Here is a 72,089-nt window from a genome sequence, read left to right as displayed (position 1 = left end):
AGAATGCCTTGGAATAATTGTCCCTTTCATCCGTAACAGTTTTCCATCTTCATAACCTGTCATAACTATTTTCAAGTTCTATTTCACTGAATTAATCTTCACTAAACCATCTTCCATAATTACCTGATGTCCTGCTTGTCGAATCGTGACTAAAGAGAGCAAATTTTTCTTGAAACTCGGTACATACCATACATTGGAAATCAATTTTTCTCCAATGTCAGGGAGAAAAACTTTTACGACTCCTTTTCCATAAGGAGTATGTTTTGTATCATCAGCAAGAAAAATTGAATTAAGTTGGCATTCTTGAAAATTCCCGAAAAAATCACGTCAACATGTCATGTGCTGAGTTGCCCCGGAATCCAAGATCCAGGCATCTTCATAGTCACTTCTAAGATGAGATGAAATTTGTGATGTTGGTGAGGAAGTAAAAACATATTCTGAGCTATCTTCATCTTGATCATTTGCAAATTGTGCTGAATGTTGCTGAAACTTGGGAATTTTATTAAGTGAAGTTCGACAATCTTCAGCATAATGGCCAACTTTGTTACATCTTCGACATACAATTGGACTTAAGTCTCTTCCTCGTCTTGAAGATTGTCCTCTGCCTCTGCTTTGACCTCTATTTGGAGATTGTCCTCTACCTTGACTATTATATCCTTGTCCTTGAAAATTGCCTCTTCCTTGGTTGTTTCCTCTACCTTGAAAATTATTTCTTCCTCCTCTGTTAAAATTGTTGCCTCTACTTTGGCTTCGACCTCGATTATGTGTTGCTTGATTCTGATTCCATCGGCCTCTTCCTCGAGAACTATCTGCTGAAGACTTACTTGTGCTGGCTTCTATGAGAAAAACATCTTCACCAACTTTCTTCTTCTTCCCAAAAGTTTTATCATGCTGACTTAACATTTCACAAAGTTCATCAAACTTTAGTTTTTCTAATTTTCCAGTTACTTGTAAAGTTTCTAAAAAATGTGTATAGGAAGAAGGAAGCCCAAAAATTACAATTGTAACCATGAAGCTATCATCAATTGCGGGAAAACCAGCGTTAATAATTTCCTGCCTTATATTCTTAAGTCTAGAGAGATATTCAAGAATATCACCGTCTTCCGTTAATTTTTGTTGCAACAATTTTAGCTGTAGATCAACCTTCTTTGATTCTGGCTGAGTATCAAAGAGGTCTTTAAAAGTTTTCAAGGTAGTCCATGCATCTGTGGCATTCTCTATATGTACATACATTTCATCATTCACAGACGATTTAATAAGAGCTAAGGCTTTAGCATTCTTAATTTCCCATTTTGCCAGTGGATCTGCATCTGTGGGTTTATTCGGCTTAACATCTCCATCACATATTCCTTGCCATGATTCATTGTAAATGAGTGTGCTTTCAATAAGAAGATGCCACGTTTTATAAGATTTGGTGCCTTCAAGTTTGTCGGAATCAGAAAATAAGTTAATCAACTTAGACATTTTTAGCGATGAAGAGACGCACCAAGGAGCAGAACAGAAAGGACAAGATAGTCAACACAACACAACACGCAAAAAACATGATCTATCGGGGCTTGGCCTTGACCCTCGAATAGTCGTCAAAACAGGAGAATATTGACTGAGCTTTGCACTTGGCTCTAGTCAATTTCTCAAATTTTTACAAAACAACTTTCAAAATTTGACTTTTTACAATGGTGCTTTTGCACAATATGGTAAAAAAAAATTACCCCCCCTCAAAGTAAAATTACTTTGAGTTACAATGTGATGATACCAAAGAACTTCTGAAAAATAAATTGCCCAACACACCTTATCTCCCCAATTTACAAATTACAAATAAAACTCCTTATTACTCCAAAAAATTTCAAAACATCACCCTTATTACTCCATTACAAGGCCTTTTAAAAAAATACTTTAAAAAGCTCACTGATCACTCAGTTACAAAGCTCACCTTATTTCTCCCCAAAAAAAATTATTAATCACTAATTACTTCACACACAATAAATTAAAAAACACCATATCTCTCCAAAATACAAAAAAATTCCTTATCTATCTGCGTCTTCACTCTTCAATTTAACTCTCGTTTTAACGCCATACAAAATCAGCTACTTCCTCACATTGGAAGGCAAAAGCGAAGGTGCTGAAGCGAGCATTAGTGTGAGGCTTTCAAAATCACTCTCAACCTTTTTTTTTATCACTTCTTTGAATCCAACGAAATATAAACGTAGATAAATAGAGTTAAATATTCTTTTAATGGTACTTTTGAAAAGCCTATGTTGTAGATTGCTTCCTTATGTACGCTTTGCACAATGAGAATTTTTTTTAATGTCGATTCTCCAATACCCACCGAGTTAGGATGAACAAAAGATCACGTCACTTTTCCTTTGATCTCTCTAGCATCGAATCACCCGAAAGCAAAATCAAGGTATGTGCTCTTCAATAGCATCAAAAATTCTCCAAACTAGTCACTTTTCCACCAATCGAGACTGCACAAACAAGAGAGTTCAAAAACAAGAGCAAATCTTGGGAAACTTCAACGCCGACACCAAGTATTACAGCAACTTACAGCAAGAAGTATTACAGCAACTTAAAATCCAGAAAATTAAAAGGCTGCTTCAGCCAAACACTAGAGAGGAGACTCTACGTATAAGATTTTTCATTTCTGTTATATTCTTGATGCAGGTGGTTTTCAGATTTAAAAGTAAAGAAGACCAAGTATTACAGAAACTTACAGCAAGCAGCAACTTACAGCAAGAAGTATTACAACAACTTAAAATCCAGAAAATTAAAAGGCTGCTTCAGCCAAACACTAGAGAGGAGACTCTACGTATAAGATTTTTCATTTCTGTTATATTCTTGATGCAGGTCCACCGATAGTCCGCCGCTGACATGGTACAAGGCAGTGATTGATGTGCTTGAGGGCGATGAACCTCTTATCTCAGGCCTGAGCCAGTGAACTACGAAATACTTGACGGGAATACGCTACGATTTGGCAGATCTCAAACAGTTTGCAGCTCTCCATGCTGTCCCAATCAGTCAACAGAGCAACACGAGTTTGAAAGCCAGATTTTTGCTTCTTGTGCGCCCTGGTCAAAATCATTTAGCGTAAACAATAAACTGTGCATTTTTATATGGAGGAGGGGCACTGGTCAACAGAGAACATCGTTGGTCTTCAGCCAAAATACGTGTTGATGCAGCAGCGAAAATCTTCTCCGCCACCGCCACTAAGTCCACACAAATCACAAGTATTTGCGTGGCGGATTGTGTTCAAACATCAAACTTAAGAAACCAGTGAGAATAAATACTCGTGTAGCAGAAATTTTTACAATTGATTTTTAGATTTAAAAAAATCTAAAATCACAAAAATACTAGTTTTTTTTTTATTTGAACATATAACTGGACAAATTCATACCAATCATTTGCTGATCAATTCAAGGGAGTCTTCCACAAACTTGTAGAGCTGGAATCTCCTCTTCATATCCACTGCAGCATTACTGGAGCTTTGATACCACAATAATGGCAGAAGTGTCCTCGGACACATAATTTTATTAATCAGAAAAAATAATTACATAATTGATTTGCAAGAGCTTACACCCGAACAACCAAACACTCTTGCAATGAGCTATTTATAAGCTCCATGTCCTAACTACCTCTAATTATGGATCACTTATTAAATAACAAGTGTCCATTTACATTAAATGTTATTCAAACCAACTAGCTAACTAATCTCCTAAAATAGAGCCTAAGATACGACACATTTGGAGAGTCATATCTAGTTACAACAATATGCTAATTCTAAAAGTCTCCATTAAATAATTAAACATTCTAGAATAATAATTATTAATTTAATATCTTAAATTAATAATTATTTTATTCTAATTTTATAACCTATGATAAATTTGTATTTTTGGATCATCTAACAGATCCCATGATTCTTTCCAACCAAATTCGAATTTGGCCTTGGGGTGCCACATAAGGGTCTTCTATAAGCCTCCTTTCAACCTACACATGTCAACAATCTCAACCCATTCGTTAGGTATAAGAATATGCACATTATTTTCTAATGTTTAACCACAAATTCACTTAAAAGGCTTAGAAATAATAAAGATTGGAAAAACATAAAGGTGACCCAATGTTAATGAAAGTGGGATGAATGTGGTGACATAGTAGTGAAATGGAGGTGATATAATGGACATAATAGGGAAAGTGTAATGGAAATGAATGACATTTTCAAGACTCAACATACCCCCCAACTGAAGCTATTGCATGTCCTCATGCAATATATATTACATTAACTCTTTTGATCCTTGAGCTTTGGCTTAACTTTGCATGATATCATTTGATAACTTCATGTTTTTGTAAAGTGTTTCACTTGAATTGCAACATGGTTGGTTCTTGTGTTACAACCATTTTTTTTTTTTTGTTGCCTTCTATTTTGATCTTTGAACTTTGCATAATGATATTTTGATTATTGTTGCAAAGTATATCTTTATTGGATTGCATGATGGTTGGTTCTTGTGTGACAACCATGATTTTGTTTGTATCCAATTTATCCTTTAAGCACTTTTTCAAAAGCCATTGTATGCTCATAATAACAATGTAATAATTAATATATGTTGGAAGTATGTGAGCTCTTGAATATGATATGGACATGGCAAGATATGAATATGAATGTATTCCCCCCCCAACTGATGGTATTGGCAATTTTATGAAATGAGGAAGAGAAATGTTTTTCCAACAATTATCATTCTAGCTTTTTATGGAATTCTATGGTCAAAAGTTAGAAAATGTCGTACCTTCACTTACCCTTTGGAATGGATGAGTTGTATGTGTAGTGGCTGAAAATTTCTGATCATATTCTTCTTCAAGTGGCTGAACAAGAGGAGTCATGGATAGAGAGATAAGATTACTTTTTATTGCTTCTACTAAAACTTGCTGAATCTGCTCCAAAATGCTGAAAATAATAGTCTTCATGTCTTCAAAACTCATTGGCACAATTCCTACTATGTGAAAAGATGTTCTGATGTCGAACATAGTAGGAAATTGTTGGCTTAGTGGCCATTAATGGATTCTACTAGTCAACACGAGAACTCTCACCATTGATGACAATGAGAGTCAAGATGCCCAAACACATCTTGCTAGGTACGAATGAATTTGTTGAAGTCGAGTCACCTAGAAGATCTAACGAACAAGGGACATTAATGTATTCCCATTGTTTGTCAGCATGAGGACTTGCCATTAAGGCATGCAAGCCTCAAGGTGTTTTTACAAAGAAATTAGACTCAAAGGACTATGGACTCAATAATTTGCATTGAAGCAGGGCTTATTTGCAGAATGAAAATGACAAGGAATGGAAAATGGAAATGGAAAATGGCAATGGAGAGTAGAAATGGTAATGGGAAATAAGCATATGAATGAGCCTCTTGCTTTTATTTGTGGGTTATGATTGTACAAAAAGAGATGGAAAGTGTATGTGAATGAAAATGGAAAATATGGAGTGGAATGAGGTGAATGGTTTATTATGAAGTATGGATGTGATGGATGGATGTGATGGAGACAATAGTATCTGAAAGTTTTTCAAGTGTTTGGATCTGATTTTGCATCAGCATATTTCCTCTTTGTTATAGCTCCAAATCTCACTCTTATGGTTTGTGATGCTGCACTCATGGCCTAGGGCAACCCCTCCTTCCAGACCTGGTCCTAAAATTTAAAAAACAGTGTTTTATTCCCTATACACGACATTGCCCTGAGTTAAACGCGTGTACACGCGGGTTTGTGTATACCCAACCCGCGTGTATGTATTAAAACACTTAAGAAAATAAATAATTCCTCGTTTTCGGGCGGAGATCGCGGGTTTTACCTGTTGATCACCTGTTAGTGCCCGTGGCCCAACTGTTCCCAACCAACTCCTAACTAAAAAACTACTTTGGAGATGGTATAAAAAGACATCAAAGGGAAGGCCTAAGGGAGAGAGAAAAGAAGAGCAAGATTATTATGCTGAGATTTTCCCCATAGACCAGGTCTGAAGTCCTTGGTGCCTTATGCACTTCCCCCATTTTGCATAGGAAACCCTTGTTTCCATGTGTATTGGTGATCATTCATCCTTTATATCACCATTGAGTAAGACTTGGAAGGAGCTCTTGTTGGAGGCTTGAGGCTGGAACGAATCCGGGAGGAAGCTTTTCTTGGAGCCTGCTGAAGGTGTTTCAGGTGAAATCTTTCCGTTATATGTACTTTACTTGCCTTTATATAAAGAAACACGTCTTGGTTCCCGAAACAATCTTTCTTTATGCTTATGAGATTCTTGTCTTGAATTCTTATGCAAGTAGTTACTTAAAGATTTTTATAACTAACTTTATAGCATGAAGATGGTTTTCATATAAGTATTTGTCCATGTACTGTTGTGTTCTTTGATTTGCTTGTTTTACAGGTCAAAGAAGAAGAAGGGAACTCCAAGAAGGGTTTGGACCCTAAAGCCCTGTTATAGACATTTTTGTGCCTTACAGCATGAAGCATGAAATGTCAATAATCTAAGGGATCCAAAGTCCCTAAACATGTTGTTCCTACCCCTAGAGGAACAAGGTCAGCAAACCACAGCACTGAATATCAGTTCTCCACCTGAAAACACTCAAAAACAAGCTAATTCTGGATCATGTCAACTGCTCCATTGAGCATCTGCGCTGAATGTCAACTGCTCCACTGTGTACCTGCGCTGAATGTCAACTGCAAAGAAGGCTACCTGCGTTGGGCGAGTTTGGCCAAGTGGCACAGTCATTCCTCAATGTGTCAATGCCCAGGAAGCTTCCAAAATGACACTTGGATCAGAGAATTCGCCTTGTGATGAGTAAGAGGGTCTAGATCTCCAAGTGGAAGCAAGAACCTCCAAGTGGACTCAAGAACTGAAGAATAACTGAAGTGGGAGAGGACACTAGTCATCTCCATTCCAAGCTCAAGCTGACTCATCCTTTCTCCAAAAATCCTATATATAGATCTCTCTCATGAGGTCTAAGGGGGCTGGAATCTTGTGAATGTAAGGAAGTGTTGTTGGTTTGAGTATAGAACTATTGGGTGATTTGCTTGAAGGAGGTGAAGAGGAGATTTCTTTCTGCTAGAGGTGATGCTGGATTGGGCCTTTTATGGTTGTATCACTTCCTGAACTTTACTTCTTCCATTAATAAAGCATTTGAGGTTCTTCTATATGCATGTGTCTCAATGATGTGTTGTTATACTTTTGTATTTGATTTATTCTAATCCTTGAATCAATTATGAATGTATGCTTCTTGTAGTTCCCCTCTCTTGTTATTTTGCAGGATCTTGGTGTAGCTGGGCCAGTGAAAGAGCAAGGAGCTGGGAGCAAGCAGCAAAGAGAGAAGATTGGATCAATCATTAGCGGAAGACATCGGTTAGTGGATCTCTTCCTCCTCTCTCTTACATCTCATAAAGAAGTAATCTCAAATAGCTTTGCTTTGATTGTTGCTGAGGTACTATCACCCTTAGAGTGGGATAGGGTCATTCCGTATTGGATACTTTTCCCAAAAACAAATTGGCGACTCCACTGGGGATCGTATCTTGTTGGTTGTTTGTGTTTTTGCTATTCATTTCATAAACACAGGGAGTACCGAATCGAACTGCATTTGGAGCTTTCAAATGCAAAGTAGAGGGCAGCTACTCTAGCTCAGTTTCTGGGCATGTTTATGATTTGAAGAGCTGATCCACAAGGACTCTGAATAGCTCTTAGTGATAGCTTTTCATCCTCCTTTTCATCCCTTAGTGTGTACTTGATTGATAGCTTCTGATTTGGCCAAAAACTGTGAATTTTTTAGCAATCTGTGACCCGGAAACTGAGAAAAACAAAAGTTTATCTCTTCAGTGCAGGCACTGTGAAGGCAGTCTACATTTCAGCGCAGTTCCCAAAGGGGCTACCTGCGCTGAAGGTCAAACTGCCAGTGTACTACCTACGCTGAACCAGTTTTGCCTAGTGCTACTGGGGTTCCCTCCTGTTTGTTGCCCTGTTTTCACCCTTGTTTTTGCAGCCTGTTATCAGTCAGTGTACCTATCTGAAACCAACTTTCCTTGCCACTATTCCACCTCGTTTATATAAAGAAACTGTGTTTGTTCTTTGTGCATTTCTTGTATCATTTGCAGTTTCCCATAACGAAAGTGAACTAGTCTTGCTGTGGCCTCTTAGATCTAGACCTGTGATTAAGTGTCGTTTTGATCTTAAGAGTTAGTTTGTTTGCTGTTCATAGCTGATTGAGCTTTTGCTTTCGTCATATGGTTTGAATTTATGTATTTCTAGTGTCAAAAAAAGTAAATCTTAAGGTGTCTTTTGATTTTGGACAAGCTTGTTTGCTTTCACTTGAAATTGAATTCAAAATTATACACCAGCTTTCTTTTTGTATTACATCAACATTAAGAAAGAGAAAAGAAATACCTGCATTCTGCATTTTGCATTTGATAAGTTTGCATGTTGATTTAGGGAAAAGTGCATTAGTGTATGCTCTTTGATCTGTGTGAAAAGATGATGTCTTTCTTTTCCCTCAGTAGTTAAGATTTTCATAAGTCGAAAAGATTGAAAAAGCTTGCTTCTCATCTTAGACTGCATTTAGGAATTTGTATCAAACATCTCGTGGTGAACCTTGAAAGGAAAACTTTAAAAAGATCAACTTAAAATATATTGAATGAACCTAACAACGCTTTGAAACATAACGCAAACACATAGAGGTCTAAGCTAGAGACGTGTTCCGGCGTCGTTAAACGTAGTGACTGTCGATCTCGAAGAAGGTGGGTGATTCCTCCTGAGAGTCGGTAGCACTAATATAGACTTGTGCTCCCACGTACCGTCGCGTATATATTGGGAGACCCCTATAGGCATATATCTTTTATCCATAGGAAACCGTGTCGGCCGCCCTACTGATCGCAATGTAGTGAACACAGCATTCACGAAGATCGACCACCCGTACCGTAAAACGTATTCTGTGGTTTTGCGAAAGGTTTGGCACACCCTCTGCCTAGATCTCCACAACAGTTTATTTTGGCCTTTTTCAAACTCTATAACTGAAAAAGTCCATCCGAGCATTTGTCACTTCGGGCTCGTTAAAACATCGAAGGAGACTAGAGTCATCTTTAGCTTTTTCTCGACTCTTAAAAAGTGAAAAAGCAAGTTGTGTCTAAAAGCGTCTAATAAAATTCATTCAATTCGGAAACACAAATTTCCCCTTTTAATATTTTGGTTGATCGAGTAATCCGCAATCGTGGAAGAAATTCAATTGAAACCCCGTCATTCGCGGAGGATTACGAGTCAACCGTCTTTGTCTCCGGAATCGAAAACAGTACGGACAAAGCAAACTCGTTTAACCGGTTCAAAATCTCCTTTAAAAGTTAGAACAAGTGTTCCAACTGCATCTGAGGTTCCGGTTACTCCAAACATTTCTGGGAACCCTGCCTCTATAGAAGAAGTTCAACAACCACAGAAGGACAGTAATACTGATCCTAGTCTGGGGGCAAATACTTGTATAACTGAACCAGTTCCATTTGTAACCGGTCCAGAGAGTTTTGTTCCTCAAACAACTGTCGCTGTCGAAACAACCACTTCTTCGGCACCAGAAATATTTTACGGACCTGACGGTCTTCCTCTTCCACCGGGTTTGATTGCGATAGAGGAAATTGTAGAGGATCCGCAAGCAAGTACTCCAACTCATTTTGGAGTCGGGGTCACTCTATTTCCTTCATCAAAAGTTAATCCACCACAAGTGGAAGTTCCTGTAGAATCGCTAGGCAATCTATTGGATAGACTTAAAATGTCTGAACAATCGTCATCATCTAGGACTGTGTCAAATGACATAGCGACAGCAGAAGCCCCTGTCGTCACTCCAACAATGTTTGCCGGCATACCAGCTGTCCCAACTAGCTCACAACAGCTAGAAGGAGTCCACCAAGGGACCATTTCGACAGTATGGTCTGTTCCAGTTTGTTCATCCGGAGTAATACCTGGCAACTCTTACGTTGAGACTCGACAGATCGATCCTCATGGAGGACAGTTTGGGCCATCCAGTCCTCAAGGACTAACAATCCCTCTGAGTTTCGGATTGCTACCGTATGGGGGGCAGTATGCCCTTTCATTACCTCCTTCGGGAGGATATCCATATGGCAGTTCTCAACAGTATTCAGGTTATACTGGAATTGCATCAAGTAGTTGGGTACCTATGTTACCTCAACAACCAAGGGTTGTATATTCTATGCAACAGTGTGTACCTATGACGAACATCCCAACCACACCGGCCATTGTAACCGTGTCGCAAGTTCAAGCGATGCCTGTTGCATGTCAACCTCAGATGTCTCAGGTTGTAATGCAACAGCCCCTTGACCATGGGTCACAACCACAATCGCCAACTGGTGGGGCGACACAGGTCCAAACGGGTGCAATTACCCCACACCTCGGTCCAACGGTTAGCATAGCACAGCAGAACATGGTGTCACAACCATGGCTTGTGCAATACCAACAACCGCAATTCCAGCAAGTGTACCAAGGTTCCGAGCAGCAGATCTTTGCGAACAGTGGACAACCGTATATCCAAAACGGTCAAAACCAACCACTTTACAGTGGTCAAGTCCACCAACCGTATCAGTCATACCAACATCAATTACATTATGCTGGTATACAAAGGCCCACTGCTCAAGCGATTTCATCGTACCCTGGTTATGCTTCGCCTAACCTGAATCAGCAGTTGCCATTCATGGCGACTTTAGAGTTACCCGATTTACACCGGTTAACCAACGATCTGATTGCTTATGCCCCTTGGTGGCCAGCGATTCCTCATAAACTTCCATCTGACATTCCTAAATTCAATGGAAATCCAGGTGAAGACCCATCGAATCACGTGATGAATTTTCATCTGTGGTGTTCGTCGAACACCCTAAACGATGATTCGATAAGGCTTCGCCTTTTTCAGAGGACATTGACAGGTCCAGCGGCTAAATGGTATATTGAATTGCCAAGAGCCTCGTTCGACAATTTTAGTTCCCTAGCCACGACTTTCTTAACCCATTTTCAATTACCGATAAGGTATGAAACGGGAACAGAAATATTAACCAACTTCAAGCAGACAACTGCCACCCATATATCTGATCATATACATGAGTGGCGTCGTCGTCGTAGGATGGTGAAAACATACGTTCCCGATCAGCTATTAGCTGAATGGTTTATAAAGTCGTTACTTCCTGCTATAACGGAAGATGTGGCCAAGGGGGGAGTCGTAACAGAGGAGCAAGTTATTGCTCGTGCACAGTATTTGGACTTAGTTTATACTCAGTCCGGCACGCTCTATGACAAAATACCCGACGCCCCTAGACCAGAATTTTCAATTCCTCCTCCTCCTAAATCAAATAGTGACTCTCATGCCGGTGACGGTGTGATTGGCACGGCAAACGTGAAATCGACAAAGGCTTCGTCAAAGAAAGCCCGTAAGAATTCAGATCAAAATGCAAAAGAAGAGATTCTTGCTTCGGAAGTAAATGTCGTATCAGCAGATAAGGGCAAAGAAACCAATCAACCAGGAAGCAAGAAGAAGCAAAACAAAGGGAAGAAGAAGAAACAGGGTGAATCATCTCCTCGAAAAAATTCTTCAAACCCTCCTGGGCAAGGGAAACAAAATTATCCATGTCTAATATGTGATTATAAGGATCATTACACAAAGAATTACCCATTCAAAGATGAGTTAAAGAGGTTCTTTAAAAGTTCCCAAACCTCAGCTGTGTTAACTGATCCATTTCCCAACCCAGGTCAAAATCTGGTTGATAGTGGAAATGCTTCCCTGTCGCAAGTACTTATGTTGTCGGTTTCAAAACAGCAGAATGATGCTTTGATTTCGACAAGGAACAAAGATTATGGGAATCCTCAGCTGTCGAACGAAAAAGGTAAAGATCAACCGAGTAGTTCGACAACAACTTCGGCAGAAGTTGTACCACCCATCATCCCTGAATTAACAATAAAACCGCCAAAGGGTGTAGTACACAAGTCGACATTTAATCCTCGCGCCAGAGCGGCGCAGCATTATAACATAGTGGAAGATTTGGCACAATCGCCATCCGCTATGTCGACTCTTGAGGTATTACAAAATTGTCCAACCCAAAGGCAGGCGTTGTTATCAGCTATTGGTGGGGTTGACCCTAAGGATTCAAATCTTGTATCCTTTGATCACAAAGGATATGATCCTCAGTTACCAACTCAACTAGCTTTCCTTATTCAAGTGAAAGCCCTCAACAAAACTGTTCACAGAACAATTATTGATGAGGGAGCATCGACATGTATTATGTCGATGAGCTGCTGGAAAACTTTAGGATCACCAACCTTGTCTCGATCATCGACGACATTAAAAGCTTTCGACGGAAGGACTTATACCCCATATGGTATCCTTAATAACTTGAAGGTTGAACTGGGAGGAAAAACAGTAGAAATTGATGTTGAAGTCATTGATGGAAATCTTGACTATAACATCCTACTGGGTAGACCATGGATTTATGCCATGGCAGCTGTTGTGTCGACTTATTTTAGGAAGATCGCATTCCCGTTTGAAGGAGGGATTACGGTCATCGACCAACAGAACTTCCTCCCTAATGGTTCACAAGTTACAGGAAGCATTCCCATGATCCATGAGAGAAACCATTCGCTTCAAGATATCAGAGTAGGATTATTGAAAGACCCCACATTGATGGGGACTTTCGCGCTACCACCTCCTATTTATATAGGAAATGTACCGTTTGTAGCAACCTGCAACATGATATCTTCCACGAAGGTCAACATGGATCGTACAATGGTTTTGCCCCCAAGTCCTTTGGAAATATTGTAGCAATCAATGTTTCAAGCATGGGAGGCGAGCCCAAATCAACGCTCGTCAAGCGTTTGGGTAGATAGGTCTAGAGAATATGGTACCTCATTAGATCCTTGGTCGAAAGTACATGGGACTGACGAAGGAATCTTACAACCAATGTTGATTGAGGGGGCACCATGGAATGATCACCACCATCGTTCCCTTCTTCCGGAATTTGAAGAAGATACTCAAAGTGACCTTTATCACCCTTCAGTATTTGAATTCCTAACAAATACTGTAAATACGGTGGATTCCGAGCGAAACCTATCCAATATTGAAGAGACTATAGCCATAAATATCTCGACCAAAACAAATGTTGTAGAGAATATTTATGTCGGCAAAGGTTGTTCCCCTTCAGAACTGGAAATATATAACGCTCTTTTTTCGCGAATTTAGAGATGTCTTTGCTTGGTCATATGATGAAATGCCAGGCATTGACTCAAGTATCGTTGAACATGAAATTAAAATGTATCCTCATGTCAAACCAGTAAGACAACGGCTTCGACAGGTGCACCCCAAGAAAGTCGTTGCTATTAAGGCGGAAGTTGAAAAACTCCTCCATGCTGGATTCATCTACCCGGTTTCTCTAACCAATTGGGTATCGAATATTGTCCCTGTTATGAAGAAACAAGGGACGATTAGAGTGTGTGTCGATTATAGGGATGTAAACCAAGCTTGTCCGAAGGACAACTACCCTACACCCTTCATCGACCAGATAATCGATGAATGCGCCGGATGTGAAATCTTTTCATTTATGGATGGATTTTCCGGGTATAATCAAATAAATATCCGCCCACAGGACCAGTCAAAGACTGCATTTATTTGTCCGTGGGGCACATTCGCTTATCGAAAATTACCCTTTGGTTTAAAGAAAGCAGGGGCGACGTTTCAGAGGGCAATGAATTATGCCTTCCATGACATCAAGAACATTGTTCAACCTTATCTCGACGACCTCCTGGCTCATTCGCGAAAGCGGACTGATCACCCGCAGCATTTAAGAGCGATATTTCTACATTGCCGACACTACAAGATAAGGCTCAATCCGCACAAATGCGTGTTTTGCGTTGGTTCTGGTCGTTTACTTGGCTTTGTAGTCTCTAAGGATGGGATTCGTCTCGACCCCTGCAAGGTTCAAGCAATCATTAATTTGCCTCCACCTTCAAATTTGCTTCAGATTCAGAAACTCCAAGGGAAAGCGAACTTTCTGAGGAGGTTCATTCCAAATTACGCAGAACTTGCTAAGGGTTATACTCGTCTTTTAAAAAAGGATGTACCTTTTGTCTGGGACCAGGTGGCGCAAGCTTCCTTTGATGCTCTGAAAGATTGTCTAGTAAAAGCATCATTAATGTACGCCCCGGACTATCAAAGAGATTTTAACATGTATCTGGCTGCAGCGGATACGACCATTGCGATGGTTTTAGTTCAAGAAGTCGACGGAGTTGAACATCCTATCTATTATTTAAGTAAAAACTTAAATGATACAGAAAGTAAATATTCTTATGTTGAAAAACTAGCGCTTGCAGCTGTTCAAGTGATTCAAAGGTTTCGACATTATGTCCTCTTTCGGAAAACTACCATCTTGTCAGATTGCAACCCCATGACTTATATACTGTCGCGACAAGTTGCTGGGGGGCAAATATTCAAAATGGATAGCGATCCTTCAAGAGTTTGATCTGGAATTTGTAAAGTCCAAATCAAAGAAAGCTCTAGTTTTCGCAGAATTATTGTGCGATCTCCCATCGTCGTCCAACGATAAAACATCAGAAGAGTCAATCGTGGACGAAAGTTTGTTTCTGATATCTGCAAGCGATGAGTGGTATGGAGATATCATAGTTTATCTCCAAACCCAAAATTTCAGACCAAACACCTCTCACTCCGAACAAAAACATATACGATACCAAGCAAAAGACTACATGATCGTCGGTGATACACTTTACCGTTGTGGTATCGATACAGTTCTGAGGAGGTGCCTTACCCATGAGGAGGCCGAAAAAGCCCTGAATGAATGTCATTCAGGCGCGTGTGGGGGGCATCAATCTGGATTTGCAACAGCACAAAAAATCTTACGAGCAGGATACTACTGGCCAACCATGTTCAAAGATTGCATAATTGCAGTCAGAAGTTGCCATGCTTGTCAAATTTTTGATAGCAAAACCAGACGACCACCCGCACCTTTACAGCCGATAGTTGCTGTTGGGCCCTTCGCCAAGTGGGGCATCGATTTCATGCAATGTAACCCCACCTCGACCAGGGGGCATGGGTATATTATAGTCGCTGTTGACTATTTTACCAAATGGGCCGAGGCGATGCCTACATTGGATAACACTGGTGAAACAACTGCCCTTTTCTTTTTCAATCATGTGGTCGCCGGGTTCGGCGTACCACAGGCTATAGTTACAGATCATGGGTCGCATTTTCGCAATCACATGATGGTCGAGTTAGCTGCCAAGCTAGGGCTATCTCACGACAGCTCTACCCCATATTATCCGCAAGCTAACGGACAAGTTGAAGCAATCAACAAGGTCCTGAAGCGTATGTTGCAAAGGATGATCGGGGTTCATAAAAGAAGATGGCACCTAATCCTGTACTCAGCCTTGTGGGCTTACCGAACGTCGGTAAAGAACGCAACCGGGTTCACACCTTTTCAACTGGTGTATGGCCTGGAAGCAGTCTTGCCAATCCAGTGCAAAATTTCGTCTCTTAAACTCGCAATCGATCTCCTCCCCGGAACTTTAGAAGAGGAGGCTCGTTTCTTGGAATTAATCCAATTGGATGAAACCCGTCGTGATGCCGCTTTGGCTAACGAAGCTCATAAGAAACGAGTCAAGGCTTAGTTTGACAAAAGTGTCAAACCCCGTGTCTTCTCAGAAGGTGATTTGGTCTTGCTTTATGACCAAGAATCCGATAAATTGGGAGCAGGTAAATTCAAGTCCTTATGGATGGGTCCCTATATTGTTAAAAGGGTATTAGCAAAAGGAGCCTACGAGTTAATGGATTATGACGGAATTCCACTGGCGCAGCCCCGCAACGGGCTGTACCTCAAGCGTTACTATGCTTAAATAGTAACCTGCATGCTTTTGTTGTATTTTGTTTTCGCTAAAGTATTTGTTCTGGTCGAGTGATCCACCTTTTTCATTTGTTGCAGATGTCGAACCTTCTAGAGACATGTGTTGGATATGCCGACGGAGCGAGTCGCAGTTCGCAGAACCTATCTTCCGCAACCTGGGCCATTTTTTATCCAAGCGGCGAGTTAGTAAGTTTCAGAGGTGTGTGTATTGGGCAATCAACGAATAACATCGCTGAGTATAGCGCGTTGATAGAACTACTCTCTGATGCCATATCACATGGCATACGCCGACTAATTGTCAGGCTAGACTCACAGCTCGTAATACTACAACTCAATGGTATATATTCTGTTCGCAATCCAGCTATTTATCGCATGTTCCTAAGGGTTAAGATCTTGGAAAGACGATTTGATTCAATTCAATATCAACATATTTCCAGAAACCTAAACACATTAACTGACTCATTGGCAAACTATGTGTTAGATAGACATTTGCAACATTTATAAAAAGGACACATCATCAAAGATTGTACATATGGATCATATAACTCAAACAGAATAAAACTCGAAAATCAAAATATATATAAGTTGTTTATAGTTCATACATAATGTTCTGTAACCAAGACAAAATTGGTCATATGACCCAAAAACTCAAAAAGATGCTAGGGGGCACCCTAGCCTAGTGGTGCTCATGATAACACGTCATGGCCTGTGCAATCATGCGCAAGAGACGAGTCCATCGTCTGGGCACACCGGTAGTGTGTCGCTGCAGCTCTAAAGGTAACTCATCAATCCTCACATCAGGAATGCCAAGAGTAAGGCTCTCAACCTGCTCATGCACAACTATAAGGGTCTCAGTATCGTCAAGGTCGCGGAGGATAGCTCTCCTAGCAGGCTCCACTGCCGGGGCAGCAACTGGCGGTCTCGGAGGAACTGCTGGACGAACAGGACCAACATCTGCATGCACCCAAGAGTATGATTACAATTCTTGACAGAATAAAGCATAGCAAAATTATGAATGAAACAGTAAACAGTGATATGGTCAAAAGAGCTTACCAATAGCACCCCACTGTTCGCCATCCGGTAACACCAAATCCGGATCACCTCGGAAATCCATACCCACATATGGATACTCAGAGAAGACCATCTCCTGGTGCTCGAACCATCTGAAGAAGGCCTCAGTAAAAGTAATCTGAGGTTGACAAGCATGCCTAGACATGTGATCAACCCACCTCTGCATGCGTGGCTCGGTCGGAGAAGGAAAGTCGAGTATGATATACTGAGGCTACATCAGTGGGATTTTCTCCAGGGCAAAGGCAGTCAGAATAGAACCAAATCCAAAGTTCTTCAGCTTCCCGTCCTTTACCTTGGTCAATTGACTTTTCATCTGAACAAGTACTGCATCACACCAGTTGAATACTTTCGGTTGGAGACACTCCAAGGCGTGCTGCATATAAGATCTGTTGGCAACATGTAGAGCTGCACTACCGGCCATCCTACCAATGGTATACATAATGGACCTGAGAGACCTGTCAGTAATCTCACGGATAACAATTTTGCCGTCTCTGCTCGGCTGAGAACCTTCCCTGCAATACTGGCGGATATAATCTCTGGTGGAATCAGTCCCCCGGGCCGTACCTGACAAGGAAATGGGGGCACCTCGTCTTGACAGCCCAGTCAAGAAATACATGTCCTCTATGGTCAAGGGGATGGACTTTCCTCTAATCTGGAATACTTGGTTAACAGGATCCCAAGCATCAAGCATATACTGCAGCAAAGTAATCTGTGCCCTCATGCTAGAGATACGGAAAAACTTCAGCAGGCCACAGTTCCGCAGCGCGTTCACCGTGACAGGATCATGGAGGGCAATCATGTCCTCCTCTTCATGTTCTCATTCTCGCCATGTAAGGGACATTTTGTTCAGAGTTCCCTGCAAAGCAAACAAGAGAAGGAGTAAGTTCCTGATTTTGATGAAAAACTGGCGAAAATTCATCAAAAAATGACCTGGAAACTCAGTTTTCTGAGCCCAGCGCAGGCAGAGAGTGTCCCACCTGCGCTGAAGGTCAGGCTGCCTTAAGGTAGCTTGACATTCAACGCAGGTTTCGAATGGGGAACCTGCGTTGAAGCTAGGGCGCCCTGGCAAAACCCCTGGGGCTCAGAAAGACTGAAAAACAGGCATGAAACTGAAAAAGAAAACCATGAAAAGAAAGAGCTAGGGTTTAGCTCCTACTTGGTCCAGAAGGCGCCGAAAATTGTCCGCAGAATCTCCCGGAATCAGCTGATGAAAATCAAGGGGGAAGAGGCACCTCCAGAGCTCCAACAAACCAAATGCAAATGAAATGGTAAATGAGAGGTAAAAACACCTTTTAAATAGCTTTTTACGTAGTTCAAAGTAAAATATTAGGGTTATAATCTCATTTTCATGCAAATATTATTCATTTCTAACAAAGTTTGTTGCAGCAATTGAAAATGCAGTACTATCCTTGAAAAGAGAAAAGCTAGTAATGGTAAAAAATCAAAATTTGACCATGTTATCGAGCAGTTTTACCGCGGAATTTATGCTCGTTAAAAAATAGAAAAGCGAGATCCGAGCAGTTTTAGCACATAGTTCATGCTCGTTAAAAAATAAACATAAGATTGAGCAAGAGTTTCCTCCAGAGTTTAAGCTCATTAAAAAATGAACCTATTCCAGTAAATAACCATTGTGATCGTAAATTTATTAGCCATAAAAAGCCTTGGTCGTGTTTCACCTGCCACCTCCATTCCATTTGGCCGATCGTTCACCTCCATATGATTTTTTACCCATTTTGAGGAACAGCTGCGAAGAGTGATTTCACCTAGCCATCCTTGTGACACTGCCGTGATTGGAAAATTCCAACCTGTACTTGGAATCTGCTGCTATCCCTGTTTATCACTCGTTCCTCAAAAGACGAGTCTTCTTTGAGCTCTTTTCAACTGACTCGTAAAATATGAAAAGTTTGCCGAGTTTTGGCCTTCCAGCTCGTTAAAAGGACCGGAAGAGCTATCCCTCCTCTAGATTTTAATCTTTTTGGACCTGAGGGATTATTGCACAAAAAGGTCGAGCGCTTGTTTTATTCGGCTCGTTAAAATTATCGAAAACTCATCCCTTCTGTATTGTTTTATACTTTTTCGGACTTAAGGGATTAGATGACAAAAAAGGAATTTTGGAGTTAACTTTCTGTACCTTTTCAGACTCTCTAAAAATGAAAAGGACCGAGTTTTCCTTGTCGTTAGACTCGTTAAAATGATTAATAGCGACAAACTTGTCTTTAGACGAGAACGAGTTTCCCTATCGCTAGGCTCGTTAAAACATAGCGATGGGCTTGCCCAAAGGGCAGGTTATAGAACAAGCATATGTTATCCTCCTCAAGCTTGACAAAAATAAAGAGGTACTGGTCAGAAATGACTGGGGAAAAATTGGGAGAACCTCGAAGCTTCAATGGTAGCAAGTCGCTCTTGAACATGACACTTTTCCTCCGTATCACATCGGGTTGGGTTGTTTCATTCACCGGTCTCATCACCATGTTCTTCGCCAAACCATCCACATTTGGGGTAATGCTACCGATCCATCGCATCAGTGTCGTTATATGTTCAAGAGATGTTGTTCAGAAAGAGTCAACTGTGTCCCATCCACTGCCATACATTATCCTTCATCCACCCATGATCGCCACCCTGAATCATATGTCACAGATTGTTTTCACCTCCACTAAAATCATTAGCTCTGTTCCGTGTCACTGATGTGGGATTCATTAAGGCCCTCCTTTGACGGATCACTTCTTGTCGACTTCAGCTCATTATCCAAGAAGTTGATCTAGGAACAACCCCCTCAGTACTTTGAAGCTTGCATGCCTCAATGGCAAGTTTCTCACTTCCGGCGATAGGTATACATCAATGACCTTCGACCAGAAGATTTTGCGTGGTGTTCGACGCCAAGTCCTTTATTCACACCACGTGAATTGTACTGCAGTACCTTGAGGGTCATTATCATTATCGGTGATTCCTCTCGCGCTTGTTAACGGTTTACATCATTGACCGGTAATCAAGCGATGTCTTTCCATGTTCGACTTCAGCGCAATTCTCACATGGATCGACTTGTACCTAGAGTGAAGATCGAACGAGTTTGAAGACCCCGGATCTAGTTTCATCCATCCGGGCTGCGATATATATTCAGGAAACATAAAGAAATTTGACATGTACATCATTGCAGCAGATGATCATCCTACTCAAAGGATGATAATTTCAGCAGAGAATTATCAGTCTACCATCAGACGATCGTCTGTTCTATGTACCAAAATGAATTTATAAAGCTGAGCATGGGAATGCCCGCCTCAGCTAGATCATGAAAGCAAAATGAAAAATAATGTATTGTATTGTATTTTATTACAGGTCACCTCTCAGCGATTGAATGAACTTCGGATCCTCCTGATAAAGCATTTCACCCGATAAACGACCTCATACTTTAGGGGGCAACTGTTATAGACATTTTTGTGCCTTACAGCATGAAGCATGAAATGTCAATAATCTAAGGGATCCAAAGTCCCTAAACATGTTGTTCCTACCCCTAGAGGAACAAGGTCAGCAAACCACAGCACTGAATATCAGTTCTCCACCTGAAAACACTCAAAAACAAGCTAATTCTGGATCATGTCAACTGCTCCACTGAGCATCTGCGCTGAATGTCAACTGCTCCACTGTGTACCTGCACTGAATGTCAACTGCAAAGAAGGCTACCTGCGCTGGGCGAGTTTGGCCATGTGGCACAGTCATTCCTCAAGGTGTCAATGCCCAGGAAGCTTCCAAAATGACACTTGGATCAGAGAATTCGCCTTGTGATGAGTAAGAGGGTCTAGATCTCCAAGTGGAAGCAAGAACCTCCAAGTGGACTCAAGAACTGAAGAATAACTGAAGTGGGAGAGGACACTAGTCAGCTCCATGCCAAGCTCAAGCTGACTCATCCTTTCTCAAAAAATCCTATATATAGATCTCTCTCATGAGGTCTAAGGGGGCTGGAATCTTGTGAATGTAAGGAAGTGTTGTTGGTTTGAGTATAGAACTATTGGGTGATTTGCTTGAAGGAGGCGAAGAGGAGATTTCTTTCTGCTGGAGGTGATGCTGGATTGAGCCTTTTATGGTTGTATCACTTCTTGAACTTTACTTCTTCCATTAATAAAGCATTTGAGGTTCTTCTATATGCATGTGTCTCAATGATGTGTTGTTATACTTGTGTATTTGATTTATTCTAATCCTTGAATCAATTATGAATGTATGCTTCTTGTAGTTTCCCTCTCTTGTTATTTTGCAGGATCTTGGTGTAGCTGGGCCAGTGAAAGAGCAAGGAGCTGGGAGCAAGCAGCAAAGAGAGAAGATTGGATCAATCATTAGCGGAAGACATCGGTTAGTGGATCTCTTCCTCCTCTCTCTTACATCTCATAAAGAAGTAATCTCAAATAGCTTTGCTTTGATTGTTGCTGAGGTACTATCACTCTTAGAGTGGGATAGGGTCATTCCGTATTGGATACTTTTCCCAACAGCAAGCCCTTCTCGAACGTAGGACCTTAGGTACGTACCCTCAACATTAGAATTTGCTTATAGTAAAGATAATGGCTGTGTGTGTGTTTCTTTGAATAAGCAATTTTCAGTCTGGTAGAGTCTCAACCCAAAGGACCCTAGGGGTACTTTCCCCTCAACCAGAATTGGCGACTCCGCTGGGGAACAACACTCTTGTTGTTCCTAGTTTGGGTAGTCTTCAAGCCAATCAAGGCTTAGCCTCTCTGTTTGCTGGTTCTGACTGTCTGATCTGTTCTTGAACTCTAAGCTTTTCCAGTTTTTCAGTCTGTATTTTTTTTATTTTTCTTGAAAATCCCAGATACACTGTTTTTCTGGATTACAGAAGCGTATATACGCAAGTTGTACTAAGTGAACCCGCATATACGCAGGTTTCCTCAGTTACAGTCGCGTGTACACGCACTCTGCACATCCCTGCAGGCGCGTATATTATATAATTTTCAAGATTTATAAATTTTCTTTTTGCTGAATGTTTGTCTGGTAGTTTGGGTCAGTTTGAAGCAGTCATTTTCCAGTAATAGTCCTTTGTTTAACAGGGGGCATCTTGTTCTGAACTCTTTCTAGTTATAAGGAGTATCAGTCTTGTTTTCGTTAATTGCAAGCGTCATTGTTTCTTGACACACAAGATTTCTGATTAAGAATCTTGACTGCTCTGTTTTGGCAGAGTAGGAAGATTGGATTCAATCTTTGTGTTCATTTTGTTTCGGTGACCTTTTGTTTGCTTAACGAAACCATTTTTGTGACCATTTGCTCCTTCGTTTCGGGAAAGTTGTTTGTTACCATTTTCTTGAAACTTGTCTTTTGATCTTTTGGACTTTCATTGCTGCTTTTGATTGTCAAGAGCGATTTCAAACACATTTATTTTTGTTGGGTTTTCATCATTTGAAAGGTGTCAATTCGCAAAAGTGTTTGGTTGCCTATTCTTCAATCATTAGTGTCAGTATTTTTGAGAGAATTCTTTGAAAAAGACTTCTTTGCTTGTTGTTTGAAAGAAAATCTTTTGAAAGTTTTAAGTTTCGCTTTCTTAAACTTGCTTTTCATTTGATTTCCTTTTTTGCGAAGTGAAAGTGCTTTATGTTTATCTTAGAACTTGTTTTTATTGTTTGGATGAAATGATTGGCAGCACATCATATTCTATCTAAGCATTTTAGTGGCAAGACAAATTTGATAAGTGAGCAACTTTCCTTCTTTGTTTGCAGAATAGTCTTAAAATCTTGCATTCACATATAGTTGTTGCATTAGGATAGATTTGCATCCCTTTTTATGCATACATAGCTTTGTTAGCTTTTGTGAGTGTGGAGTTTGAAAAGAAAGCAAAAAACTTTATTTTATTAGAAGTTCCTCTGAACCCTGTAGAGATTACTTTTCATCGAAAAACGAAAACAAGTGCATATGCATGTAGCTAAGTTTTATTAATTTCTTTTTGCGTCCAAAAAACACCACAAGTTTCATCGCCATTACCTTGTGACTTAAAGAACAACCTAATAAAATCAAGCGCTAATTAAAATCCACTAGAACTTTTTGTTTTAGTCAGTTACACCAACAAGTTTAGGATTTTAGGGCCTTGGATTAGGCGAGTGGAGAGTTAACTCTCCAAGGCCATATAAACGTCAAACATAAGAGTCTGAATAACGAGAGAAAATCCAATAGCGTTAGGAAGACCAAGAAAGCTCCGGATCTGGGAGTTAAGCACGAGGGTCTGTGAAGACAGGGAAGAGAGATACCCCCTCTCCTACTTGTTCGAACTTACCTCACGACTGTTCCGCCTGGCTTCTGCGATGAGTTGGTGCCCATAGTTGCCTCTCCTAGGGATCTACACAGGTGGCTGCGGAGGGGAATCTCGTGGCACCTGAGGTCGACGTTGCATCACTCTCGACAGTACTACTGGAGGGCACCCTTGCGAAGCTTGGGGGCTTGCACCGGCGCAGGTTGTTGTTAGGAGGTCAGCGTAACTTCCTCTGTTACCTTCGCTGATAGGGTTGGGCCGTCATTATCCCATACTATCTTTGGAAGGTCCCTGACTCCACTTTCTTGTATTTTGGTGTCCGGTCCTCACCACCCGGAGCTGAAATACTTGGAAGTTGTTTGACTGGCTGTATCTTTAGGGACTTTATAGTGAGTGCTCTTTGCTCCTTGTATATAGTTGGCTTTAGGTATTTTTATCTAGTCACCTTTGGACTTTGTGGTCTGAGTGACCGGTTTACCACTCTACCGATCTTGAAAGGCTTTTGGTTGTTCTTTCAAAAGTTGTGGAGTTTCCTCCTCAAGGGCAAAGGTTTTGATTGCTTATCCATATTCCTTGAAGAGTTATTTCTATATTCCCGCAAGGGAAAGGTTCTTTGGATCAGTTAGATATGGCTAATATTCCTGTGGAAACCAACCAAGGTACCCTTCCAAAAGGGGATCCTTGTGCTTTTCCTTTCTTTGGAAACGTTGGTACTCCCTTGATGGCCACTTTGAATATTCCTGGGTTGAATGTTGGACTACCCATTTGGTTGTGGTCCACTCTGAATATTCTGAATGCTCTTGAAGCTTCTCAGTTGAATGCTTTATTTCAAGGGCATCACATGGGTGCTAACTGTTCATCTTCTTTCAAAGAGAAATCTGGGATTCCTTCTTCTCCTCCTTCTTGTAACAAGAAATCTAAAAAGAGGAGAAAAGGGAAGTCAAAGAAGAAGAATAATTCTAGCATTTCATCTTCAACCTCTGCAAGTCATGTTGGAGATGAGCCTTCAGCCACTGCTAGTCATGTTGGGGGCACAAGTCTAGTCACTGCGAGTCACACTAGCACTTCATCTTCAACCTCTGCGAGTCATGTTGGAGATGAGCCTTCAGTCATTGCTAGTCATGTTGGGGGCATGAGTCTAGTCACTGCAAGTCATACTAGCAAAGAGTCACCGACCTCTGCAAGTCATGTTCAGGACTCTCCGCAAACCACTGCTAGTCATGTTGGCGGAATGGAGGTTGATAAGAAACCTGGACGTAGAAGTTTTAAGCCTAAGTTCCCTTGTAAGATATGCAAGGGAGACCATCTTACTCATTTATGCCCTGGTATTCCAGAGGTCCAAAGGATATGGTCTGAGTCTGAAAGTACTTCTACTTCTAAACCTGATGTGGTTTCTCATCAATCCCATCAACCATCGGTTGAAAATGTGGTAGAGCCAGTGCAATCGCTGGCCGATTACACTCCTCTTTTGGGGGGTGAAGTTCCTAACAAAAGAGTTTGTTTGATCTCTAGTGCAGAGTCTTCTAGTATAGGGGGCATTCCGGTTACTTCGAATGTTCCCCCTCCAAGTGCTAAGAGTGTTTCCTTTGATTGGGATAGTCTTGTTGAGCCTCGTCTTCCTTCCGCTGCACCTTTCCAAATAAAGGTCACGGTTAATTTCACAAATGTCTATCGATGTATGGTGGATGAAGGATCCTCTGCAAGTATTATATCCTCTTTGACTTGGAAAGCTTTGGGTTCCCCAAAGTTGTTGACAGCTCAAAGTCAGTTGTTAGCCTATGATAGAAGGCCTGGTGAATCTATGAGTGTTCTTCCTCAAGTGCCTATCACTTTAGGTGGGAAGACTGTCTTAATCGATATGATGGTGGTTGATAGCCCTTTAGACTTTAATATGCTACTTGGGCGTGATTATGTCTATTCTATGAATGTTGTGGTGTCTTCACTCTTTTGAGTAATGTGCTTTCCTCATAATGGGAATATTGTCACCGTTGATCAGCTTGCATCTGATAATCACCACCCTAATTCGACTCTACTGCAGATGCCCCTTGGTTTGTTCCAAGTGTTCAAGTAGACTCTACCCCACCATGGGTGAATTATGTAGCATTGAGTCCTCAATGTTCAATTGCTTTTGAGAAGGATCCTTTGACTTATTATTCTCCTTCTTGGGACTTGGTCCCGGCAGTTGACCGAGAGATTCATCCTATAGGGACATGGGACCCTTTAATTCCCTCTTTTGATCCTTGTAGTTCTCATGATTTCTTAGAACTTGTTTTTCCTTCACAGGAGGAACTCTTTGAAGCCATGAGTTATGACTACCAAAGGAGTCCTTGGTTCGATCCCTGCAACGGGTTTGTCCAAAAGAACTATTATGTGTAAGCTGCAAGGCTGTGTGGTTCCCTGTACCATATTGTATATATGAGGTACGCATTTTCAAGTTTTGTACTCTATAACACAAGATCTTATATGAAGTTTATATGTGGGATGTATTAACTTCGTGTCTAGTGTTCCTATTTATGTTTACAGAACTTGGAAGATTTCTCCTTTGGAAGTTTATGGTTGGTCCGTTCTGACAGGTATTGGTTCTCAAAACTGGCATATAGGTTAGGTTTTTTTGCCTGCATTGTACATTTATCAGTTTCCTTTCCCATTTGGCCCTAGGATCGACCCCACCAAGTTATGGTGCAGAACCTTCTCATTGCTTAGAAGTATCATGACTTGTGTGGTAGAGCCTACCTTATCATGGGTGCCCTAGTTAGTACCTTTTTTGTCGCTTGGCACTCATGCAGATTTTTCATCCCTAGGCTCGGGAGTCCTCTTTAGTCCCGCCATGACTTATGCGTTGAAGACTCATTCCTCTTAGCTTCTTCGCTTCGTTCTGGCCTTATACCCTAGAGGCTCCTATGTGTGTTGAGTTGTACTTTTGCATTGCATGTTGACCATTTGCACCTTTTGGCCTAGATCCGGCTTCACTTGGACTCGTGTTTAAGCCAACTCTTGACCATGAAGCCTGCAAAATCAACCTTGCATACCTTTGACTTCTGCAGCTTGACATACCCTGATCCGTGGAAGGAACATACCTCTGAGTGTCACTGACCAGTTTTCACCTCCCTGCATTGAGCATAGGAACATTCCTTCCCCAGGAACTAGATCATCTGTTTCACCGACACACGTTCTTTCCACTGTACCATAGCATTCTTTTATTCTTTTTCCGGCTTAACAGAAAAAGACAAAAAATAAATAAATATTCCAAAAAGAGCGGGAACAGGGACATTATTTCCATTTATTGTTGGCAGCTAGAGTCAGTCGTGTCGCCCTTGAACAAAGCACTCAAAACAAAGTCTCCTCCACATGGGTGGGATTTAGTTTGACTTAGGTATGCCATAACCTTGTTATTGAGTCAGTTCTCCCCCGATTGGTTATCTCTTCCAATCATATGGAGGGTTCGTTCGTGCCTCCTGCATGGCGAACTTATACAGAGTCATCATATGCTGCCACATAGTCACATTGAGTCGTGCTTTTGTTCAAGGGAAGTTAGCCTGAGTCGGCCTCTCTGCGGTGTCTCTTGACTCATTTTTCAGTCGGCCATCCCTGGTTGTCAGTATCATGTCTATCATCACATCAGCTATATTGGTCCTTTACTCGTGCCGGTTTGAGAAGGTCCCCATTGACTTCTTGCTGGCGGGTCTTGTCCTTATCGACGACGACACCTTGCTCTGAGGACAGGCCTGGAGCCGCACCCTGGCCCTATTTTCATTATTGATAGGTCACCTTGTGCTCAACATCGATCAGTATCATGGGTCTTTGACTGAGTGGTTTCCCTTGTGTTCGACATCAGCATACATTATCACACATTGGGATTCGTGCAGTACCTTGGTTTCCATTTGACCCTATTGGTGGATACCTCGCCTCTGTGTCAGCTTTCATTATTGGTTGGTTCAGAGGGTTTCTGCCGTGCGCTAGCCACATCTTGTGTACGCCGGAAACGTACTTCGGTTGGGTTACTACATCTTTTTCATCCGATTCCTTCCACATTATTGGTTTACGGGTTACACTCGCGCTATATTGATGGAGGATGCCTTAATGCCTTCCTTCTAGCGGATCTTTCCCTATCGACTCCGACTCATTGCTCTGGGGCAAAGATCTAGAGTCCATTTGGCAGTACCTTGGGGTTTGCAGTCATTAGTGGCAGATCCTTCGCTATCGACAGTGGGAAACCATCATTGTCTCCTTATCGATAGATTCTTACATGTGTTCGACTTCAGCTCATCTATTCACACTTGTTAGATTGTACTGGGTACCTTGACGCTCATTATCATTATCGGTGAGTAGTCTCGCATTTGCTAACGGTATACATCAATGACCGGTAATCAAACGATTTCTCACATGGTCAACTTCAGATCATTTATTCCCATGCTGTAGAAATGTACCACGGCGGTCGGTGAAGACCTCAGGTTGTATCAGCATTCATTGGTTCACTTGACAATTGCTCCTGTTGCTGCTAGTTGATACCACTCCACTTTATATGTTGCAGTCAGTCATGGCGACATTCTATATGCTGGCACCTGAGTTTGCAGTGTAGTACCATCCTATTCCATCATGTTCAGTTGGTACCTTTTGGGATCAGTCTTTGATATCAGTGATCCGTTGCATCTTTCAGCATCATTGACAGTCTTATATGTGATATTCAGACATGTACTTGCTCCTTATGATCAGATGATCCATTATGTATCTTCCAGTCATTTATACTTGTATACTTAGTGGATCCGCTTGTACTTGATATGCGGACATGCTTTACTTATTCTGAGCACGGGTATGCCCGCCTCAGACAGTGTTTCTTTCTGATCTCCTTTTGGTGGCTTGGCAGGCTGAATTCTGGTGAAGTCCTCCTCGGTCTCTCGACAGACTTCCTTTTCATGTACTTACATAATATATTTCGGCCATCATGTTCCCCTTCTGACCTCATATATTAGGGGGCATCTGTTATAGCTCCAAATCTCACTCTTATGGTTTGTGATGCTGTACTCATGGCCTAGGGCAACCCCTCCTTCCAGACCTGGTCCTAAAATTTAAAAAACAATGTTTTATTCCCTATACGCGACATTGCCCTGAGTTAAACGCGTGTACACGTGGGTCTGTGTATACCCAACCCGCGTGTATGTATTAAAACACTTAAAAAAATAAATAATTCCTCATTTTCGGGTGGAGATCGCGGGTTTTACCTGCTGATCACCTGTTAGTGCCCGTGGCCCAACTGTTCCCAACCAACTCCTAACTAAAAAACTACTTTGGAGATGGTATAAAAAGACATCAAAGCGAAGGCCTAAGGGAGAGAGAAAAGAAGAGCAAGATTATTATGCTGAGATTTTCCCCATAGACCAGGTCTGAAGTCCTTGGTGCCTTCTGCACTTCCCCCATTTTGCATAGTAAACCCTTGTTTCCATGTGTATTGGTGATCATTCATCCTTTATATCACCATTGAGTAAGACTGGGAAGGAGCTCTTGTTGGAGGCTTGAAGCTGGAACGAATCCGGGAGGAAGCTTTGCTTGGAGCCTACTGAAGGTGTTTCAGGTGAAATATTTCTGTTATATGTACGTTACTTGCCTTTATATAAAGAAACACGTCTTGGTTCCCGAAACAATCTTTCTTTATGCTTATGAGATTCTTGTCTTGAATTCTTATGCAAGTAGTTACTTAAAGATTTTTATAACTAACTTTATAGCATGAAGATGGTTTTCATATAAGTATTTGTCCATGTACTGTTGTGTTCTTTGATTTGCTTGTTTTACAGGTCAAAGAAGAAGAAGGGAACTCCAAGAAGGGTTTGGACCCTAAAGCCCTTCTCGAACGTAGGACCTTAGGTACGTACCCTCAACATTAGAATTTGCTTATAGTAAAGATAATGGCTGTGTGTGTGTTTCTTTGAATAAGCAATTTTCAGTCTGGTAGAGTCTCAACCCAAAGGACCCTAGGGGTACTTTCCCCTCAACCACTCTTTGTTTCTGATCATCCTCTTATGAAACAAATTGGTCTCTTAGAGAGACACCATTCTCTTGTAGTCATTTGTCCTTCCTCCTGAAACCTGCAAAAAACTAATACTTCTTCTGCAATGGAATGTAAGATTATCAAAGGCGAGAGGTGATCAATCTCTCTAGTTATGATATTTACACACAAAACTAAGAATTTGTATTAATGAAACAAGTTCTCAAAGGAAAAATCAAAAGAATTTATACCTGCTTTGAAATTGGTGCCCAAGTTGAATGTTGCTTCTTTCCAGCAATTTATTTCATTATTTGCCATTTCAAACTCTAATGATAGATTTCTCATTGTATAGATCTTGTTGAGATCTTTCCAATGCTAGTTAAATCATCAAAATCTGATTTTGTATGAGAAAGATAGGCTGATTTGAACAATGAGGTTTTTCTGGCTGCGAAATTGGAGAACAGCTGCAGAATGTGCACAGTTTTGTAGCTAAAAATCTTGGATACAAAGTTAGCCATTCATCTTTCATCATCAATCCAAAATTAATCAATACCTTCAGAAAAGTGAGAAAATAACTTGTTCATTTCATTGATTCAAAATTATTATTTTTTCTTGACATGCAGCGACTCAGTGTGGCGACTTAGTGATAACACACAATTTGACTTCCCTTTGACCGGGGTCTTTTCAAATTTGATCGAATGAATAGGACACCATCCATGTACCAACATTCCCATAGCTACCCATGTGGCTTGTTTTGCTTGATGACACCTACAACCTAGAGTTTAACAAAACAACTGCGGAAAGTTGGGCTAGCTGCGGAAAGTTGGGCTGGCTGCGGAAAGTGGCTAAAACAGTCGATCATCAATTTTGAAATTTTTTTTCAGTCTGCAAGATCTGGTTTCAGAACATATAAACATTGTCTTCCCAGTATTTTTCCCTTTTCTGGAATGATAATCCGGTAATCCATTATGTTATGTGCAGCTGCAGCAATTTTGCAATTTCGCATGAGAGCCTCCATAAATGTTTTTATTTGATCAACATCAGTTACAGGTGACAAATGAGCTTGGAAAGTACTTCTCTTTTCAGTAAAAGGAGCACCGTGAACAATCCCAAGGATCCTGTCCAATTCATCCAAGGATTTATCATTGGACTCCATAAGACTACTCTCACAACTCCAAGTTTGTGGACTATTACCACCTGAAATATGCATGCATTCTGACACTTCTGGTATCAAATCCTCTTTGTGTTTTGCAATAACATCCAACTCTATTTCTTTCCCAATTTACTTATGTTTCCATCTAATTTTATTCCATTTTCTCCCAACATTTAACCGGCAGTGACGAAACATGCATAGATGGGTGGCAGTGACTTCATGGGATTTAATGACAGAGAGTCATGTTCAATTGGAATACGTCTCTAAACAGGTTGAGTTTAATAAGATGGAAGGCGTGTAATCGGATTTCAAATGCCAGCATACAGTTGATTCCCAATTGGATTTCTCTTCGTCAGGCACGCGGAATTGAATCACGCATTCAAACTATCTGTTAATTAACTCAATTTTCGTATTTCTTCACGCGGCGGCAAAAATGAGGCTCCAAAGAACCGAAGATTTCTCCCATATCGCCACAAATTTCTTCAAACGGTTTCTGGGTTATCTAATTAACCTACCTGGCAAAAAAGCCCATGTTTTAGTTTTTTAAAATTCTTCACCATTTGGGCAAATCAAACGTTTGAAGTTTGACGTTTTTTCTGTGTTTACGTTTTTCCTGAGTTAACTGTTCTCACTGTTTTGCCTTTTATGAATTTGCATTCGGCCTATGAAATTTTGGAATTAACGGTTGGATGCACTCTCATACATGTTGGGCAACACATAAGGCCACATTGCATTCTTTGGAAGACATGGCAGAGACAAATGAAGTCCCTGAACAGCATGGACAAGCGAAGACAAATGAAGTCCCTGAACAGCATGGAGAGGGTGAAGGCATGGACTGTGAAGAGACTCGGGAGGTAATAGGTACAGGAGCGGGGGAAAATACTCATGTTGAAGAAGGCATTGTGAAGGTGCGAGATGAGAATGAGAGGCTGAAGAAGATGGTGGTTGATCTGTTCAATAAAACTGAAATGCAGAATCAGTTGATTAATACCCTGAGCCTGAGAATTGCACGGCAGAGGAACTTAATACCCCTTTGAAGCATGACACTTATTCAGTGATCGAGTTTTTGTTGTATCTACAGATGATGGAGTTTGTTGTTCTTTCTCTGATTTTGTTTAATGTTAAGTAATAGCTCAAACAAAAAAAACAACAGCCCCTTTTACAGCAATTTGTGAGCCCTGCAAACCCAAAATAATGGTGATTTTAATAGGGTGTTCCAGTGGCTAATGCTTGGTCAGGGAGGCGGATTTTTATTGAAGCCACAGTGAAAACTAGGAATGGAGATAGCCATAGATTGCTTTTCTCTTTTTTTTCTTCTCTGAAATTGTAAAATTTTATAAAAAGGATTAATGATTTTCAATTTCAGGCAGCAAATACTTCAAGAAAAACGTGCTAAAAACAAGACTTTGACTGAGTTCTTAGGCTAGTTTTTCATTGATCTGAACTGGGTGACTAGGATAGGATCCATGTCGGGACAATTCTGGAGATGCCCATGTGGTCGGTTTTTTCATTGGATGCCTGTAACCTGCTAAACCTTGAAACAGTTGCGGAATTCACAGCTAGCTGCGGAATCAGGGTAGTTTCCGCAACTAAGTTGCAAAACCTTATTAGAACAGGATACAGTGTTTTGAAGACCACTACAAACCATAACCAGATAATTTTGGACAATTTGAACCTATCAAAGCAGTTGAGTTTCAGTTTTTTTCATCATTTTTTCTTTTTTATTGAATCAATTGAAATGTTGAAGTTTTATTTTGTCTCCCTCTTTTTTTCCTTTTTTACTTAATAATTCTTTTTCTCATCCTCCAGATCACACAAAGTGCAAGAGGAGAGCATACTCAAGAATTATTAACTTTTTTTTTTTACATAACAATCATTTTTCTGATCCTCCAGATCACACAAAGCGCAGGAGGAGAGCATACTCAAGAATTTTTAATTTTTAAGGAGTTTAGACTTCTGTGATCCATAACATTGTTTAGTAATCTTCGGCAAAATCACATAACCAATCTATTGTCGACGCGTTTCGAACCAACCAGTGTGGTTCATCATCAGGACAAGTTGAAGAACCAATCCGGCTTAGCTTGATTAAATAGAGTGTGCAGAGACTCCAACAACTATAATGCTAACGGCTACTTTTGACCTAATGACCCTGGTCAAACCACTAGAATAGTTAATTAATATTTCTCGAAAAAGGTAAATAACGGAATTCATTTGTTAATTAAAAATTAGATATATTGTTATAATTATCTCAAATATTGAGAAAATTCATAGTATAATATTAATATCTTAATTATAATGGTCATTAATAAATTATATATATTAAATAATCTATATTTAATATTAATCCAATATAATTTAAATACAAGTAAAAGGTAATCAATTATTACTATCTAGGTAACTATTTTCTAGAAATAATTGATTACCTTTTACTTGTATTTAAATTATATTGGATTAATATTAAATATAGATTATTTAATATATATAATTTATTAATGACCATTATAATTAAGATATTAATATTATACTATGAATTTTCTCAATATTTGAGATAATTATAACAATATATCTAATTTTTAATTAACAAATGAATTCCGTTATTTACCTTTTTCGAGAAATATTAATTAACTATTCTAGTGGTTTGACCAGGGTCATTAGGTCAAAAGTAGCCGTTAGCATTATAGCTGTTGGAGTCTCTGCACACTCTATTTAATCAAGCTAAGCCGGATTGGTTCTTCAACTTGTCCTGACGATGAACCACACTGGTTGGTTCGAAACGCGTCGACAATAGATTGGTTATGTGATTTTGTCGAAGATTACTAAACAATTGTTAATTTTTTTTTTTTTTCAGATGTAAGAAATAAGGTCTCCTAATTACACTTCCCCGACAACGGCGCCAAAATGTCTAGTCAATTTAATGTCTTAAATTTCTCTACATAAATTATCAATCCGGGTATCGTAAACTGATGAAGTGTGGTGCACCATGTGTGCTTAGTTAACCTTTCTCTTACTTCGTCGTTTTATAGTTTATGTTGTTTTTGGGGTTTTGTTCTTGTTGCTTTTCTAAAGTGTTTAATGCAACTTAAAACATGTTATTGATGGAGTTAGTATTTAAACAAAAGTGTAAATATACAACTAGTTCAATCGAAATAAAATGCAATAATCAAATAATGAGAGAATGACTATGAGACCCAGTATCCTTGCTACTTCAGCAAAAGGACAAGATGATTCTATCACGTCATTAGTTCATTAAAAGGCTATGTGCATCACTAATCTACAATCAACTTGAAAGCAATTTATGTATAGCTAATATACATGGTGAAATAAAATGCAAAATTAAAATGACAACTATACAAGGCAGGGGCCCTCTGCCACCTATGAAATCAAAGCAAAATTGAACACACTTGCATGAATTAAAATTGCATGGATGAAAAATTTAATCTATCAAACTTGAAAGCAATCAAATAACATAATCAAATCAAAGAAATATTTACAAAATGAAATCTACTCTACCTTACATCCTAATATGCTCCATGACATCTACTTCACATCTCCTTCCATGTTGAGAACATCAAAGCTTTATTCAAATTCTTCAAAAGTACAAAGTACAACAAAGTTCTCCAAAGCTTTCAAAAGCCATCAAGGAAGAACTACAAACTTAAGAACTAGGGACTAAAAGACTAACAAATTAAGGAGAGAGATCTCCTATTTATACAAAAAGATGAGATCCATCTCATTAATGATAGTCCATGAATCTCTCCCTCTACCTCTAGAGTCCTAATCAAAATAGGAACTGATAAGACACATGTATTTTTAGAGTTACAATACAATTAGGAGATGTGACACATATCCTCATGATCCCATGATTCTTTCCAACCAAATTCGAATTTGGCCTTGGGGTGCCACATAAGGGTCTTCTAGAAGCCTCCTTTCAACCTACACATGTCAACAATCTCAACCCATTTGTTAGGTATAAGCATATGCACATTATTTTCTAATGTTTAACCACAAATTCACTTAAAAGGCTTAGAAATAATAAAGATTGGAAAAACATAAAGGTGGCCCAATGATAATGAAAGTGGGATGAATGTGGTGACATAGTAGTGAAATGGAGGTGATATAATGGACATAATAGGGAAAGTGTAATGGAAATGAATGACATTTTCAAGACTCAACAATCGGATTCTGTCGAAATGACGCACTACAAGCATATGCTATCCCCATCAAGCTTGTTAAAAATAATTGGGGTACTCGCCAGAAATGGCGGGGGAAAATGGAACCATAATTATTGTCGTGTCGACAGTATGTCGCTCTTGAACATGGCACTTGTCTGCTTTCGTGTCTGGGTGGGGATATCTCATCTCATTTTTCACTTGCCTTCGTGGATTTGGATAATCCTGTTTGACCTCTCATCTGCTCATTGCCTCGTCACCATGACCTCTGATCCATTGATGTCAAATACTGCCAATTCCACTATCGTGCCGCCGATATGTTCAAGAGAAGTTGACCTCTGCAGAAAAACAACCTCCCTCTGATAGCTCACATAACCCTGATTCACAACATTATCTCTCTGTCTCGTGTCGCTAATGTGGGAAACATCATGGCCCACCTTCGATCATGGTCACTTCCTGTCGACTTCAGCTCATTATCCAGGAAGCTGATCTAGAGACTCCCTTCCGGTGCCTTGGAGCCTGCATGCCTCAATGGCAGGTTCTTCGTGTTCGACGTGAGGTTTTCATCATTGGCCTCTGATCGAATGATTCTACAGGTGTTCGACGCCAGATCACTAATTCGCATGTCGTAGATTGTACCTATAGTACCTTGAGGGCCATTGTCATTATTGGTGGTACCTCTCGCGTCTGTTAACAGTTTTCATTATTGACTGGTAATCAGACGATGTTCATGCATGTTCGACTTCAGCTCATATATTCGCATGCTTGAACTTGTACTTTTGTTCGGGTCGAGATGGAGCGCAAGACCCTGGATTTTGTCTATTGTAATCCAGGCGTGATTCTTGTTACATGACTCATTCACTGGATGGTTGCGACCATACCTGAGTCGATTCATTGATCCTAACCAGATGGCTGCGCCCATACTATGGATCTAGATTATTATGTACTCTCTTATGGATGGCTGCGACCATACCACATATATCATGTACTTGAGCTATCAGTTGTATCTCTCGATGCAGATTCTTGGCGGCAGCTACGTGTGTTCTTGTAAAGCATTTCACCCCTCTCTCTCTCGGGCCTCATGCTTTAGGGGGCATCTGTTACATAGTAATTTGTCACCATTGGTCACCGTCCCTGTTACCCCTTTCCCGTACTTTGGAGGACTCATTCCGGGACCTGTGAGCAGTGAAATAACTTAAAAACACTTGCATTATGTTCCCCTAAGTATGGACTTCATGTGCCCTGAAGACACCTCTTGCAAAATATCCCTGAAAAGTGTCCTTTTTCCATTAGCGCGGGTCCACAGTGTACTACCCGCGCCAATGAGGGAGATCCTCAAAAGAAGGCGCGCCCATTGGCACTCTGTCTTAGAGTAACACCCGCGCCAACCGAGTTTGGAAAAGATTTTTAACAAACGCGCGCCCAGATGTTTTTTCCCTTCAATTCATGAAGTCTTTTGAGGATAAATCTAATCTTCTAGATGTCAAGATTCATCATCTATCCATAGCGGCTTTTTGGAGATAATGCCAATTCATAATGGGTGTCTTGATGCATTGTATCTTCCTCCCCTTCTCCATCTATAAAAGTCTATCCTCATGCATTTGACAAACTAGTTTTTTGAGTGGTAGTGATAATGCTTGTCTTGAGTGATAGTAAGAGTCTTGGAGCATAGGGAGGTTATGCTGCCGGAAGTCTGAGAGAGAAAGGTCTATTGCAAGACATATATAGCTGCTCGCCCAGCCAGAGGAGAGATTCAATGTCAGAAATTTGGTTGTATCTTTCTCTGTTGATTATTCATTAATGAACGACTATCAGTATGGTTCTGATCTTATTGTTCGCTATGATAATGTTTGATCTATATCCTTTCTGACTGATATATAGTTGTATTTAGTGGATTTTATGCTTGTATTCGCTTCGTTCTTTTCATGTGCAGGTATCCATTCGCGAAGATCGTGAGGATCGTGACCTGCCGGAGCAAGGGAACGGGAGTATCAACTCTTCTACGACACTAGTGTTGGACTCCAGGTTGGTTCTCATAATCCACTTTCAGTTTGCAACTAGGAAATTGCATGGTAGCGTTAATTGATTATTGCTAGACCCATTTTGGGCTAGTGGGATCGCCTCTGTCCGCAGAGGGGATTTACCTCTCCAACAATTGGGCAGTGAACAAGATCATTGTCCATAATAGGTACCAGATTCCACGGATTGATGACCTCATGGACCAATTGAAGGGGGAAAATATTTCAGCAATATCGATTTGAAGTCAGGGTATCACTAAGTACCAATCGAACCCTCCGATGTGTGGAAGACTGCCTTCAAAGCCAAGGAGGGCCTTTTTGAATGGTTGGTTATGCCTTTCGGATTGACGAATGCTCCTGCAACCTTAATGAGGCTAATGGATGACATCTTACATCCATTCACCAACTCATTTTTAGTGGTATACTTGGATGACATCCTGATCTTCAGCCAGAGTTGGGAAGAGCACCTCCACCACATCCGATAAGTTCTCCAAACACTACGGCAACACAAGTTATGTGCCAATTTGGAGAAATGCACTTTTGGCATGACCCAAGTTCAATATCTAGGATACATTATTGATGGAAAATGGGTGCATGTGGATCCAGCCAAGATCCAAGTCATTCAGGATTGGCCACCTCAAACCACTCTGACAGAGCTCTACAACTTTCTATCTCTTGCCAACTTCTACTGCAGGTTCGTCTTGGTATTTTCTCATATCACTTGGCCCTTGAGTCAAGTAACCAAGGGAGGAGTGAAAGCAAAATTTTTTTGGTTTGAATCTCAACAGAAGGCATTCATAGAGTTGAAGGATCGCCTCTGCTTGGCACTAGTGCTTGCATTACCAGATTTGCAAAAACCATTTGAGGTCGATACAGATGCCTCTGACTATGTTGTTGGGGCAGTCCTTACTCAACATGGGCATCTAGTGGCATATCACAATGAGACACTTTCAGACACAGTCTAGAAGTACCCCACTTATGACAAAGAGATGTATTCCATTATGCAGGCTTGCCGACAATGGAAGCATTACATTTTGGGGAAGGAAACGGTCATCCACACAGACCACTGACCCCCGCAGTTTATACAGACCCAAGGGAAATTATAGAATGATGGCTATTAGAAGTGGTCCACATACCCACAATAGTTATATCAAGTATAAGAAGGACAGCACTAATAATTTTGCTGATTACCTCAGATGACCACCGATCATGGCGTTAACCATCATGCTCAACTCTTGTGGGCATGAGACTCTTGATTGGCCACTTCTCTACAAAGCGACCCAAAATTTGGCCACACATACCAGACACTCTTGGAGGGTCAACATGTTCCATATTTTCACCTCCAGGATGCCCTGTTATGCCACCTAGGTCACCTTTGTGTTCCTTCAAGCAAGCGTGTCAAGATGATTTGGGAAGTACACTATAGTCGGGTTGCTAGGAATTCGGGGTCGAGAAAACGGTGGCAATACTGCAGAAGTATTTCTATTGGCCGAATCTTCGACAAGATGTCGAGAAGTACATCAGATCATGCACGACCTGTGAAATTGCCAAACCGACCATCAAGAAGCAAGGCCTCAATACCCCGCTGCCTACCCCTAGTCGACCTTGGGAATCCATCTCCATGGATTACATGTCAGGCCTTCCTTCCACTAAGCATGGAAATGATTGTGTTTTTGTGGTCATTGACAGGTTCTTGAAGATGGCCATTATGGCAGCCTGCAAGAAGAATATCATAGTAGAAGCCATTGCTAAACTCTTCTTTGAACGAGTATGGGTACACTTTGGGATCCCACAGTCTATCATCTTAGATCGGGACACAAGTTTCCTCAATACATTTTGGTCCAATCTTTGGTTGATGCTGGACACCAAAATCACTAAGTCCATAACCTTCCATCCTCAAACTGATGGCCATACAGAAGTTGTTAACATGATGATCGGACACATTTTGCGCATGTACAACTCAAAGCATCAACACACATGGGATGAGAGCCTCCCCTATGTTCAGCACAACTACAATCGGGCTCTCCACAGCTCGATTGGCCACAACCCTTTTCAGGTGGGCTTGGGATTCCAGCCACTATGTCTCGTTGATGTGGCCATGCCATTTGCAGCTACTCACGCAGATTCAACTCATGTCCAGTCCAAAACAGATAAGGCAAACAACTTCATTGAGCACATCCAACATATTCACCAACAGGTCCATGACATTCTAGAGAAATCAAATGCCAAGTACATGCAACAACATGATCAACATCGGATGCCACACAAGTTTCAAGTGGGCGACAAAGTCTGGTTGCATTTGCAAAAGGAACGCCTTACCGGATCCTATCAAAAATTTAGACCACTCCACTATGATCCTTACACCATTACCAACACTGTGAGAGACAATGCATTTGAGCCCAACATTCCCCCATTCCTTGGCCTGCACCCAATGTTCAATGTGGACCACCTTCGACCATACTTTCCACCATTACTAGACACATCCAACATTGCAAAACAACTCACACCCACAGAGTTAAATCCAGATTGCATGGAACAAGCTACAACTGATCGGATCATGAACACACAGATCAGGCACACTCTCCAACAGAATATCCAACTATATCGAGTTGTCAAATTAGGCCAACTACTTCACCAGGGGAAGTGGCTCACTAGGGACCAAGTTCAATATAAGTTTCCTCATCTCATGGAGGAACTCAACGCAATGGGGACCATTGCTTCCTAAAGGGGGAGGAATGATCCAGGTGGATATTGGTGGCCACCTGCCAAGTCCACTTAGACCCCCACCATTGTTTCTTTTAGCTTTTCAGTTTCCTTAGTTGTAGCACAGTTTACTATTTTTTGCATTTATTCGGGTCATGAACTTCCGGAGCCGTTTTGAGGCCCTAAATGATGTTTTTTGGGAAAATTGGGAGTAGCATGGGTCCACAAATTGATGTTGCTCTTCCCAAAGTTGTAGTTCTCAGATAGATATTTCTAACGAGATATTGTGCACATCAAACGGAGTTTGTATGCCAAAGTTATGACCCCGGGAAGTTGATGTACCAATTTACCCAAACGTGGCCCACAATTTGGTGTTTCATCTTGTAGGGTTAGGTTTTTTGGATGTTTAGGGTTTTCCATTGTTTCTCAACAATAAAAAGGCCTTCAAGCCTCATTGTAACATAGTTCAGAGGCATGTAGCCACCACATATCTTCTTAGAGATAAGCTACCATCGCCTTAGCTAGTTTATTTCCATTTCTGTTTGTAAGCATATTTTGGTATTTTACATTAATGAAATGAAATATTATTTCCACTGCACCTATATGTTTATGGTTATCTCTATAATTTGTTGCGATCATGTTTAAATCCGGATCATCGTTGGCCTTGAACTAGCTGAAAAACTCCCCAATCCTTGGCATGCCCTTGCTATGGGAGTGACTAGAGGGTCCCACTCGCATGCATGCCCATGTCATGGGAGCGATTGAGGGTCTAGGTCAGTAAAATGTCAAGTTACCTCAAGGGTTGGTCACCTAGATGGGTTGGTTGGCTCTTGAAGGTTCTATAACATGTGTAGAAGGTTAGATTGGTTGTGTGTTGTTGGTTCCACTTCCTTAACTGCACATGGGGAATTGAATCACATCATAGTATCCTCTTGTCACATGTTTACCCCATCATATTGGCTAAACTGGGTAAATGTGGGAGGAGGGTGTTACAAAGTGGTATTAGAGCATAGTTCACCCCTTGGACTAGATGGTTGGTGTGTTGGTCATGCATTCATATCAGTTGCATATATGTGTTCTCTATGTTGGTGGTCTATGTACATGGCGTTGGTCATGGTCGCAATTGTATCGCCATGTGAAAGTGGATGGTGTGTTTTTGAATGTGTTTATCATGAGTATAGGTCATTTATGCACTAGTTATGAATTTCAATGTTTGTATGTATTGTGTATGCATGCATGTCGTATATATGTTGATTATGCGTACATTGACATGGTTATAGCTATCATGCATGAGGTCATGGTATGTGGTCAGTATGGTCACACATTGATAATGGTTGAAAGGATGTTTCTGTATTTTTAAGATTATGTTTATACATGTATTACGCTAATCTGGTTGATCTTGCAAATGAGATATCCTCCCCTGAACTATACTTAGGTATGTTGATTATATTATATTCTAGTTTAGATGACATGGTATACTTGCAGGAAGAATATCAAATATGACTAGAAAGATGTTAGACTACAGTTCTTGAACTCTCCCTGTGGATCAGATGAACAACATGGTGTTGGGAACTCTTCTGACTTAGCAGACATATTAAGAAGTTTGAAGGTGGAGATAAGAAGTTGTAAAGCATAAAATGACAAAATCATGCAACCACAGAGAAACAAGCAGAAATCAATGAAGTAATCCTTAAGAGTTTGTCAGAATTGTAGAGATAGAGACCACTCTGGATTAGCCATGGGCAGGAGGATAGAACAAATGTGGCATAGGAGAGATGATAGGTCGGATAGGGATGAAACATATAGAGATGACAGGCCCTTGTATACTCTAGATAAGAGAGGGGATGGACACATGTATTATTCTAGTTCTGGTTTTGACGTGCACTATAATCATCATCACTATCACCCTTACAGGAGGAGTGAAAGGGGATACTTACCAAATGAGTTAAAAAGCTATGCCACCTACCTTTAATGGATATTTGTAGAAACTGAAGGATGCAAAAGCTTGGTTACTTGGGATGAAGAAGATCTTTGAACTACATGAGTACACAAAGAATATGAAGATGAAAATAGTTATCTTCAACCTCAATGGGAAAGAAGAAATCTGGTGGGATGATGTGAAATGGGTCAGATACATCAGGACAAAAGACTTGAGTTGGCATGAATTCAATATAATTTTCAGGAAGAAATACTTGTCAGAAAGGTACTATGATAGAAAATCCAAGGAATTCTATGAGCTTAAGATGGTATCGATGATAGATGAGGATATATGACCAAGTTCTTGGAGTTATTGAGGTATGTATCATATCTTAAAGATAAGAAAGATAAAGTTAATATATTTGTTAGTGGATTTCCATTGGAATTTAGAGATCGGATTGAGTATGATGGTCCTCTGTCACTTGAGGATGTTATTGGGATATTGAAGCATTGATATGGATAGTTAAAGCATAAGATAAAATATCAGCAAGGATGGGAAGGGAAAGATAAAGGTAAAGGTAAATAGAAGCTAAAATTAGCAAGGGATCAGAATGCAAAAAAGAAAGAGAATGTTGCACCTTTTGTAGATCCTAGAGACAACCCTTGAGTTGAACAAAGACAAGTGCCTAGGACATATTGATGAGTGCTTATAAGATATGATGGAATTGTTCACTTACACTCAATATTTAATTAGATTTTAAGTCATAATTGGCTCAAAATATTCTTTATGAAGAGAAATACAAAGCTGGATGCAAAGTAATACTCATAGAAGCATTAATGTCTAACTCCAGCAGCCAATATTACATGAGCATGCAATTTTATCAGTCATTTGTAGTATATTGAAGAGAATAATCAAGAAGGAAAGAAAACCAACACATTGGTCTTAAATTAAGAATCCACTGCATCGAAGTTCAGCATGAAGTGCATGAGAAAAACATTCAAATTATGTGCTAAGATACACGGAACACATTTTAAGGATAATAATTATTATCAGTCATAGGCATCTTAGATTAGCATTAGACAAATATGAATCCATGAATTCATAAAAACATATCCAACAGTTTCTATTACATGTAATCTAGGAAGAAGAGTGAGGGTATATGGAACAAACACAACAAAGAATACATACTACACATTCATATGAGTCGAAATCGCCAAAATATTTCATTAATCTTCAATAGAGCATAGATTTCATTTACAACTTGCAGAGCTTCCCTCTTGAAAACAAAATTCGGAACCCCTGGTCATGTATCATAAATTGTTTTTATAGGGCCTCATGGAGAGAACCCTTTTGAAAATATCCTTTCTTGATTTGGCAGTGAATCATCATAACAAAAATATCAATGTGCTTTAGTGACACATTTGTACTATCCGAATCCTAACTAACTAGAATTGAGTCTCTAAAAATAGAATATTTACATAGAACATAAAATATCAAAGTGTCATGATTGACACAATCAATAGTATCTTTAATCATGATAGACAAGTCCAACGGACAACATTGTTGGGTTGATGATCTAGAGAACTGGAGGATTGATGAATTGTTCACATATTTGCCACAACGTTGGTGTTGGTAGAGGTGCATGAAAGAATTTTTGATATGAAATCTTGAGATTTGTGAGCCCTGTATACTTCAACCTAGGTTGGAATAAGGTCTTGACCAATCCTAACAACTAAAAATCCCTTATTAGATAATTAACCACAGTTTTACCTTTCAGGGTAGAAGTCTTCTCATGAGATGAATCCACCTTGCTCTTGGCCTCAACTAACATCTGACTGTATTGTTCCCACGGGATCAACACTCCCACAAAATCCAAATAGTTAGGAAACCCTGCTCTGACTCTCTCCTCAAACTCAGAGTTGAAGGTAGCCACATCCTTCAACACCATGTCTAGGCATTCTTCATCTTTGGCTCTGGCCTCCTCCTTCTAAACTACTTTGGAGATCTCCATGATAGAAAACACCCTATCCACCACATCTATATCCCTCATCTCACTGAGTGGCTTATCATTTACATACTGGATGAATTTATTGGCAATCTGGGAATACGTTTTGTTGAAAATAACAATAAGAAATGTTAATTTAGAAATTCCAATTTAATTTGTCCTTGAATTATATTGTAATTATTTTCTCATAGCAACTTGTAATAGTTATCTAAGTTAAGTTGTTAATTAGCTTAGGAATTTCGAGTTGGAAGTATTTCTGTAGTCATGTCTATGTTATCCCTAAATTTTAGAGGTCCAGGATGAGTTTATTTGAGTTGTAATTAGATAACTCAGTTTGATTAAGTTATAGTTAGTTAAACTAGTTCTAATTGTTGGAGGAACTAGTAGAGGTATAGTAGTGAGTTGGTGCGCTGGTGCATGCTCAGTGCTACTCCAACTAACCGAATATTCCCTCATGAGAAACTCATGCATGTCAGTTCAGAGAAAGACCCAGTTGAGACTAGAGTGTAGGGACATTGTAGTATCAGTTGTATGATTTTTCGAGTTGTACAAATCATGCATGCAATCAGAGAATGACCTCAGTTTGGATTGCGCAGTTATGGAAGAATGATTTCCTCATTTAATATAGGATAATTCATCTAGGAATTGTGCAAGGAAATAGGGGCTCAGAGAGCACCAAAATAGGCTAAGGTTTGTCTTGAGCTAGCTTGTGAGCAGAGAGTTGATCATACTTGTGCAGGAATTGTTCTAGTGATAACAAGCATTGTATTTTCCCTCAGATCTATAATTAATAAAATATAGATAGTAGGGGTTTTGAGCAGTGGCTTTACCTGGATAAATATTGTGTTATGTGCCATTGATGTGCTTCCTCTTGTTGATTATTGTTTTCATCGATCATTGGTTTCTGTTGTTTGAGAATATAGTAGATTCTTGTCTTGTGTTTTAGAAAACTAAATGAGTTGTGAATCTACAGGAAAATCTACATGGTATCATAGCTAAAGACAATATAATAGAGGAGATTTCGAGTTTGGGGTTATAGGTAAAATTTGAATTTGCAGTTCACACTTTAGGGTTGGCAAATGGATTTCTATGGTTTGAGACTTGAGTATGACTTAGATGGCAGCTTGAATTACACAGCCTGGAAGGACAGGATGGAGGTAGTGCTTGAATATAATGGCCTCAATGAATTCATTGATCAAGACATTCCTAAGCCTTCAACATCGGATGCCAAAGATCCGGTTGAAAGGAAGAAGTTTGTGGCAAGGACAAGGTGAATTATACTTGAGGGAGTTCGAGACCATATTGTCTCAAGTATCCATGGCAAGGAAACTTTGTATGCTATGTGGAAAGCATTGGTGGAACTATTTCAGAACAACAACGACCATAGGAAGTTGGCACTGAAGGGAAAACTTTGAAAAATCAAGATGGAGGTGGGCGACTCAATTCCAAATTACTTGAACAAGTTCACTCATTGTCGGGATGAGCTTGGAAGTGTTGGAATCACCATTGCCAAGGATGATATGGTGAACCTAGATCTCCTAGGCCTTCCCAAGAGTTGGAATAGCTATTAGGACTCTGTCAATGGGAGGGAGAAGTTGCCAGATTGGGAACAACTGTGGTCAGGTTTGGTAAAAGAGGAGTTTCGAAGAAACACAAAATATGGGACTTCTTCTAAAGAAGTGGAAGAGGACTTTTCTGTAGTGAGTAAATAAAAGAATGTCAACGGAAAGAAGTCCCAAGGTGAGGTGGTCGACAAGAAGATGGAATTATTGAAAGTCAAGTGTTTTCACTGTCACAAGCACATAAACTATGCCTCGAATTTCTCACAGAAGAAAGTGAGTAACAAGGAGCCTGCAATAGCTGCAACATGTGAAGCTCTAACTTCACAATTTGAACTTGATTTCACTCTCATTTCATGCATTGCCAACACTATCACGGGAGACATGTGGTATCTTGACAATGGTGCCTCGTTCCATATGATGGGGAACAAACATCGCTTTAGTGATTTTGAGGAGAAATACCTCAATCCGAGCATAGATTTTGGAGATAACAGGATGTATAGAGCTATCAGAATCGATACAGTTACCTTTTAGATGGAGTCTGGCTACCCTCTCAGAATCAAAGATGTGATGTATGTTCCAGGACTAAAGAAGAATCTTGTTTTAGTTGCGGTATTGGAAGAGCGTGGCTATGATGTGATTTTTATTAAGGGAAATGTTTTCCTTAGACACACTAGCATGGGACAGGTGAAATAGATTGGTGCATGAGTCAAGAACATATGTTTTTGAGGTACAAGACGCATGCAAGGCCTTGAGGAGAAAGGAAAAGGTTGAAGACTTGGTGGTTGAGAGGGAGAGTGAATTACTTCTCAACATCTAGCCCTACAAAAAGCCTAAGTAGTCTCAAACAATTGTGGAGCAGCCTCAATTGGAGAAGCATAGAGGAGACTACGTGGAGAGATCCACTCAAGCAGAGAAGAAGCAGTATCAGAAAATTTTGGAGCAGCCACAATTGGAGAAGCAGAGAGGAGACTGAGTGGAGGCATCCACTCATGCAGAGACCTCTAGTAGGGGGAAATTTTGAGCCAAGTGGATAGAGGGAGAATATGTAGCGATACCTCCAGGTGTGAGGTGGGGAAATGTGAAGGGATAGTCCCGAGAGGGCTAAAATTGGGGAGGGTCCATTGAGAGGTTATTTGTCATGGATCGTACCTTTCTACGGGAGCCCAAAGTTAATAGTAGCAGGAGGAATCAATAGTGGTTGATGTAGTAAGAGATGAGAGTGACAAGCTAGAGTAGTCAAATACTAAAGAGTGTAGAGAAGAGTTGACAACAATGCAAAAAGGTAGAGTCAGCAGAAGCACAATTTTTTTTCAGTTGACAGAAGCAATAGCAGTTAAAGACTTTGTTGACATATGCATCATACTAATTTAGGTTGGATGGTTTTTTTGTTTTTTGTTTTTGTTTTTTTTTTTGTTTTGTTTTGTTTGTTTGTTTGTTTGCTTCAATTTTTTTGTTCTGGTTTGAGGAGTTGTTGTAGCTACAACACTAGAGAGAAGTGTTGCATGCAGAACCTTCCAAAGGTTCAGTATCAGGATGGAGTGTGTTATGCAACCAAATGAAAAAAAGATAGAAAAGATAGATCAACGACTTCAAAATCAACCTCTTTGAGGGGGGAACCTCCTTTACATTACACAAATCAACAATTCTTGAATGATTCAAAGGATAAAACATCCTTTCTATATATAGGAGTCTAAGGGGCCTGTTGTGGTCACCAACAACCCCCCTCTTTGATTGGTATTAGCAATAACACCAAGCAAATGGGGACCCTTAACAAAAAATCCAAAAAAACATTTTATCAAAATTTTTGTATTTTGACTCCCTAAAGCTGTATCGCATCGCGAGAAGAGAGTGAGACGTTTTCCTATGCGCATAATAAGCTGTGAAGAAGCGACACGAAATTCATCGCATCGCTTATATTGTGAAGCGCTCTTAAATAAAAAACTTAAGGAATCACCGACCGCTGATATGCGACGTCGCATATCGCAACATCGCATAAGCAGAACACAATGATTGGATGATTAAGTGCGATCTGCGATATTGCGATCTGCGATTTACGATCTTCGACATTGCGATCTGCGATGAATGCGATCATCAATTCCTGAAATGACACATCTTAAACGACGCAATCCTCGACACTGCGATGCGAGTCGCAAAAATCACTCATCGCAAAATTTCCTCGACACAGTGTTCAAGGAAAGCTGTCTGTAGACCAAAATTGGGTGCGCGCCTTAAAAGAAATTAATGATTGTATGCCAAAGTATCCGAGAAGGATTGTGTTGTGTTTTTCGAAGAGTCAGTTCATTATGAGTGTCATGATTATGCATTCATTAGAGCTAAAGCGTTCATGTCAATCTTTTCGTCATTACTCTTTTCCTTTGCGTAAATTGTAAGACAGCAACTAACATAAATCAATGTGCAGGAAACATCTAAGGAAAAGGGGAAAGCGTCAATACTCGGAGAACAGAGAAGAGATGCCTTCACAAACAGATTCCGCATGCAGCAGGACCGCGGATTCCAGAGTATCACTCAACAGATACTGATGGAAATAGACTATCCAAGACTCAGAGTCAAAGGCGCACAAAAGCAGCATGTTTACAAAAGATCCTGAAGCTTAGACTGGGTAAAGCAAAAAAGAAAAACGCTAAAGAGGGAAAAAGCACCAGAAAAGCCTGGAATAAAGAACGGAAGCAGTTTTCAATACAGAGAATTGTTCAGAGAGCAAAGTCCCTAACTTATTCAGTCATTCCCAAGGCCTGAAACCGAAATAGAAACAGCACAATCAGTTTGAGAGAAATTTGGGTTATTACCAAGTATTCACACAGTGAATACACCAAGCCAGAGGGAAATATCTTCCAGTTTGTCAGAAAGCAGTGCCAACTCTTGTTATTTCTATTTTCATAACTCAAACGGAAGGAGAAGACAACCAACTGACTCTTCCCAGGCAAATGTTGCATTGCTTACATTGAGCAAATACAGAAACGGTTAGAAATTAGATTCAATTTTTAGAGATAAATTTGCTTTAGTAGAAGGGCGGTCATTTGAAACCGTGTCCTAAATTTATGTAATTAAGATTAATTAGTTAGCAGTATTTAAACCCTTCTCAGGCATTTGGAGAAGGGTCCGGAAATTTGTCAAAAAACTTGTCCTCAGAACATGCACTTTTGCACCCTCGGAGGGGGTTTTTGGTGAATGGATGGATCGAGATTTATCGATGTTTGCATTTAATGTCTGCTACTGATGTTGCACTTTTGTACTCTTAGTAGATGTTAGAACAAGTAGAGATAAATCGTTATTGCTTGAAGCTTATGAGTGGAACCAGTCATAAATGGTACTTTTATCTCTTGACCATTTTCTGCTTATATTCTTAAAGTGATATGCAGTTTTCAGTTATTTATATGTTAATGCATGAATGTGTGGGTTACCATTTGGCACTTTTGTACGGTGGAGTCATTTATTTGTGCTTGATATATGAATAACTTATTATGCGATATGATGTTCACAACTGTTTTGTTTAACTTCTTATGCATAATGGTTTATATTAATTGATTTCTATTCTTATGATAGCTTAATGATCTTTATTACCAGTTATTGTTCGAAATCTCTTTAGAAATACACCCCGGGTTAGCATAGATTAGATGTGTTGTTTCTCATTAGATTACAATAGCATAGAGTTAGTTTAGAAGTTTGAATTAAATTAGCTTAAAATACTCCTAGATCAGCATCATCCAACTCTACACACACACACACCCCTTAGATTGGGAAACTGGTCCCATTATCCCCAGTCGGACCCGCTATACCAAACGGATAAGGAGCTGCCAACCAAGGTCCGGACTGGGTGGGTATCCCCCTTGTTGTCGACCCGATTTTCGGGGCTTCAACATATTTGGCGCTAGAAGGAGGGCCCGAACTATGAATGGCACCTAAATCAAAATCTAAATACCATTCTAAGAGTAAATCGCCCTCATCAACTCCCCCGACTTCCCCAGTACGTTTAAATCCAGAGTCAGAAGTTGCTCGAGTATCAACCGCTGCTACATACCCTAATATTTCAGACCAACTTATCATTGAACCCCTTGAAGTTCAAACTCTGATTCGCAAACTCCAGGGATTTTCTATTTTTACTCAGAGGTCTGATAAATCTCAAAGCAGCGTGACTTCGCAGTACAATCCTGCTCATCCCCTAACCAGATTAAAGAGTGAAAAATTTGGCATCCAGCCAACTGAACTCCCTCTCCCCACTAGGAAAAGAGCAAGGAAAACACCACCAGAGTCTGACAGTGAGACTCTTTCATCTACGTCGTCCATCTCAACTCCCTCACCACGAAGTCAGCCACCCACATCTTCATTCCAAACCACTCATCCATCTTCCACAACCCCTCCTCTTCAATCATCAAAGATCATAATATCTTCATCTTCCCAGCATCAGGGATCATCCTCTGCACTTTCATTTACTAGCAGCTCAACGATGGCCCAGTCTCCATGGAACAATCCTGGGGCAGTTTTAATGCCTCCACCCCTGAGCCCAATACCAACCCATCCTGAGAAATGGCTACCCAAATTCAATCCAGAAGCAGGCATGCTAGCTGAAGAGAATATTAATAATTTCATGCTTCCTGTTAATCTCAACGGAGTTACCAACGAGGATGTTGTCATCCGGCTTTTTCCCTACACAATGCAAGGAACAGCCGGGTCATGGTACTTTTCATTACCTTCCGGGTCTATCACAAGTTGGGACATTTTTCAAAGTCAATTCCTTACCAAATTTGGTGATGACAGATCAACGATGATGTTAATCAATGACCTATCCAATCTTAAAGCCGAGGCTAGAGAACCCATCAAAGATTTCAATTTACGGTTCAATAAAATCCTCAACAAAATTCCTGCTGCTTCTCAGCCCAGCGAAGAAGTGAGATGTGAATGGTATATTACGGCCTTACCATCGAACTTGGCAATCTTCGTGGATAGGGAAAATAAGACAACCTTAGTTGAAAACTTGACGGAGGCGATAGCAGTAGAGAAATGCGTCGTAGCCCTCGAAAAAAGATCTGCGATAGAGGAACGCAAATCTAAGAAAGTCTCCTACAAGGAAGACCCCAAGAAGAAACAATCGAAAGATCCTTTCGATTTGGAAGGATTACAAAAAGTGTTAAAAACCATGTCCAATGAGATGATTGACATAAAAAAACAAGTAGCAGAAACTTCTTCGAAAAATCCCTACAGAGCTTTTAAAAGAAATCCACCCAACACTATCTCAAGCGTCGAATCCGAAGAAGAAGAAGAGGAAGAAGAGAATACCACTGAAGGGCATATCGATGACGAAGAAGTTGTGGAACTACAAGGAATGTGGGATTTCATCCTCCCGCAAGAAGAAGATCAAGAAGCATTTCCGGTTAGCACACGAAGCAAAAATCAACTTGATCCTCCCCAAACTACCCCTAAGCAGAAGGGTGCAAGCCCTGCAGAAAAAGATAAAGTTGCAACAAAGAAAACAACCGCTAAATCGACTCAATCTAGCCCAGTCCAATCAAATCAAACATCTCCATCAAGAACACTGATTGTGTCGGATGAAATGGAGTACAACATTATTGATGACATGAAAAAGACTAGGGCTAATATCACTCTTTATGAGTTGAGCAAATTGAAACATCAATAGAAGATAATGATGAAAGAATTACACGCCGTGCCTACTACATCTTTGCCTACAGCTGTAGCTTCCCACAACACGGGAAAACCTCCAACCAACACGATCAATAAGGTTGACCCAAATGACATCGCCTTGATTGGAGGAAGATCAAGGTCTCACACTCCCCCTTTTCTTCTCACTTACGAAATTTTCAACAAAAATGTGCACAACTGTTTGGTAGATTCTGGTGCTTCAACGAATATTTTACCCAGATCAATATGTGCCAAGTTGAATGTTCAACCGCAAAAATCTGCAGTGCGCATAGTTCAGCTTGATCGATCCCAAGTCTAAGTGATTGGTGAACTTAATCAAGTGACCATAAGATTGTCGTCTAACCCGAAGGTATGTCAAGTTATTGACATTCTAGTAGCTGATATCCCTGAATTCTATGGCTTAATTCTTAACAGGGATTGGTCCGAAAAACTCCATGGATACTTCTCAACCGACTGGTCGCACATGTGGTTACCCTACTGTTATCACAAAATCAGGTACTGAAGGCTGCCAATCAGCAAGACTCTGTGTAACTGTTTCAAACCAAGCTTTTAACTAAGGCTTAGCCTCCTTAGTCTGAGAGGGCTCTCTCATAGGTTATTGATATTGAACAAGATGGCTAACTCTTACCAGACACATGAAAAATGTACTGGCTGGACAGAATTGCTTTCCATTGGGCTTATGGAGTCACTAATATCTCAGTAAACAATAACACTATCCTTTCATAGAAATCAGGGCACTTTACATCTAATGTTCAAACATAAATTACATGAAACACAGTTTTCCTAGGCATACAGGAAGTCAGAGCATGATTCATGAGTTCTGAGTGATTATGCATTAACCAAACTGTAAAAGAACATTAAAGAGAATAAACCATCATACATTTGAACAATAAGATCTATTGTGAATCCTGAGAAGAAACAACAGTCATTTGCATTACTGAAATCTGCTATACATAAACCAAAACAGTCTTCTCCAAAAACATCCAACCCCCATTACATCAAAGTCTGATCTATATATAGAGATACAACCTTAACCACTATGAGCTTCCTCCTCCAGCATGAGGGGAGCTCGAAGACTATTACTAATTACCCCTATCTACCAATTAACTAATTCATTAAATACATTAAGTGCTGACTGTAATTACAAAGAGTGCTAATTAAACTACATATCTAATTCTATCTTCCTCGTATCATGATCCTTCTTTGCTCTTGGACACCTGTCTCCTTTCAGTTTGGCCGAGATAACTGAGAAGTGGATGCAATGAACAAGGTTAGCATTGGATACTGAATGCGTTGATGGTTCATTGATCATAAGAACAAACCCCTATTTTTCCGGTCCTTGTCTCCCACCATCCTTCGAAAGTTAAGCAACATGTTCCCAGCTCTTTAATACCCCAAAATTTATGAGCATCACCATATTTCAGATGTGTTGGAGGCTTCGTTGATGGACATGTGTATAAACCAAAACAATACTCCTCGTATTCCATTTCTGCCAAACCCTAACTGGTCATAAAGTACCTTTATAAAAGTTTTAACTTGAGACAAAATATTTCACCTTTACAAAAAGGCACACTTGTCATTATCTGAATGGCTAGGATAGCCTCATGTGGTCTCCCTTATGTTCCTTACGCGTTTCCTTCAAAAATTTGCTGATCTTACCATTAAACTGTTTGTCTTCATCCAAAAACAGCACCTACAGCAGTTTCGTAGCGCGCTACGAAACTGCTGTTTTTGCTAAAACAGAGTGTATTTGCCTTAAGGAATTTTTTGCTTTGACTTTTGATTCTTTTAACCCCCTTATTCAAATGCGTTCTTTACCACGAGCAGCATCAACTTTCCTATGAAGCCATTCATGCTAGGCCTGTAACTTAATAATCTTCATGTTGCTTATTGCTTCATTAGTGACCTGCATACAGTTATCTTTGAATGAAATGAGCTTTTCGGCCATAGACACTCCTTGCTAAACTTCAATCTGATCTTTTATTACAGCATGTATTCCCTTTTCAACATTTCCACTTGTATTTCAAAACTAGTGACTGAGATTGGATTGTTTAGCTTCAGCTGCTACGAAACTGTTGTTCTGGCTGAAAAATATGTCTTGGGACAGAGATCATAATTTCTCACAGAAAACGTATTTGGAAAAACTGAAGGAGGTTTTTGTGAAACAATCCGTGCTTAACAAAAACCTCTTTTTGTTTTTTAAAACACTACTCCAGCTGCCCAGAATCGATCCTTGAAGACGATGTGTAAAACAGGAAATTAAAAAACTGCACCTACAGCAGTTTCATAGTGCAACTTTTATTCACTCGTTTCTCCTAGCTCATAATCAATTTGAAGAAACTGAAAGAGGTTTTTCTAGTTCAGTATGTTATGAATAAAAACCTCTTTCAATTTTCGAAAATATTCTTTCAGCTGCTCTAAATACCTCCTGGAAGTTGACTACTTAAAACAGAGAAATATGCCTGTAAAAAACATCACCTACAGCAGTTTCGTAGCGCGCTACGAAACTGCTGTGTAATTTCAAAAACACAGCTTACATGCCAAATTCGACTGTCTTGAGCTTTTTTATCTTGAAATGTCCTTCTCATCTGCCTTGAAACTATGCAGAGGCACCAATTTTCAAGGAAAACTTCACAAAGGTAATTCATATCAAAATACCATGGGAATACAAATACTCCAGTCCTCTGGCTATTTGAAGCATAATATCTATTGCCCTTGGAAGTGAAAATGGGATTCTCTTGCGAGGAGAAGAATTCTCGTTGATGAAGCTACGAAGATCCTTATGCATCAATTCTGTCACCAGACAGCACTCACTTCTGTCTTTATCTACAAACGAGCTTAATGCCTGCAAAAGATTTGGGTGCAGAAGCTTAGACATTGCAGAGACCTCATGCAGAAATATTTCCACATTGGTAAACATATGCATCATTGCAAAATTCTCTCCCATCCAGATAATCTCTTTGACTTCACCAAAGCTTCCACTTCCAATTCTTTTCTTCACATGCAAGTCTTTGCAGGAAACCTTTAAAGGAACCCCTGTTCTAACCTCTGACATGAGAGCTTCCCTTGCACTTGCAACAGTGCCAAAATAAATGATGTGATATCCACAATCTGATCCCTTGTTTACCCACTGATTACCACAGAAGGCTTCTTCCAAGGAAAGAATGCTCCAGATAAACCCAATGAAACACCATCTGTTGGGTACTAAAAAACCTTATAAACTGACAACTGTTGATGCAAACCCAATGGATTTTGATAAACATGACAACTGGGAAAGAATGACTATGGTTTCGAACAAATCCCCAATTTCGTAGCGCATCCAGTGCAAAATATGAATTATGCGCTACGAAATCACCTAAAACATGCTGCGCTGCGAAACTGCCAAAAGGATTTATGTGCTGCAAAACACTTTGTCCTCAAGCTAGTGTGAGCTATTTTGGCATCAGAATTTTCAGTGATAACAGTGGCTCCACTTGGGATAGTGTGCCCTTGTGGTACACTAAGAACCTGCAGTTCCAGTGCCTTATCCATTTATGACAAATAAAAATTTATTTGACAAACATCTTCTTTAAGTTCCTTGGGCCTTCACCTCGGGCTTAAGCTTGATGATCACTGTAGGAGATAGAAGTCTATATCTACCACTACTAAAAAAATTGCTCAGTCAACCTTGAGCTTATTTGCATTTATCTTACCTACCTACCCTATCAGCTGCAAGCTCCACTTGTAGCTCAAGCAACATGATATTTCCAATGTAGCCAATCATTTATCTTATCTGACATTTGAGTCCTTTGGCTGTGCTTGAAACAAAAATAAATCAGATACTGAAGTAACCAAGGCAGCATGAGGTGTAACTGTTCTTCAACATGAAAATATAACTGGAATCCTGAACAGTAAATTTTTTCCATGTATTCAGCTATAGGGTCAAAAAACACATGGTTAGTTTGTTGATTCTCATAACATTCTATATCTTCAAACAACTTATCCTCAGCCACACCAAATTTATTTGATATGCTATCCAACTGCCTTTCTGAATGATGCTCACAAACAATGTAATTTTCCTCACTATTATGATTATTATTTGAAGTAAGCTGCTGCAAGGAATTACAAAATTGAACAAGCTTTTCCTCTGCCTGAGGGTCGTAAAAACTATCTTCCAGTACTTCTTCTTGCTGTTTGCAATCGATTTCATACTCATGATGATCTGAAGCCTGACAAATCTGTTGTATCTCTACATCAATATCAAAGGATGAAACATGGGTTTCACAAATAAACCCCTGCTGATCTTCATGCTGTGTTTCATGGGATGTTATATCTTCTCCTTGGTGCTGGAATGCATTGTTATGAAGAGCCTCTAAAATTTCTTCATCCGTGAATTCATCATCATCATAACCATCCTCTAAATACTTAATAAGACTTAAAGAATGTCTACAGCAATCTTTGAGCAGCAATAAGGATGGATAACCTTCTTTATACATTTCACAGAATTCATTATGAAAACTAGCAAGCGAATATATTGAACCATTTTCTAGACTTTTGTACCAAGACCATGCTTTTCCTTCTAAAGTGGTCATAAACATTTTCATGAGACAATCTTCAGGGAAATGAACCTTAAGACTGCGTACATGCATATGGAATTTAACCAGATGAAGAGCAGCATTGTCCTTCTTTTCATCTTTAAATATTGGAAGATCATCTAACCAATCAACCTCTGGCATAGGATTTGGAAAACCAGGGATATGAGACCGATTAATAGGAGCATACCTGGCATTCATTCTTGCAGTGGAATTCATCTTGAAAATTCATCAAGCTACTGATCTTCTAGTAGTGGAGTCACCTTCCAATTCCTTATTTGATGTGTGGAGTCACCAAGGTAGTTTTGCAGCCTCAAAAGATGTTTGAGCTCCTGCTACCTTCAGAAGTTCAACCTCTTAATTTCGGGAATGAATAGACTTCAGGCTCCCGGCAGACGCACCAAAATGTTATCACAAAATCAGGTACTGAAGGCTGCCAATCAGCAAGACTCTGTGTAACTGTTTCAAACCAAGCTTTTAACTAAGGCTTAGCCTCCTTAGTCTGATAGGGCTCTCTCATAGGTTATTGATATTGAACAAGATGGCTAACTCTTACAAGATACATGAAAAATGTACTGGCTGGACAGAATTTCTTCCCATTGGGCTTATGGAGTCACTAATATCTCAGTAAACAATAACACTATCCTTTCATAGAAATCAGGGCACTTTACATCTAATGTTCAAACATAACTTACATGAAACACAGTTTGCCTAGGCATACAGGAAGTCAGAGCATGATTCATGAGTTCTGAGTGATTATGCATTAACCAAACTGTAAAAGAACATTAAAGAGAATAAACCATCATAGAGCTTCCTCCTCCAGCATGAGGGGAGCTCGAAGACTATTACTAATTACCCTTATCTACCAATTAACTAATTCATTAAATACATTAAGCGCTGACTGTAATTACAAAGAGTGCTAATTAAACTACATATCTAATTCTATCTTCCTCGTATCATGATCCTTCTTTGCTCTTGGACACCTGTCTCCTTTCAGTTTGGCCGAGATAACTGAGAAGTGGATGCAATGAACAAGGTTAGCATTGGATACTGAATGCGTTGATGGTTCATTGATCATAAGAACAAACCCCTGTTTTTCTGGTCCTTGTCTCCCACCATCCTTCGAAAGTTAAGCAACATGTTCCCAGCTCTTTAATACCCCAAAATTTATGAGCATCACCATATTTCAGATGTGTTGGAGGCTTCGTTGATGGACATGTGTATAAACCAAAACAATACTCCTCGTATTCCATTTCTGCCAAACCCTAACTGGTCATAAAGTACCTTTTATAAAAGTTTTAACTTGAGACAAAATATTTCACCTTTACAAAAAGGCACACTTGTCATTATCTGAATGGCTAGGATAGCCTCATGTGGTCTCCCTTATGTTCCTTAGGCGTTTCCTTCAAAAATTTGTTGATCTTACCATTAAACTGTTTGTCTTCATCCAAAAACAGCACCTACAGTAGTTTCGTAGCGCGCTACAAAACTGCTGTTTTTGCTAAAACAGAGTGTATTTGCCTTAAGGAATTTTTTGCTTGGACTTTTGATTCTTTTAACCCCCTTATTCAAATGCGTTCTTTACCATGAGCAGCATCAACTTTCCTATGAAGCCATTCATGCTAGGCCTGTAACTTAATAATCTTCATGTTGCTTATTGCTTCATTAGTGACTTGCATACAGTTATCTTTGAATGAAATGAGCTTTTCGGCCATAGACACTCCTTGCTAAACTTCAATCTGATCTTTGATTACAGCATGTATTCCCTTTTCAACATTTCCACTTGTATTTCAAAACTAGTGACTGAGACTGGATTGTTTAGCTTCAGCTGCTACGAAACTGTTGTTCTGGCTGAAAAATATGTCTTGGGACAGAGCTCATAATTTCTCACAGAAAACGTATTTGGAAAAACTGAAAGAGGTTTTTGTGAACCAATCCGTTCTTAACAAAAACCGCTTTTTTTTTTTTAAAACACTACTCCAGCTGCCCAGAATCGATCCTTGAAGAAGATGTGTAAAACAGGAAATTAAAAAACTGCACCTACAGCAGTTTCGTAGTGCAACTTTTATTCACTCGTTTCTCCTAGCTCATAATCAATGTGAAGAAACGGAAAGAGGTTTTTCTAGTTCAGTATGTTATGAATAAAAACCTCTTTCAATTTTTGAAAATATTCTTTCAGCTGCTCTAAATACCTTCTGGAATTTGACTACTTAAAACAGAGAAATATGCCTCTAAAAAACATCACCTACAGCAGTTTCGTAGCGCGCTACGAAACTGCTGTGTAATTTCAAAAACATAGCTTACATGCCAAATTCGACTGTCTTGAGCTTTTTTATCTTGAAATGTCCTTCTCATCTGCCTTGAAACTATGCAGAGGCACCAATTTTCAAGGAAAACTTCACAAAGGTAATTCATATCAAAATACCATGGGAATACAAATACTCCAGTCCTCTGGCTATTTGAAGCATAATATCTATTGCCCTTGGAAGTGAAAATGGGATTCTCTTGCGAGGAGAAGAATTCTCGTTGATGAAGCTACGAATAATCTTATGCATCAATTCTGTCACCAGACAGCACTCACTTATGTCTTTATCTACAAACGAGCTTAATGCCTGCAAAAGATTTGGGTGCAGAAGCTTAGACATTGCAGAGACCTCATGCAGAAATATTTCCACATTGGTAAACATATGCATCATTGCAAAATTCTCTCCCATCCAGATAATCTCTTTGACTTCACCAAAGCTTCCACTTCCAATTCTTTTCTTCACATGCAAGTCTTTGCAGGAAACCTTTAAAGGAACCCCCGTTCTAACCTCTGACATGAGAGCTTCCCTTGCACTTGCAACAGTGCCAAAATAAATGATGTGATATCCACAGTCTGATCCCTTGTTTACCCACTGATTACCACAGAAGGCTTCTTCCAAGGAAAGAATGCTCCAGATAAACCCAATGAAACACCATCTGCTGGGGTACTAAAAAACCTTATAAACTGACAATTGTTGATGCAAACCCAATGGATTTTGATAAACATGACAATTGGGAAAGAATGACTATGGATTCGAACAAATCCCCAATTTCGTAGCGCAGCTAGTGCAAAATATGAATTATGCGCTACGAAATCACCTAAAACATGCTGCGCTGCGAAACTACCAAAAGGATTTATGTGCTGCAAAACACTTTGTCCTCAAGCTAGTGTGAGCTATTTTGGCATCAGAATTTTCAGTGATAACACCTACAATGGTAAACCGAATCAAATAAAGGTTGAACGAGAGCTACACCAGAAGTACATAGTGACGGAATTGGAGGGAGAAAATGAAGCAATAGCATACAACAGCAGTATCATAGGAAATTACTCGATAGATTCTTTCCTCTGCAATTTCAATGCTCATACCTCACCTTACTTACAAAATTGAGTTTTGTCCCAAGTCGAAAATTTTTCCCAAACTAATAATTCGAAGTGTGTTAATTTTTTAGATAACCCTGTAAATACATCTTTGTTTTGGAAATTATATTTTGATGGCTCTAAATCTAACGAGGGAGCAGGAGCAGGATGCGTTCTGATTAGCCCAGACGGAAATAAGACCATGCTTACGTGCAGACTTGAATTCGATTGCACAAACAATACAGCGGAATACGAGGCCTTGGTGCAAGGCCTATACAAAGCAATCGGGTTGAACGTTAAGTACCTTCAAGTCTTCGGAGACTCTGAGATTGTCGTCAAACAGGTACGTAACACCATACATTGCCTATCAGGTCATTTGAAGCACTATCAATCTTTAGTACAAGATCTGACTGCACATTTCATAGCATTCAGTATTTCGTCAATCCCAAGACTCCAAAATGCGAGCGCAGACCTGTTAGCTAATGTGGCCTCTAGACTTATTCCCTCCGAAGATTTTAGTCCAGATAGATTCTCAATAGAATTAACTTTTAGACCGTCCATCCCTGACAACATTACAAATAGGAGAGTATTCAATGACGATCCAGACATTGTAAATTTCCTCACTTCTGAAGGATCCTACTCAAATCAAATAATTGACGAAGACCATCATGATCACCAAATACAACAAAATAGCACTGATAATGCTATACCCAAGTCGGTGGTTAAGTTAGAAGACTTATATGATTTGAAAAGTCGGTTTAAAAGGTTTACCAATTCTAAGCTCTACAGTTCGACTCTGAACTACGAACCAGTAAACCTAGGAACCGATGAGAAACCACAAAACGTTAATCTAGGCCACGGCCTAGCCCCTGATGAAAAATTAGCATATATCTGTCTTTTGAGACAATACAAAAATGTTTTTGCCTGGAATTACGATGAGCTGAAGACATACGACACTTCTATCATTCAACATACTATCCCTATGATTGACAATGAAAAACCTGTCCAACAGAAACTCAGAAAAATCCACCCCAATTTAGAAAATCAAATAAAAACTGAGCTAAATAAGTTATTGAGAGCCAGAATGATCTTCCCCGTCAGACATTCCAAATGGGTCTCCAATATGGTACCCGTTAGAAAGAAAAACGGAGATATTAGAATTTGTATCGATTTCCGGAATCTCAACAAAGCCTGTCAAAAAGACAATTTTCCCCTCCCACCTATGGAGCAGATATTACAAGCAGTAGCAGGCTCAGAATTAATGTCTTTTTTGGATGGATTTTTAGGATACAATCAAGTGTTGGTACATCCCGATGATCAGTTAAAAACCACATTCCGAACTAAATGGGGCACATACGCATATCGGAAGATGCCATTTGGTTTGATCAATGCCGGCGCTACATTTCAGAGAGCCATGGACATCGCATTCAAAGGTTTAGTCAATAAATCTGTAGTGATTTACCTGGATGATATAACAGTGTACTCCAAGAAGCGAAGCGACCATCTCAAAGACTTGAAACAAATCTTTCAACGATGTTTAAGGTATGGGATTTCACTTAACCCAAAGAAATCTTTTTTCGCATTAAGTGAAGGAAAACTTCTAGGATTCATAGTGTCAAAATCTGGTATTCACATTGAACCTGACAGAATCAAAGAAATTTCTGATATCCATGCCTCATAACAAAAAAGCCATGCAATCTTTCCTTGGTCAAATCAATTTTGTGAAGAGATTTGTCCCAGATTTCTCACGTATTGTTTCTCCTTTGCAAAATATGATTAAAAAGAATTCAAATTTTAAATGGGGTCAAGATGAGCATGAAGCATTCAACTTGATCAAACAAGCCATCATTAACGCTCCATCTTTAGCGACCCCGAATTTTTCAGAATGTTTTATCTTATACACATTTGCCTCAGAGAAATCTTATGCCGCGATTCTAACTCAAGCAAATCAAGAGAAAGCGGAAGCTCCAATCGCATTTTTTAGCTCGAATTTACAAGGTGCTGAACTCAACTATTCAGATGTGGAGAAACAGGCATATGCTGTTTTCAAAGCGATCAAATATTTTAGACCTTTCTTACTTAAAGCCCATACTAAGGTCATAGTATTGTTTCCAGCGGTAAGAAACCTTCTAATATAGAAGGATGTGGGCGAAAAAAGAGCAAATTGGATCACCGCTTTACAAGAATACGATCTTGAGATCAAACCAGCAAACATTGTAAGAGGTCAAGGCTTCTGCAAAATGTTGGCTGGAGCATCGCAAATTCCTGAGAATTCATCTGAAGAGGTACATACGTATGAGGTAAGCCTAAACGATGCAGAACCATTATATGCTGACACCATTTATTATCTTAAGAACGGGTATGCTCCATCACACCTGGATCATACCAAGAAAAGAGCTCTGAGGTTGAAAGCTAAACAATACCAGCTCATAAATGATGTTTTGTTTAAAAGGAATTACGATTTTGTGCTTCTTAGGTGTCTTGAGAAAACTGAAGCCGAAAAGGTTTTGCAGGAACTCCACGATAGACCAGCAGGCGGACACTATGTAGGAGATGCTACTGCGCATAAAATCTTACGTGCAGGATATTATTGGCCCATGTTGTTCAAAGACTCACATAGTTACGTGAGGAAATGCCAAGTCTGCCAGACTGCTGCAGGGAAACAAAAGAAATCGTTCATGCCACTACAGCTGGTAAACATCGAGAAACCATTCAGCCAATGGGGCTTGGACATAATAGGTGAGATCGTTCCTCACTCTTCTAAGCAGCATAGGTACATCCTCACGGCAACAGATTATTTTACTAAATGGGTAGAAGCAATTCCTCTCAAGACAGCTAATTCTGAAAACATTATTGAATTCATAGATCAATTTATAATCACTAGGTTTGGATTGCCAACGGCCTTAATGTTTGATAATGCTTCATACTTTTCTGGAAATACAATGACTGAGTTTGCACTTAAAAGAGGGTTCAAACTGAAATATTCAGCCAACTACTATCCGCAAGGTAATGGATTGGCTGAATCAACAAACAAAAACCTGATCAGGATCATTAAAAGAACAGTCGACCAAAACCAAAAGAATTGGCACAAAGCGTTGGTAAATGCTTTATGGGCAGATAGAATAACGAAGAAAGCTTCAATCGGCACTTCTCCCTTTAATTTAGTTTATGGGAAAGAAGTGGTTCTTCCAACTCACTTAGTCATTCCCTCTGTCTTTAGTACAACACATCGATGAGGTATCTACCTCCTCCATACAACTAAGACAAATGGAAATAATTAAATTAGAAGAACGACGAGAACATGTTAAGAAAACCCATGCCCATCACCAAGCGCTGATAAAATCCTCTTTTGACTCAAGCATAATGACCAGAAAAAATTTTCAGATGGGAGATTTAGTTTTGAAATGGGATAAGGCTCATGAAGAAAAGGGCAAACATACGAAATTTCAGAAACTGTGGCTTGGTCCTTTTCAGATTGTAGAAGTCATGGGCCCATTGACGTTTGTGTTGCAGGATTTAGCAGGTAGAAGATATTCTTTGCCTGTTAATGGACAGATTCTTAAAGTATATTTTCCATAGAAGATCACTCTTCTATTTTTGTAGGATAGTTTTAGTTTTTATTTGTTTTTCTCTTTCTTATAAATAAAACCAGTTGTAGATGGTCACTAAAAGGGTTCATGAAAAAGACACCAATTCTCTATCAAATTTTGAGCTTTTCGCTTGTACAAGTAGCAAAAATTTTCGAAAAATCTGATTTTTATTATTGACAGGGAGAGTTAACTTTAGCCTAGACATGATACTAGTTTCAACTTCAAAAATTTGATGAAAACAACCTTTGGTAAAAAATTGTTTTATATCAGCACAATGAAAGGTATCAATAATAAAATAAATATTCTCTGTAAAGCTGCTGTTTTCAAACTCTATTATTGTCGTCCAGAGCTTTCTTAAGGAAAAACAATGACTTCCTCCCTACTAAAGGAAATCGCAGCATTCAGAGGAACAATCCGAGAAAACACTGTATCTCAAAGAATAAGAGGTCTCATCACGAGCCGGCTTATCATGATCACAGATATTATAACTTGTTGACTTTGCCAATACTGTCTACCAAAACAGGGCAACGACTCAAGATTGTTGCAATCAAAAGACAAGGGGTCTCATCACGAGCCAGCTTGTTCAGCAAAAGTGTAAATCAAGTGAATGACTGTGTCATAATTTGGCCACCAAACCAAGACATTGTTCTTTAGAGAATAAAAAAAGGAAAAAGTGTCAAAAAGGGCTTTCCTCTGAAAAAGTTGTAAATAACCTCAAGCAGGATAAAGGATCATTGCTGGGTAACAGGTAACCCTGTCGAGGCTATGGACGCTTGCGGGCAGCAGAGGCTCTACCTACGACAGATGAGCATATTTTAAAAGCCAGCACGCAGAGAAGACCTTATTTTATCTTTAAAAGACCAAGTAATGTCTGGTGTGAATACAAGAACTAAGCCTGAGGAAACAAACAATTGGAATATGAAGAGGTTGAGACAAAGTATCAGTGATAGGATAAGGCGTAATATACTCTATCTGTCCATAACAAAATTTAGACATATGAAAATTTTTCTGCTTCGGAAGTTGAAATTCAATATAGAAAAACAGAGATAACTGGTTCTTCACAGTGAATCGCCATTGCTGTGGTCACCAACAACCCCCCTCTTTGATTGGTATTAGCAATAACACCAAGCAAATGGGGACCCTTAACAAAAAATCCAAAAAAAAAAATTATCAAAATTTTTGTATTTTGACTCCCTAAAGCTGTATCGCATCGCGAGAAGAGAGTGAGACGTTTTCCTATGCGCATAATAAGTTGCGAAGAAGCGACGCGAAATTCATCACATCGCTTATATTGTGAAGCGCTCTTAAATAAAAAACTTAAGGAATCACCGACCGCCAATATGCGACGTCGCATATCACAACATCGCATAAGCAGCACACAATGATTGGATGATTAAGTGTGATCTGCGATTTATGATCTGCGACGTTGCGATCTGCGATGAATGCAATCATCAATTCCTGCGATGACACATCTTAAACGACGCAATCCTCGACACTGCGATGCGAGTCGCAAAAATCACTCATCACAAAATTTCCTCGACACAGTGTTCAAGGAAAGCTGTCTGTAGACCAAAATTGGGTGTGCGCCTTAAAAGAAATTAATGATTGTACGCCAAAGTATCCGAGAAGGATTGTGTTGTGTTTTTTGAAGAGTCAGTTCATTATGAGTGTCATGATTATGCATTCATTAGAGCTAAAGCTTTCATGTCAATCTTTTCATCATTACTCTTTTCCTTTGCGTAAACTTTAAGACAACAACTAACATAAATCAATGTGCAGGAAACATCTAAGGAAAAGGGGAAAGCATCAATACTCGGAGAATAGAGAAGAGATGACTTCGCAAATGGATGCCGTGTGCAGTAGGACCGCGGATTCCAGAGTATCACTCAACAGATACTGATGGAAATAGACTATCCAAGACTCAGAGTCAAAGGCGCACAAAAGCAACATGTTTACAAAAGATCCTGAAGCTTAGACTGGGTAAAGCAAAAAAGAAAAACGTTAAAGAGGGAAAACGCACCAAAAAAGCCTGGAACAAGGAACGGAAGCAATTTTCAATACAGAGAATTGTTCAGAGAGCAAATTCCCTAACTTATTCAGTCATTCGCAAGGCCGGAAACCGAAATAGCAACAACACAATCAGTTTGAGAGAAATTTGGGTTATTACCAAGTATTCACACAGTGAATACACCAAGCCAGAGGAAAATATCTTCCAGTTTGTCAGAAAGCAGTGCCAGATCTTGTTATTTCTATTTTCATAACTCAAATAGAAGGAGAAGACAACCAGCCGACTCTTCCCAGGCGAATGTTGCATTGCTTACATTGAGCAAATACAGAAACGGTTAGAAATTAGATTCAATTTTTAGAAATAAATTTGCTTTAGTAGAAGGGCGGTCATTTGAAACCGTGTCCTAAATTTATGTAATTAAGATTAATTAGTTAGCAGTATTTAAACCCTTCTCAGGCATTTGGAGAAGGGTCCGGAAATTTGTCAAAAAACTTGTCCTCAGAACATGCACTTTTGCACCCTCGGAGGGGGTTTTTGGTGAATGGATGGATCGATATTTATCAATGTTTGCATTTAATGTCTGCTACTGATGTTGCACTTGTGTACTCTTAGTAGATGTTAGAACAAGTAGAGATAAATCGTTATTGCTTGAAGCTTATGAGTGGAACCAGTCATAAATGGTACTTTTATCTCTTGACCAGTTTCTACTTATATTCTTAAAGTGATATGAAGTTTTCAGTTGTTTATATGTTAATGCATGAATGTGTGGGTTACCATTTGGCACTTTTGTACGGTGGAGTCATTTATTTGTGCTTGATATATGAATAACTTATTATGCGATATGATGTTCACAACTGTTTTGTTTAACTTCTTATGCAGAATGGTTTATCTTAATTGATTTCTATTCTTATGATAGCTGAATGATCTTTATTACCAATTATTGTTCGAAATCTCTTTAGATCGCATAATAGAAGAAATACACCCCAGGTTAGCGTAGATTAGATGTGTTGTTTCTCATTAGATTACAATAGCACAGAGTTAGTTTAGAAGTTTGAATTAAATTAGCTTAAAATACTCCTATATCAACATCATCCAACTCTACACACACACACACCCCTTAGATTGGGAAACTGGTCCCATTATCCCCAGTCGGACCCGCTATACCAAACGGATAAGGAGCTGCCAACCAAGGTCCGGACCGGGTGGGTATCCCCCTTGTTGTCGACCCGATTTTCGGGGCTTCAACAGGGCCACAATATAATCAGAGCCAACATAACAATAATAAAGTGAGGGCACAATAATAACAATAATGGGCTTCTATGGGGCACAATAATAAAAATATGGGGACAACATGGGCACAACAATAACAATAAGGGCTACAATGACAATAACAATGGGGGAACACACTAGTATTATAGGGACCTAACATGCCCCTCTCCTTCAAAAAAACAATTCCTCAATGCTTCAGTTGTTCTAGATGCTTCTGTATAAAATCCTCATCCTCCCATGTGGAATATTCAATGGGTAAGTTCTTCCACTTGGTGAGATACTCTGAAATTGATTGATTTTGTAGCTGTCAAGTTCTTGTTTCTGTGAATGTTTCAGGTTCCAATATGATTTTTCCTTCCTCGTCAAGTTCTAGCAATATTGTTTAAACCAAAAGCTTGTCACCTATAACCTTCTTTAAGCATGAAACATGGAAAACTAGGTGCACTTGGGAAGATGCAGGAAGCTCCAATTTGTATTCCATAGTACCAATCTTTTGCAACACCTTGTATGGACCATAATACTTTGGTGATAATCTATTGTCCTTCTTAGCTTGCTTGAGGGAAAATTGTTTGTATGGTTGTAGTCATAGAAATACCGAGTCACCTACATCAAAACTTCTTTCATTGCGATGTTGATCTGCTTGTTGTTTCGTTCTATTCTGCGACAAAGTGAGGTTATCCTTTAAGAGTTGAATAACTTCTTGTTGATGCTCGATGTGATCTTCCACTTCTTGGACCTTAGAATTTTCTCTTAAAGATGATGTAATGGATGGTAGATGATATCCATAAAGTGTCATAAATGGGGTCATTTTTTCTGTAGTATGGAAGGAAGTGTTATACCACCATTCAACTAGACACAACCACTTGACCCATTATGTTTGTTTATTATATACAAAGCAACGAAGATATCCTTCCAAACATTTTTTCACTATCTCAGTTTTCCCATCAAATTGAGGATGATAAGATGAGCTATGAGCTAACTGAGTACCCAAACAAGAAAATAATTTTGTCCAAAAATTTCCAGTGAAAATGGGATCTCTGTCACTTACAATAATCTTTGGGTTTATATGTAGCTTTTGTATTATTTCCATAAATGTAGTAGCAACTATACTGACTTTAAATGGATGAGATAATGCACAAAAGTGTGCATATTTGGTAAGTCTATCAACTACCACCATGATGACACTTTTTCCTTCGGACTTGGATAAACCTGTAATAAAATCCATTGAAACCTCCTCCCAAAGTTGACTTGGAATGGAAAAAGGTTGTAACAAACCCGGGGTCTTAATTATCTCAACTTTATTTGTTGGAAAACCAAACATTTCGCCACAAATTTTTGAATATCAAATTTAAGTCCATCCCAAAAAAATTCCTTCTTAACCTTGTGGTTTGTTTTTAAAAATGTCGTCCTAACAGAGAGGTGTGCAATTCCAGAAGAATCTTTTGTTTGAGTTGGGAATTATTACAGAGGTATAAGTGATCTTTGTACCATAACAAATCATTTTTCCAGCTAAAAGTGTCAGATGCACTGGGATCTTGCTACAACTTTTGCATGAGTTCCCACACTTTTTCATCATTCTTCCATTCATCCCTTGCTTTTTTTATCCAATCTAGTTGGATAATAGAAATGGCACAAAGAAATTCTTCCACATCCTCATCCTTTCTTGAGAGTGCATCTGCAACAATATTTTGCTTCCTTTTTTTGTAGATGATTTCAAACTCATAACCCAACACCTTAGTGACCCATTTTTGTTGCTCTTTTGAAGATAATCTTTGTTCTAAAAAGTATTTAAGACTATCATGATTCGTTTTTACCTTGAAGTGTCTTCCCATTAGGTAAGGTCGCCATTTCTTAAGTGCATGTAGTATTACTAACATTTCCTTCTCATAAATAGCTTTGTGTAAATACTTTCCTTTAATTGGAAAACATTCAAAAGAAATGGGTCTTCCTTCTTGCATTAAAACAACACCAATTACCTTTCTTGAGGCATCACATTCCATAATAAAGGTTTTTGTGAAGTCTGGTGTAGCTTATACCGGTGCTTGGCACATTGCCTCTTTAAGATGTTTAAAGGCCTTCGTTGATTCTGGAATCCAAGAAAATGCATCTTTCTTCAATAATGTTGTTAGAGGTGCTGCTATTCTCCCATAATCCTTAACAAACTTGCAATAATACCCTGTCAACCCGATAAACCCTCGCAGATGCTTTATAGATGTGGGAATTTTCCATTCCTAAATGCATTTAATTTTGCTAGGGTCTACCTTAACACCTTCATGAGATACAATATGACCCATATATTCCACCTCATGTACTCCAAAGAAGCATTTTGAAGTTTTTGCACACAATTGTTTCACCTCCAATAGTTTGAGCACCCTATCCCTATGTTGAACATGATCCTTCCAAGGCTTGTTGTAGATTAGTATATCATCAAAAACTACTAACACAAATTTTCTAAGGGTTTTAAAATGGAATTCATCAAACCTTGAAATGTAGAAGGTGCATTGGTAAGGCCAAAAGGCATGACCAAGAATTATTAATGACCCTCATGAGTTCTAAATGTTGTTTTCGGAATGTCTTCAGTCTTCATTCTGATTTGATGATATCTTGAATGAAGATCCAACTTGGTGAAGTAAATTGATCCATGTAATTCATCCAGTAATTCATTAATGACAGGAATGGTAAATTTATATTTAATAATGAGCTTGTTGAGTCCCGTATAATCTGGACACGTGCGCCATGATCCACCTTTTTTGGGACCAGTACTACTAGAGCAGAGAAAGAGCTTTGAGTAGGTTTAATTATACCAACCTCTAGCATTTCTGCAACCATACGTTTAATTTCACTCTTTTGGGCATAGGGATATATGTAAGGCCTGATGTTTGGAGGAACACTTTCTCAAATCAAATGAATAGAATGGTCATGATCAAGAATAAGTGGGAGGCCTTTGGGAGTCTCAATTATCTTGGAGTGATTATCCAAGACCTTTTGGAGATCTATAGAAATAGATGATTTTGATGTGGGAATTATTAGCCTTGTTGGTGTGTGGCCCAAAATGGATCCAAATATGCTCTCTAGATCTTCAAAAGCTAGTAAAATCATGCCAAAGATCAAAAAAATCGCATGCCCAGAGCCCTTAGAACGGTTGAAAAACACTATTAGGAGGTAAAAACTAGAGAAAACTGTGAAAAAACGAAGTTTTGGAGGTGTGAGCAATGAAATGCACAGTAGCCATCAGAATTGGCCGATCAACAGTCTGGATCTGATTTGCGGATCACAATGAGCAACAACAATTGGCGGTGGAAATCAGCATGGACCATATAACACTCGCGACGACGACTGGCAGAGTCAATATCGATCAAGGCGCAAATCGACGGCCCACATTGCATCGCAGGTTCGCTATTGGAGATCAAAAAGAGCGGTTGCAAATGGCCAGGGGCATGAGCGATGTGCAGTTACGATCAATCACATCACGGTATCACTATCAGGGCTACACAGGGGAGTGAGCATATACACATCTGTGATCCGATGAACTAGACCTAACGGTTATATAAATATTATTGCATAGATTTTGAGATCCGTCAAACACCATTTTTAATGTATTTTCACAGTTTTTGTTTATTAAACGAAAGGCGGAGGATGAAGCGTCGATGCAATAAGACAGACCCAAAAGGGTTCCTTAAAGCCATTTCATATTATTTCAGATCCACCATAGGCCATTTTTATGTTATTTTCACGATTTTTAACGAATTTCAAAATACAAAGGGAAGATTGGGAACAGGCCATTTGTGACTTGTGATAGCGATAAGGACAGACCCAATAGAGGAATAGATCGTGTTTTAGGACTTTTGAAGTCTGGAATGAATAGAGATTTGGTAGAAATTCACAGTAAAAAGCATTTATCTCTGTTAAACAGGAAGTGGTTGGTTCAGGCGTTCCAAAGGCCTGAGGCACTTTTACGCTGCAGAATAGGTGGCCACCTCCCCTTTCTGTGTTAAGGAATGATTGCTAACGCTAGAAGAGAGATTTGAGTGGACATAGGCTGGGATATAGAGGCCGGGAGACAGATGGCCAGAAGGGGGAAAAGCCATAGCACAACACTACTGAACCAACAGAAACAGTCATGGAGCATCTCTGGCATGAGCGGGCTACCTGACAGTGTGGCGAAAAATACTAGAAATTAGTTACCATGCTGTTAGAAAAAGAGACCTCTGAGCTCATGCGTGTCGAGTCATCACATCAAGCAGTTAGAAGATAGAGGGGATAGATTAAGACCTCTCGAGCCTCAAAAAGCCCAAGAGCATTTTAAAAAGCCTATAAATGGCTGAAAGCTAGAAGTATCAAGGGTTCAACTTTTGGAAATTGTGGAGACTCTGCTCCTCTAGCGTCTCATCTTCGTTTCATCAATATAAGCTTATTTTGTTGTTACATGTTCAATTATCATTTTCTCTTCTGTTCTAAGCTTGCACTTGAATAGGTTATTCATGTTTTCTTCTGTGTCTAATGCCATATAACTGTCATATTATCTCTGCGTTGATAAATTAGATTTGCAAGTTTCATTTACTTCCTATAGCTAGCCATTCATATGTGTTTACGTATGCATCTTCTGGTATAGCTAGTATTCTCCATCTATCCATTGAATCTATAAACTATTGAGCATTAGTGGTCTAAAGCCTCGTAAAGTTGAGGGTGTTCATTCATGTCTTGAGTGAAAACAGAGTTAAAACAATCATCCGACTTGATCCAAACCATCATCCATTCCAATAGTTCCGAGAACGATATTGAAGATTATATTTAACCAAGCATCTCTGAGCTACAACCTAGGAGAGTTTCCTGGAGTGATAACATAATTGGCACCATTGCCGAGGAGAGGAGACTGAAGCTCAGCTTCCCTGGGAGATGACACAGATCCAGCTTTGATGATAGACAAAGTTTGGGCACTTTTTCGGTTGGAATCATCTATCTGGTGACTCTACTGAAGGACGAACCTCTTGGTGACTCCACTTCATAGTTCTGGCTCAGTTTGTGAGGCATACTCAGAGAAATCCTCAGAAGCCACAAGCTGACCCAGTTCCTGACCTTGAAAGAATCATAAAAGAAAGAAAGGCGTTGCATAAAGGAGCATCAGGTTCAGGTAGTTCTAAAAAATATTTTATACCTCTTCAAGAAAGTATTGCAATAGAAAAAACACATGTTGAGAGTATAGCATCTAATACTAGCAGTGAAGAAAAAATCTCAGAGATTCATAAAGCTCCTTATTCTTTAGGTTCTCCTTTTGTTGTAAGCCCAAAGGAAACCTCACCTCCTATCGATCATACTCCTTTAGTCCTATCAGCCACTCCTTAGCCCTTTGTCATTCAGAATTCCAATACCCTTATAGCCACCACAGCTATGGCAGGTCCACAAGCACCTACCAAAATGGAAAGAATCATAGCTGATAGGTATGGAACTATAATACTGCCCACTCCTTTGAATGCCATGCCTACTGGAGAATATCAAAAGTATAGGCCTAAGTTCACTGGGACTGAAGGTGTTTCAGCTGAGGAACATCTTGAATCATTCTATAGCTATGCTCATAACCTGGACATTAGTGAAGATGATGTGTGGATGAGAGTCTTTGCCCAAAGCATAGATGGAGAGGCTAGAAAATGGTTCAGAGAACTAACCCCAAGGTTTATAGCAGATATTGAGGCTTTAGATGATGCATTCCTAAAGCATTGGGGGGATAAGAAGGACCTTCTCTACTACCAAACCGAGTTTGGGAACTTAAAGAGGGAAAATGGAGAGTTGTTGTCTGATTTTAATAAGAGGTTTAACTGTATGTACAACAAGATACCAGCTGAAGTAAAACCCACCACTACATTTGCTAAACTCACCTATGCCAGGGCTTTTGATTCTGACTTCTGTCTACTATTGAGGGAGAGACAGTGTGCTACCTTGGATGATATGCAAGATGCATCCTTGGAAGTAGAATCAAACATCATAGTTGTAGAGAAGCTCAAAGGAAATGTTGATAGAAGGAGACAAAGGGGTGAATCTTCCTCATCTTCAGATCCCAAGATAGATAAAATGACCAAGATGATAAAGTCATTAGCCTCTGAAATCTCCAAATTAAAAGTTGAGCCGCACCATGGGAAAGGAAGAGTTCATAACACCTTTGCTCCTAGAAATCCAAATCCATATAGAAGAGCTAATGAGCAATTACAGATTTTGCAAAGAAACAAATATGCCAATGAAGACCAAAGGGTGAAGAACCCTTTCCAGAATGTAATCATGGAAGAAGAGTAGTTTGAAGAAGATGAGGAGATCCATTGTCTGGAAGATGAATGTAGTGCCTCCTTTTTGACCTTAGCTGCCCATGAAAAGTCATTATTCAATGACAAGATCAAACAAGAATGGGATGGTGAATTTGTTCTGCAAATTGAAGATCGACACAGATATGATCTAAGGTCAAAGATGAATAATTCCAAGGAAACTCTTGTTCAGAAAGTTGTTGTCCCTACAATACAGCAAGCTAATAAGTAGAAACGATTGGTAGTTGATCCCATCATCCTCAAAGCTCCAGCTCATGAGGTAAGAGGCCTTGACAAGTCTCCTTCTCCTTTCAATTTTGAATCAGAAATCCAGAAGCTAAGAATACCTATACCTCTGATTTAACTATTGAAGAATGAGTCCTTCAAGAAATCTATCATCGAGGCCCTTGAGCCTAAATCCATCCAAGCCTCCATCGACTATGAAAATCTGCAAGATGACAAACCAACTGTTGTTCTCATCCCAATGATTGAAAACTATGATGACAACTCCCCATCATTCTATGTCTCTTTGACTATTCATGACAAAATCCTTCACAACTACCTTCTGGAC

The 72,089-nt window shown here is 39.7% G+C and overlaps 2 protein-coding genes across 2 annotated transcripts; both read right to left on the bottom strand.

The window, feature by feature from the left end:
* Nucleotides 1-53,052: 53,052 nt before the first annotated feature.
* LOC149265811 (serine/threonine-protein kinase VIK-like) lies at nucleotides 53,053-53,463 on the bottom strand. The gene has a single exon (XM_089405978.1). The coding sequence runs from the start codon at nucleotides 53,461-53,463 to the stop codon at nucleotides 53,053-53,055; it is 411 nt and encodes a 136-aa protein (XP_089262104.1).
* A 3,927-nt stretch (nucleotides 53,464-57,390) lies between these two features.
* On the bottom strand, nucleotides 57,391-57,801 carry LOC149265810 (serine/threonine-protein kinase VIK-like). Its single transcript, XM_089405967.1, has one exon. It carries the CDS (start codon nucleotides 57,799-57,801, stop codon nucleotides 57,391-57,393), a length of 411 nt encoding a protein of 136 aa, XP_089262093.1.
* Nucleotides 57,802-72,089: the final 14,288 nt, after the last annotated feature.

The sequence above is a fragment of the Pinus tabuliformis genome, chromosome 6 (genome assembly GCF_031772625.1).
Source record: "Pinus tabuliformis cultivar Carrire ecotype Pingquan chromosome 6, CPIR1, whole genome shotgun sequence".
Taxonomy (NCBI): Eukaryota; Viridiplantae; Streptophyta; class Pinopsida; order Pinales; family Pinaceae; genus Pinus; species Pinus tabuliformis.
The sequence above is the reverse complement of the archived record's forward strand: the minus strand, read 5'-3'. Positions and strand labels throughout refer to the sequence as shown.

Excerpts from the sequence above, each read along its gene's own strand:
- LOC149265811 (XM_089405978.1), bottom strand. The coding sequence starts at position 53,463 with ATGTCAGAGGTTAGAACAGGGGTTCCTTTAAAGGTTTCCTGCAAAGAC.
- LOC149265810 (XM_089405967.1), bottom strand. The coding sequence starts at position 57,801 with ATGTCAGAGGTTAGAACGGGGGTTCCTTTAAAGGTTTCCTGCAAAGAC.